Genomic DNA, 62,361 nt, shown 5'->3' with positions numbered 1-62,361 from the left:
GGCCCTTTGTAACTCAGTTAAGACCCTGTTCCAAAAATATAAAGACTAAAAAAATAGGACCAGAGGTGTAGCTCAGGTAGAATGCTCCTGGGTTCCTTTCCCAATACTGCTAAATAAATAAATAAATAAATCCCAGAATTGCCGGGTGTAATCCCAGCATTCAGGAGGCTGAGACAGGAGCATTGCAATTCGTGGCCAGCCTCAGCTACTTAGTGAAGCCCTCTGCAACCCAGTGAGATGGTTTCAAAATAAAGAATACAGCCGAGCATGGTGGTGCACGCTTGTAATACCCGCATTCGGGAGGCTGAGACTGGAGGATCGTGGTTCGCAGACAGCCTCAGCTACTTAGTGAAGCCCTCTGCAACATAGTGAGACCCTGTTTCAAAAAAATTAAAAACAGGAAAGGGGGTGTAGCTCGGAGGTCAAATGCCTTTGGATTCCATCTCCCCCCAAAAAACAGAACTTTTAAATACCTTAATAGTGTGTGTGCGCGCACTGTGCGGGGGATGGAACCCAGGAACATTCTACCTTTAAATTATACCCCCAGCTCGATTTTATTCTTTTAATTTGAAACAGGGTCTCACTGAGTTGCAGAGGGCCTCACGAAATTGCTAAGGATGGCTGTGAACCTATGATCCTCCTGTCTCAGTTTCCCAAGTACTGGAATTACAAGTGTGCACAACCATGTCTGGTTGTTTGTTTGTTTTGGTGGTACTGGGGATGGAACCCTTCTACTTCTGGGCTACACTCGCAGACCTATTTTTATATTTTTTATTTGGAAACAGGGTCTCTTAAGCCAGCAAGGCTGGCTTCTAAACTATATGATCCTCCTTTCTCTGCCTCCCAAGCGCAGGGATTACAAGCGTGCGCCACCAAACCGGCTTCATGTCTGGTTTATACAGACTTTTTTAAATGAGTAACAGGCCAGGCGTGGTGGCGCAGGCTTGAGATCCCAGCATTCAGGAGGCGGAGACAGAGGATCTCAGTTCTCGGCAGCCTCAGCTACTTCTTGCAATTCAGTGAGACCCTGTTTCAAAAATAAAAAATAGCTGGGCGTGGTGGCACATGCTTTTAATCCCCGGCTTGGGAGACAGACAGGAGGATCGCGCAGGTTCGAAGCCAGGCTTGCTGGCTTAAGAAACCCTGTTTCCAAATAAAAATATAAAGAATAGGTCTGGGAGTGTAGCCCGGAGGTAGAAGGGTTTCCAGGAACCCCAGTACCACACACAAAATAAAGTACCATACACAAAAAAGAAAGAGAGAAAGAAAGAGAGAGAGAAAGGAAGAAAGAAAGAAAGGGTAGAAGAAAGAAAAAAAAAATTTAGGGCTGGGGGTGTTGTTCAGAGGTAGAATGCCCTGGGATTCCATCCCCAGTGTCGCAAAAATATAAATAAATAAAATAATAAAAATGAGCAACAAACTGGGAAATGACATATGTAATACATATAAACAATAAAGAATAATCAGAATATGTAAAGAAAGTGCATTTGTAATCTCAGCATTAGAGAGGCTGAGACAGGAGGATTCAGGTTCAGGAATAGCCTCAGCTACTTAGTGAGGCCCTCTGCAACTCAGTGAGACCGTGTCTCAAAATAAAGAATAAAAAATAGGGCTGGAGGTGTAGCTCAGAGGAAGAATACCGCTGGGTTCAATTTCCAGTACCTCAAAAGAGGGAAAAAAAAAAGAATATATAAAGAAATATTTTAGAAAAAACAACCCAATAGAAAAATGGTCTAGCCAGGCGTGGTGGCGCACGCTTATAATCCCAGCATTCGGGAGGCTGAGACCAGAAGATCGCGGTTCTCAAAGAGCCTCAGCTACTTAGTGAGGCCTTCTACAACTCAGTGAGACCCGGTTTCAAAATTCAAAATAAAGGGAAAAAAAAGGGTGGGGGGGGGGCAGCTCAGAGGTCGAATGCCCCTGGGTTCCATCCCCAGACCCTCAAAAAAATAAAGAAAAAAAATGGTCTAAAATGTATAAACCTGGCATTACCACAACTGCCACACAGTAGACTCCAGAATAGCAACCTTGTCATCATTGACCAATATAAAATATCCAGATGTCTATGTCACAATGTAATTACATAGAACATGGAGATCCATCCAGAAGGGCAGAACTAAGATGGTTACTCTCCATAATATAGAAAATGGATGGCAAAACAAAAGTAGAACATCCAACATTCAGACATGTGGATTAGAGGATGGCAAACATTTTCTAAAGGATATTTTCAGCTGTGATCTAAACCAACTTCACTGTCACAACTACTCAACTCTGCCATCAGCACATGAAAGCAGCCACTGACAGTATGTAAGTGAACGAGTACTGTTTTGTTCCAATAAAACTTTATTTACAAAAACAGGATTTGACCTATGGGTCATGGTTTGCTGAATCCTAACTGGATGGCTGTGATTTTCCTATACTCTTGGAATACTTTCTGCAACTCACGTTGCCATTTGTATCTGCTGACACCTCTGATTTCCTTAATCAAAAACTACACCACAGCTGGGCATGGTGGTGCATGCCTTGATCCCAGTACTTGTGAGGCAGAGACAGGAGGATTGTAGGGGCCAGCCTCAGCTACTTGACACCCTCCAAAACTTAGTGAAATCCTGTTTCAAAATAAAAAAAATTAGCCGGGCATGGTGGCACACGCTTGTAATCCCTGCACTTGGGAGGCTGAGACAGGAGGATCACACAGGTTCAAAGCCAGCCTCGGCTGGTTTAAGAGACCCTGTTTCCAAATAAAATATAAAATAGGTCTGGGAATGTAGCTCGGAGGTAGAAGGCCCCTGGGTTCTATCCCCAGTACCACAAAAATAAATAAATATTTTAAAAAATTAAATAGTGCTCAGAGGTAGACTACCTCTGGGTTCAATCCCCAGTACCACACATACACACAAAATCTTTTTTTTTAAGTACTAGGGATTGAACCCAGGGGCATTCTACCTCTGAGCTATACCCCCAACCCTATTTAACCTTTATTTTGAAACAGGGTCTAAGTTGTGAACGTCCTCAATAAGTAGGTGAGGCTGTCCATGAACCTACAACCCTCCTGTGTCAGCCTCCCAAATACTCGTATTACAAAATACTGGTATTACAAGCATGCACCACCACACCTACAAATTGTGTGTGTGTGTGTGTGTGTGTGTGTGTGTGTGCGCGCGCGCTACACCCCAGTAGTGTGTCTTATTTTTTATTCTTTATTTTGAAACAGGGTCTCATAGTGTCACAAAGGGCCTAAGTATGAGGCTGTCTTCAAACCGCAATCCTCCTTGTCTCAGCTTCCAAAATGCTGGGATTACAAGCATGCGCCACCACGCCTGGCTTCCTACAAAATCTTAAATATCTACTTCTTAGCTGAGAATTTAGTTCAAACTCCTTATCCAGGTCCTTCACAACCAGATTCCAAACAACATTCCTAGTCTCATCTCTTACCACACTGCCACATACACTGAAAAGCTTTTCTCTCTAATTCTCACTTGCAAAGTTCTCTGATTCCTAGAACAAAGATACATCTACCAGGGTCCTGGCTACCACTCACAATAACTCCCTGAGTTATCGTTGGTCACAGTATGTTTCTCTCAAGAATGAAAACCCCAAGTGAAAAGGCCTGCCTGACACAGGCCTGACGGCCAGCAGATACCTTCTATCAGCCATGCCAGGTGGTAGGAAGAGCAAAGTAACACAGGAGACCCTATCCACAGAGTTCAGAGGATAGGGGTATTTATAAATTTTGATGGGAAAAACAAACCTTTTTATTTTCACTAACTTCTAACTAAAATTATCATTATATTCAAATACGAATGCAAGTAACTATTACTAGCACTATCCATAACTCTGTAACAAAAATGACAAATGTCTTTATATCATACTTCAGCTGTTGCAGATATCTTCAAGTACTATTTATGTTTTGAAATTAAAATTATCAGCCCATCATGAGAGCTGCTTTTTTTTTTTTTTTTTTTTTTTTTTTTTTTTTGCAGTGCTGGCAATCAAACCCAGGGCTCGATGCATACTAGGTAAGCAATGTACCACTGAGAGGAAACCTCAAGTATTTTGTATTGAGGATTGAACCCAGGGGCATTCTACCTCTAAGCAACACCACAAGACCTTTTTATTCTTTATTTTGAAACAGGGTCTCACTAAGTTGTTGAGAATGACTTGAGCCTGCAATCCTCCTGTCTCAGGGCATGGTGGTAATTCCAGAATTTGGGAGGCTGAGACATAAGGATCACAATTTACAGACAGCCTCAGCTACTTAGTGAGGACCTTTGCAACTCAGTGAAAACCTTTTTCAAGAAAAAGAATGACAGCCAGGCGTGCTGGCACACACCTGTAATCCCAGCATTTGGGAGGCTGAGACTGGAGGATCGTGGTTCGCAGACAGCCTCAGCTACTTAGTGAGGCCCTCCACAACTCAGTGAGATCCTGTTTCAAAATAAAGAATAAAAAATTGGGCAGGGGGTGTAGTTCAGGTCAAATGCCTCTGGGTTCTATCCCCAGACCCGCTAAAAAAAAAAAAAAAGGATGAAAGCCAGGCACGGTGGCACACAATTGTAATCCCAGTATTCGGGAGGCTGAGACAAGAGGATCGCTCCAGAGGTCAAAAGCCCCTAAGTTCCATCCCCAGACCCACAAAAAAAAAAGAATGAAAAATAGGGATGGGGGTGTAGCTTGGATGTAGAATGCCCCTGGGTTTCATCCCCGGTACCACAAAAAAACATATATATATATATATATATATATATACACACACATATACATTTTTGTATACATATATATGTGTGTGTATATATGTATATATAAATCACAATTTATATAACATATTTTGCTAATTGTATTTTTGTGTGTGTGCAAGTGGTACTGGGGATGGAACTCAAGGGCATTCTACCTCTGAGCTATACCTCCAGCCCTGTTTTATTCCTTTTATTTTGAAAAAGGGTCTAAATTGCAGAGGATGGTGGTGAACCTGTGATCCTGTCTTAGTCTCCCAAGTACTAGGATTACAGGTGTGCACCACCAGACCCAACTTGTTAATTGTATTTCAACACAATTGGTTTTCTGTGTAATTCAATGTACTATTATACAACTAAAAATATTATTCTAAGCCGGGTGTGGTGGCGCATGCTTGTAATCCCAGCATTTGGGAGGCTGAGACAGGAGGATTACAGTTCGAGGACAGCCTCAGTTACTTAGTGTGAGCCTTTGCAATTCAGTGAGTCCCTATTTCAAAATAAAGAATAAAAAATAGGGCTGAGAAAGCCGGGCATGGTGGCGCACGTTTGTAATCCCAGCATTTGGGAGGCTGAGACCTGAGGATCGCGGTTCATGGACAGCCTCAGCTACTTAGTGAGGCCCTCCGGAACTTAGTGAGACCCTGTTTCAAAATAAAGTATAAAAAATAGAGCAGGGGGTGTGGCTCAGAGGTCAAATGCTCCTGGGTTCCATCTCCAAACCCGCAAAAAAAAGATAAATAAATAAATAAATAAATAAAAAATAGGGCTGAGGGGTGTAACTCAGGTAGAATGCCATTGGGTTCCATCCTCAGTACCTCAAAAATATATATTTTATTTTGTGCCAGACATGGGGGCATACTCCTATAATCTCAGATACTCAGGAGGCTGAGGAAGGAGAATCTCAAGTTCAAGCCCAGCCTGGGTAACTTAGTGAGAACCTGTCTGAAAAAAATAAAAAGGGCCAGAGACATAGCTCAGTGGAAAAGCATGTGAGGTCCTGGGTTCAATCCCTACTATCATTAAAAAATTAATAAATTCCTAGGGTTTCATATGTTTCACTAGATGGTAAGGGGACCCCATAGCGTAGATTAAGGTTCGGCCTCGCTGCATTAGAAAGACCCAGAACAGAGGAGTTAGAGTATAGCTCAGTGGTGGAGTCCATGTTTAACATGCATAAAGCTGTGAGTTCAGTCCCCAGCACCACAACTGGGGAGAAAAATAAAGACCTACGATAAATTGTGAATTGTGTTGCTGTACATACAATGACATTGAAGAATCTTATTTTATTTATTTTTGCAGTACTGGGGATAGAATAGAGGGGCATTCTACCCCCAAGCTACACCCCCAGCCCTATTTTTTATACTTTATTTGGAAACAGGGTATCACTGAGTTGCAAAGGGCCTCACTCAGTAGCTGAGGCTGTCCGCAAACCACGATCCTCCAAACCACGATCCTCCAGTCTCAGCCTTCCAAATGCTAAGATTACAAGTGTCCACTACCACACAAGACTTTAGTAATGCTTTTATAGAGCCAAGCTTGGTGGCACATGCTTGTAATCCCAGTATTTGGGAGGCTGAGACAGGAAAATCACAGGTTTGCGGCAAGCCTCAACTACTTATTGAGATCCTGTTTCAAAATAAAGAATAAAAAATAGGTCTACTGTAATCCCAGCCTTTGGGAGGCTGAGACAGGACTGCAGTTCATGGATAGCCTCAGCTACTTAGTGAGGCCATCTGCAACTCAGTGAGACTTTGTTTCAAAATAAAGAATAGAAAAAATAGAGCTGGGATTGTAGCTCAGAGGTAGAATGCTCCCGGGTTCAATCCCCAGGCCTGCACCCCAGGCCTGCAAAAAAAAAAAAAAAAAAAAAAAAGGTCTGAAGGAGTACCTTGGAGATAGAATGCTCCTAGGTTCCAACCTCAGTTTTCTACCAAAAATAAACAATGTTTTTATAGCCTTTTTATTGAAAGTATTTTTTTAGCCGGGCATGGTGGTACACCCTTGTAATCCCAGCATTTGGGAGCTGAGACAGGAGAATCAGTTTGTAAACAGCCTCAGCTACTTAGTGAGGGCTCTGCAACTCAGTGAGACCCTGTTTCAAAAATAAAGAATAACAAATAGGGCTGAGGGTATAGCTTGGAAGTAGAATGTCCCTGGGTTCAATTCCCAGTAAAAAAAGAAAAAGAAAAAAGAAAAGCCAGGCATGGTGAGGCATGGTGGTGTATGCTTGTGATTCCAGCATTTGAGAGGCCGAGACAGGAGAATCATGGTTCCCTCGTGGACAGCCTCAGCTACTTAGTGAGGCCTCTGCAACTCAGTGAGACCCTGTTCCAAATAAAGAACAAAAAATAGGGCTAGAGGTGTAGCTCAGAGATAGAATGCCCCTGAGTTCCATCACCAGTACCACATACACAAAAAAAATGTTTTTCTAGATTTTAAGAAATACTTCTTTCCATCTAGATGTTTACTGTACAACAAAGGAGCACAGCACAGCCTAAAAGGAAAAAAAAGAACAGCGAACAATAAGGTACCTAGGATTTCTATCATATTCAAACTTATCTAATGAGCTATGTTCTGAGGGAGACTATGCAAATCAGCTGTGATATACAGTTGGCCCTCTGTATCTCTGGGTTTTGCATCCATGGCTTCAACCAGTTGGAAATGTTTTTAAGAATTGTATGTGTTCTGAACATGTACATACTTTTCTCTTGTCATTATTCCCTAAGCCATATGCAGTATAAACAACTATTTATGTAGTGTTTACATCGCATTTGTTTGGTTTTTGTTTTTGCAGGTCTGGAGATGAAACCCAGGGGCATTCTACCTCTGAGCCACCACCCCCCCGCCCTATTTTTTTATTCTTTATTTTGAAACAGGGTCTCACTAAGTTGCGGAGGAGGGCGTAAGAAGCTGAGGCTGTCCATGAACCAAAATCCTCTGGCTGGTCTCAGCCTCCCCAATGCTGGGATTACAAGCCTGCAGCCACCACGCCCAGCTACATTGTATTTGTTTTTATAAGTAATCAAAGAAGATTTAAAGTGTACCGGATATGCAAATACCATGCCTTTTTTTTTTCTTTACACCATACAACCCCAGCCCAATTTTTTTATTCTTTATTTTGAAATAGGTTCTCACTAAATTACAGAAGGTGGCCCTGAACCTGCAATCCTTCCATCCTTGTCCTTCGGTCTCAGCCTCCCAAGTACTGGGATTACAAGCATGCACCACCACACCCGGCTTTACAAGCTTTTTTATTTGGACACAGGGTCTCACTAAATAGCTAACAGCCTCACTAAGTTGCTGAGAATATCCTCAAACCTGCAATCTTCCTGTCTCAGCCTCCCAAATACTGGAATTAAAAGTGTGCAGCACCAGTCCTGGTTGACAATTTTCTTGAAGGTAAGTTCTTTGTACCAATGGAGGTGAGCTAAGACATATCCAACAGCTGGTTACTTATACTTTTTTGTACCCCACTCAGTCTTTGAAATGACAAACGCCTTCAAAAAAAAAAAAAAAAAAAAAAAAACCAAATGAATGATTCTCTGATTTTTTGCTGTTGTCATGTTTGACTTTTAAATGCTTTTCTCCAAGCTAGCAAATTCCTTTAAAAAATGTACTGAACAAATGTGCTGAATGAGAAGGAAGCAGACCACTTCACCGATATATGAAATCTTCTGGGAAGTAACTTTAGTTTTGTGTCTCAGCTAAAATTCACTACTTCATCTGAAATCCTTACATGATCTCTAATGCTCTTATAGTTTTTTACACATTCACTCTTTTTCACCATTCTAACTGGCTTCAATATTGCCTTTCTGATGACCTCCCCAGGTGACCCTGCTCTCAAGCAGTAGGCTGTCCACTTCCAGGGAAGACACCTTGGGTCACCGCCCCCAAACAGCCTGGTCCCTCCTTTTAAAGACACACACAACTCCCTAAGTTGATGGCGGTTCGCTCCCCTCCTGCCAACCAGTTCCACTCTCTGTTAACTCTTTTACTGGTTAGCTCCTACATCAGAATCTCAGCTCCCGGTTTTCTCATCAAGCTCTTCCCTTTTTCCTGTTGCTTCCCCCAAAAGGGGGTGGGGGCTCCTGGGACCTCGGAAACCCTCGGTCCCTGGAGAGTCCGTCCTAAGGCCTGGCATTTCAGCCCCAGAATCGCCCTAACCTGACACCCGCGGTTTATACCCCGTTTAAAATCAATCACTTCCTCCCCTCCCCGCAAAGGACGGCTCGGGCCGTGACAGCCCGAGGGTGGCCCCCCGCGCCCCGGCTCCGGGACGCTGTCCACGGCCTCACCCGCCCGCAGCGGGCGCCCCGGCCCCGGCCCGGTTCCGTCTGGACCCCGGGTCCCCCGGCGACCCCGGCCCGGCCCCCGCGGCTCCCCGGGCCGCACTCGCCCTCCCCGGCCCGCGCCCCGCACCCTCCCCAGCCGCCGGGCCTCGGCCCCGCGCGCCGCCCCGCCCGCGGCCCGGCCCGCTCCAACATGGCGACGGGCGAGCGGCCGGCCGGCGGCGGGCAGGGCGGCGGGCAGGGCGGCTCCGGGCCGGCCGCGGCGCCGCTCGGGCGCCGGCGCCATCTTCCCGCCCGGGCCGGGCCGGCGGCGCCTCCTCCCGCGAAGGCGGCCGCGCCGGGCCGCGGCGCCTCGGGCCCACCCCCTCGGCCGCGCCGCCGCCGCCGCCGCCGCCGCCTCACCTGCGCGCCCGGCCCGGCGGGCCCCGAGCGAGCCCGCCGCCGTCCGCGTCCGCGCGGCCCTCCGCGTGCGCCGCCGTCCGGCGTCGGCCCCGCCGCCCGAGCCCGACCCGGCAGGGCCTCAGGGAGCCGGCGGAGGGGGATGGGCCGGACCGGGCCGGGAGGGAGGGGGAGGGAGCGCGGGCGGGCGGGGCGGGGCGGGGCCTGCCCACGTGACCCCGCCGAGCGCGGGGGGAGCGCCGCGGGCCCCGAGGTCCGGGGACCGCCGCTGGTCGTCGCCGCGATCGCACGGGCGCCGGCACCACGCTGGAGGATCCGTGGGCACGTCAACGCCCCGGGCCTCAGTTTGCCCATCTGAAATCGAGGGATAATAATATTTCCTTGCAGAGGAAATGAGAGAAGACATAGCAAGCACTAGCACAGAGTCCCACGCCTGGTGTCCAATAATAATGGTGATACAGACAACCGCCTTTACCATTGTCTATAAATCTCTACTTTCCCCCATCATCATCATCGCCACCACCACCCTTAGCAAACTAGGTAGGTGCTAAAAAATGTAATTCTTAGCAGGGTGTGATAGCACACGCCGGCTATCCCAGTACTTGGGAGACTGAGATGGGAAATTTGTAGGTTCGAAGCCAGCCCCATCATCTTAGCGAGGCTCTCTGTAACTTAGTGAGACCCTGTTTCCAAATAAAACAGGTCTGGAGGTGCATCTAGGAGGTAGAGGGCTCCTGGATTCAAGCCCCAGCACCACCACCACCACCACCACCACCACCACCACACACACACACACACACACACACACACACACGTACTTTGCTTTTTCTTTTTCTTTGCCTCTCTTGACTCTGTTTCCTTATCTGTAAAGTGGGATTTAGGGGCCCATTATGAGTATCACAGAAGAGAGGTGAGCAGGCAGATTGTAAACTGAATAGCTCAATCATATTGATACCACCTAAGAAAGGGAGTCAGGAACTCTCTTATTCCACAGATATTTTCTGTGCACTTAGACTAGTACAAGAGGGCCTCTCCTGGCCTTTCACACCCACCTTGTGTGCCCCACCAGTCTGTCCTCAGAGTGATGGTTCTAAGTCAGCATTCTGAACGCGCCACTCTCCTACTGAAAAATGATTTCATGGATCCTCCTTGTTCCTAAGACCAAAGCCATTAAATAAGTCTCTTACTGTGGTCCTCACCGCTTCTCCAGACTAACCTCACGCCCTTCTTCCCTTCTCAGGGTTACAGCCACAGAGACCTTCTTTGCACGTTGGACTCCCTCCCCTGGGCCCTTGGACATGCTGATCCCTCTGCCCGGAATTCCCTGCCCATGTAGGTAGCTCGCCAGCCTTCATCAGATCCAGTTCAAACATGGCTGCCTTAAGGATCTCTTCCCTGATCTCTCCCAAGATGAGTTTGCTAAGCAGCGCATACTTGTCTTGAGTAGAGTGCACATTTTCTGTTTGGGCACTAAACTGAATTACCTAAGGCAAGAAACCTTACCCATCTTGCTTATAGCAGTTTCCTCAATATATAGCACAGTGTTTGACACAGAGTAGGTATTCTTTTTTTTTTTTCTTTTCTTTCTTTTTATGGTACTGGGGATTGAACCCTGGAACATTCTACCTCCAAGCTACACCCCCAGCCCAATTTTTTTTTTATTCTTTGTTTTGAAACAGGGTCTCACTGAGTTGTAAAGGGCATCACTAAGTAACTGAGGCTGGCCACGAACCCCGATCCTCCTGCCTCAGCTTCCCAAGTACTGTGATTACAACCATGTGCCACCATGCCTGGCTCTCTTAACTTTTTTTTTTTTTTTTCAGCACTGGGGATGGAACCCAGGCACATTCTACCTCTGAGCTACACCCCTGATCTTATTTTTTTATTCTTTATTTTGAAACAGGGTCTCACTGAGTTGCAAAGGGCTTCACTAAGCAGTAACTAAGGCTGTCTGTGAACTGTGATCCTCCTGTCTCAGCCTTCCAAATGCTGGGATTACAAGTGTGCACCACCACACTCGGCCTTTCTTAACGTTTAAAAATGATGTGGTGGGAGCTGGGCGTGGTGGCACACACTTGTAATCTCAGCATTAGAAAGGCTGAGACAGAGGGATCGCAGTTTGCAGACAGCCTCCGCTACTTTGGGAGGATTTACCCAACTCAGTGAGACCCTTTTTCAAAATAAAGAATTAAAAAATAGGGCTGGGGGAAGAACGACCCTGCGTTCCATCCCCAGTACCACACACACACACACACACACACACACACACAAAATGATGTGGTGGAACATACCTGTAATCACAGTACTTGAGAGGGCGAGACAGGAAGATCACAGGTTCAAAGCCAGTCTCAGCAACCTTGTGAGGCCCTCCATAACTTAGTGAGACACTGTTTCGAAATTAAAAAATAGCCAGGTGTGGCGGCCCATGCTTGTAATCCCAGTATTTGGGAGACTGAGACAGGAGGATCACAGGTTCACGTCCAGCCTCAGCTACTTAGGCCCTCTGCAACTTAGTGAGACCCTGTTTTAAGAAATAAATAGCCGGGCGTGGTGGTGCACGCTTGTAATCCCAGCATTTGGGAGGCTGAGACTGGAGGATCACGGTCCGCGGACAGCCTCAGCTACTTCATGAGGCCTGCTGCAACTCAGTGAGACCCGGTTTCAAAATAAAGAATAAAAAATAGGACAGAGAGTGTAGCTCGGAGGTCGAATGCCCCTGGGTTCCATCCCCAGACCTGCAAAAAAAAAAAAAAAAAAAAGATAAGAAATAAATAGTAGGGCTGGGAGTGTAGCTGGAAAGTAGAATGCCTCTGGGTTCAATCCCCAAGATTGCAAAAATAAAATAAAATAAAAATAAAATAGAGCTGGGGATGTAGCTCAGAAGTTGACTGTCCCTGGTCTCAATCCCAAGTATCACACACACACATATGATGTCATTCATATGTCTGTAAGGCCCACGAAACTTCCAGAGGTAAGAATGCTCTGAAGAGATCCAACAGTAATGACAATAACAAAAGTTTCAACAATAACAACAAAATCATATTTTGTGTGTGTGTGGTACTGGGAGTGGAACCCAGGGGCTTTTCTACCACTGGGCTCTACTCCCAGACCTATTTTATATTTTACTTGGAAACAGGGTCTCACTAAGTTGCCGAGAGCCTCACTAAGTAGCTGAGGCTGGCTTCGAACCTGTGCGATCCTCCTGTCTCAGCCTCCCAAGTGCGGGGATTACGAGCGTGCGCCACCATACGTGGCTCCAAAAATCACATTTTAAATGAAAACTTAAGAAATGGACAAAGGCCTGGAATAGACATTTCTTAAAGGAAAAATGCAAATGGCGTATGAAAGACCCGCACCTCACCAGTCATTAGGGAAATGCAGATCAAAACCACAATAAGATATCACTTTGCATCCATTATGATAGCAATTTTTTTTTTCGGGTTTGGGGATAGACCCAGGGGCATTTGACCTTTGAGCTACACCCCCTGCCCTATTTTTTTATTCTTTATTTTGAACCTGGGTCTCACTGAGTTGCAGAGGGCCTCACTAAGTAGCTGAGGCTGTCCGCAAACCACCATCCTCCAATCTCAGCCTCCCAAATGCTGGGATTACAAGCGTGTACCACCACGCCTGGCTAGCAATTATTTTTTAAAAGGCAGAAAATAACAAATGTTGGCAAAGATGTGGAGAAATTGGAATTCTTATACATTGCTAGTGAGAATATAACCTGGTGCTGCCATGGCTGAAAACAGTTTGCGATTGTTCCTCGAAAAAAACTTGTAATCCCAGTATTTGGGAGGCTGAGACAGGAAGATCGCGGTTCACCGACAAACTCAGCTACTTAGTGAGGTCCTCTGCAACTCAGTGAGACCCTATTTCAAAATAAAGAATAAGCCGGGCGTGGTAGCGCAGGCTTGTAATCCTCGTGCTCGGGAGGCGGAGACAGGAAGATCTCACAGGTTCGAAGCCAGCCGCGCTGGTTTAGAAGACCCTGTTTCCAAAATAAAAAAAAAAGTATAAAAATAGGTCTGGGAGTGTAGCCCGGAGGTAGAAGGGTTTCCAGGAACCCCAGTACCACCAAAAAAAAAAAAAAAAAAAGAAAAAAAAAAGAATAAAAACTAGGCCAGGGGGTATAGCTCAGAGGTCGAATGCCCCCAGCTTCCATCCCCAGTACTGAAAAAAAAAAAAAATTAAGCATAGCCAGGCAGGTGGCACATGCTTGTAATCTCAGTACTTGGGAGGGTGAGACAGGAGGATGTCAGGTTTGTGGCCAGCCTCAGCAACTTAGTGAGGCTCTGTGTCAAAGTAAAAATAAAATAGGCTAGGGATATAATTCATAGCTAGAATGCCCCTGAGTTCCATCATACACACACACACACACACACACACACACACACACACACACACGTTAAGCCTAGGATTACCATCTGAGGCAGCAATTTCACCTACTTTGAGATATTTACCCAAAAGAAGTGAAAGCAGGGACTTGAAAAGACATTTGTGCACCCATGTTCGTAGCAGCTTTGTTCATGACAGCCAAACGGTGGCAGCACCCAAGTGTCCATCGGCAGATGAAGGCTAAGTGGAACGTGTCTATACCTTGGAATAATATTCAGCCTTCAGAAGAGAAAAAGGGCTAGGAGCATAGATCAGTGTTAGAGTGCTTGCTTAGTATTTGCAATCCCCAGCACAGTGGGGGGGGGGGAGGAAGAAGGAAAGAAGGAAATTCGAGCCAGGTGTGGTGGTGCACGCTTGTACTTGTAATCCCAGCATTCGGGAGGCTGAGACCGGAGGATCGCGGTTTACGGACAGCCTCAGCTACTTAGTGAGGCCCTCTACAATTCAGTGAGACCCCAGGTTCAAAATAAAGAATAAAAAATAGGGAAGGGGATGTAGCTTGGAAGTCAAATACCCCTGGGTTCCATTCCCAAACCTGCAAAAAAAAAAAAAAAAAAAAAGGAAATTCGGACACATGCCACAACACAGGTGCGCTTTAAAAGCGTTATGTGCATGCCTTTAAAGGAAGCTGAGAAAGGAGAATTGCAGGTTCAAGCTCAGCCTCAGAAATTTAGTGAGATTTTATTTAAAAAAAAAAAAATTGGGCTGGGGATGTAGCTCAGAGTTAGAATGCCCCTGGTGTTAGCCAGGCATGGTGGCACATGCCTGTAATCCTAGTACTTGGGAGGCTTAGACAGGAGGATTGCAGGTTGCAGAACAGCCTCAGCAAGTACTGGGATTCTTATCAACCAAGTACTGGGATTCTCATCAACTAAGTGAGACCCCGTTTCAAAATTAAAAATAAATAAGGCCAGGTGTTCACTCTTGTAATCACAGCATTTGGGAGGCTGAGACAGGAGGATTGCACAGATTTGAAATCAGCCTCAGCTACTTAGTGAGGCTCTCAGCAACTTAGTGAGACCCTGTTTCCAAATAAATTATAAAAATAGAGCTGAGGGTATAGCCTGGAGGTAAAAAGCCCTGTGTTCCACCCCCAGTACCACAAAAAATAAATAAATAAATAAAAATAAAATAAGGCTGGAGGCGTAGCTCAGAGGCAGAGTGTCCCTGGGTTCAATCCCCAGTGCCACACACACCCCCACACCCCCAAACAATCTCAAAAACATTTTCTTAACTGTGAGATATGTAATGCCTTCAAAAGAATAAATATCACAAATATCTATATTTGAAAGATAATATCAGTCAGATGTGGTGGCACACACATGTAATCCCAGTACTTGGGAGGCCGAGACAGGAGGATCATAGGTTTGAGGCCAGCCTCAGCAAGCTAGCAAGACTCTCAGCAACCTAACAAAACCTTGTTTCAAAATAAAAAATAAAATAGGGCTAGACGTTAGCTCTGACATAGAATGCACCAGTACTGCAAAAAAAATTAAATTTTATATATATTCTAACACATAATACACTGGGATCTAAGCCACTATCTTCACATTCTTATCTCGTGTGCGTGTGTGCGTGCGTGCGTGTGTGTGTGTGTTACTAGGAATTGAACCCAGAGGGGTTCTACCTCTGAACTAACTACACCCCAGTCCTTTTCATTTTGATACAGGGTCTCACTAAGTTACCCCATTCTAGCCTCCAACTTGTAATCTTCCTGTCTCGGCCTCCCGAGTACTGGAGTTACGGGTGCGTGCCGCTGTGTCCAGTTTGTCTGGATCCTCAACCAGAGGTCCGTGTCTCTTCCTGGGATCTGCAAAGATGCAGGAAGCAGACACAGGGGCCCACTTGTCCTTCGCCTCGCCTCCCCGTGGGTGAGGACAGCAGTTGCATAGGTAGGCCACATTGTACTCAGGGAGGCAGCGCTGCGCCGGCAGTAGGGTAGCAGAACAAGACTGGGCACTGAAGCCAGAACAAGTCAGGCCCCATCCGTGAGCTTTGGCAAACCCAGCTTCTTAGCTTACAAATGGGAAACTGGTGCCAAAAGGACATAAATGACTGGTCCTACAGAGTCCATGGTGGGTTTTCCCCAAATTATTTTCAATTATTTTGTTTGCTTTTTAGTCTTTTTTTTTTTTTTTTTTGGCTGGGGGTGGGGTTGGAGTGGGGTTGGTGGTGGAGACTGGAGATGGAACACAAGGATATTCCACTTCCAAGCTACACCCCCAACCTGCATTTCTTTCTTTTCCCAGACCTATCTTCTATTTTATTTGGAAACAGGGTCTCACTAAGTTGATGAGAATTTACTAAGTAGCTGAGGCTGCCTTCGAACCTGTGCGATCCTCCTGTCTCAGCCTCCCAAGCGCGGGGATTAGAAGCATACGCCACCACGCCCCGCTCTTCTCTCTCTCTCTCTCTCTCTCTCTCTCTCTCTCTCTCTCTCTCTCTCTTTCTGGGGATTGAACCCAAAGACATTCTACCTCTGAGCTATACCTCGAGAGCTATTTTATTACTCATTTGATTTTTCTTATGGTATTGGGGTTTGAACCCAGGGGTGTCCTACCTCTAACCTATATGCCCAGCCCTATTATTGGTTGGTTGGTTGGTTGGTTATGGTACTTGGAATAGGACCCAGGGGCCTTCTACCTCCAGGCTATATCAGCCTTATTTATTTATTTATTTATTTATTTATTTAGTGTCCTGGGGATTGAACCCAGGGGCTTTCTACCTCAGAGCTACACCTCCACCCCTATTTGTTTTTATTTTCAAACAGATTAGGGTTTGATTAGTTGATAAGAGTCTCACTACTTGCAGAGTTTGTCCTTGAACCTGTAGTCCTCCTATTTCAACCTCCCAGGCACTGAGATTGCAAGTGTACACCACCACACCCAGCTTCTATTTAGTTTTGAAATAGGGTCTGACTAAACTGCCCAGGACCAGGCCCGGCATGGTGGCGCACACTAGTAATCCCAGCATTCTGGAGGCTGAGACCAGAGGATCAAGGTTCGCAGACAGCCTCAGCTACTTCGTGAGGCCCTTGACAACTCAGTGAGACCCGGTTTCAAAATAAAGACTAAAAAACAGGGCAGGGGCTGTAGCTCAGAGAACAAATGCCCCTGAGTTCCATCCCCAGACCTGCAACAAAACAAAACAAAAAACTGCCTAGGGCCTTGCTGAGTTGCTGAGGCTGGCCATAAACCTGAGATCCTCCTGTCTCAGCCTCCCAAGGGCGGGGATTACAAGCGCCACCACTACGCCCGGCTGTTTATTTGTTGTTGTTTTTTTTTTTTTTTTTTTTTTTTTTTGTCCAGGGGATTGAACTTCTCAGCCCTTAAATTGCTGAGGGTGGCTTTGAATCTGCTATCCTTCTGTCTAAGCCTCCCTAATTACTGGGAGTAAAGGCATGCTCCACTGCGCCAGGGTCTCCAGCTTGTTTTTAATCTTTATGGGTTTTTTTTTTTTTTGGTATGTTTTGTAATAGATTGTAACCTCCTCAAGGAAGCTAATTGTAATATCATCACGTGTAATGTAACTTCACTTTTTGTGCTTTGGTTACCACACTTGTAAGATGAAGGTAATAAGGACTCCTACTTCATAAGGTTGTCAAGAGGATTACATATGTATAAATGTTCAAAGAGCCTAGTTCACCCAATAGCTTCAGCAAGTAACAGATTAATGGAGCCTTCAGAAGAGGCTGGTTCATAGAATTTTTTTTTTCCAGTACTGGGGCTGGAATCCAGGGGCATTCTACCTCTAAGCTACAACCCCAGCCCTATTTTTTATTCTTTATTTTGAAACAGGGTCTTATTGAGTTGCAAAGGGCCTCACTAAGTAGTAGATGAGACTGCGAACCATGATTCTCCTGTTTAGCCTACCAAATGCTAGGATTACATGTGAGCACCACAATGCCTGGTTCACAGAATGTTTTGAGCAAGAAAAGCAGTCCTAAAACACCTAAGATTGCTCTGGATTTAGACTACCGTTAAAAAAGAAAAAAGCAAATAGAGCCACCCTCAGCAATTTAGTGAGATCTTCTTTCCAAATAAAAAAATTATGCTGGGAGTATAACTCAAAGGTAGAAGGCCTCTGGGTTCAATTCTCAGTGCTACAAAAAAAGAAGAAGAAAAAGATGGAGGAGGAGGAGGAGGAGGAGGAGGAGGAGGAGGAGGAGGAGGAGAAGAGGAAGAGGAGAAGAAGAAGAAGAAGAAGAAGAAGAACTAGCAGCTGAGTGTGGTGGTGCAAGCCTATAATCCTAGTACTTGGGAGGTCAAGACCCAAGGCTTGCAGGTTCAAGGCTAGCCTCTAGCCTCAGCAACTTAATGCGATCCTGTTTCTTTTCTTTCTTTCTTTTTTTGGTGGTACTGGGGTTCTTGGAAACCCTTCTACCTCTGGGCTATACTCCCAGACCCATTTTTATACATTTTTATTTGGAAACAGGGTCTCCTAAGCCATTGCAGCTGGCTTCGAACCTGCGCAATCCTCCTATCTCCACCTCCCAAGCACGGGGATTACAAGTGTGCGCCACCATGCCCGGCTCTTTCTTTCTTTCTTTCTTTCTTTCTTTCTTTCTTTCTTTCTTTCTTTGGTGATACTAGGGATTAAACTCAGGGGCATTTTACCTCTGAGCTACACCTCCCATCCTACTTTATTTTAATTTTATTTTTTAAATATACTTTTATTGGTGCATTGTAGTCAAACATCACAATGGAATACAAGACTTGTGAGGATATCCAAGTACACATTGTCCAATTAGCCTTTATCCAATCCCCATCCCACACCCTCCCCCTCCCTCAATCCCATCCTTGATTTAATGATTAACTCTGATATATTTGTTTACATACATCATGTGTTTTATTTATTTATTTATTTATTTTTTATTTTTGGTGGTACTGGGGGTGGAACCCAGAGGCTCTCTACCTCCAGGCTATACTCCCAGACCTATTTTATATTTTATTTGGAAACAGGGTCTCACTAGTACATCATGTGTTTTAAAGAGATTCCATCTTCCCCCATTCCATCCCCTCTGATTAGGTCACCTTAATTGCTCCTCCATAGGGCCCTTTCTTCCACTAGATTTCCTCCTATTACCCATTTCTTCCTAGTTTTTGAATATTAAGAAAAGCATCTGATTTTTATTTTCTGTGATATTTCTCTGTGTATGCCGCATCGCAAGTTTCGATCCCACTCTTGAAGGCCCTGGTATTGGCCTGGCCACCCAGAAGACTCTGATCCAGCCTCACTAGCTCCAGCACCGGCCTTGCCTCATGGCAGGCTCCGATCCCAGCCTCAGAGGCCCCAGCACTGGCCTTGCCTTAAGGCAAGCTCCTATCCCGGCCTCGCTGGCTCCAGCTCCAGCCTCACCGCATGGCAGGCACCGATCCCAGCCTTGCTGACCCCAGCACCAGCCTTGCCTCACAGCAGGCCCAGATCCCGGCCTCATTGGCCCCAGCACCAGCATCACCCCTCGGCAGGCTCCAATCCCAGCCTTGGAGGCCCCAGGACCGGCCTTGCCTCACAGCAAGCCCTGATTCCGGCCTTGCGAGCCCTGGCACTGGCCTCACCCCTCGGCAGGCTCTAATCCCGTCCTCAGAGGCCCCAGCACTGGCCTTGCCTCATGGCAGTCTCTGATCCCGGCCTCGCTGGCCCTGGCACCGGCCTAGCCTCCTGGCAGGCTCCTATCTTAGCCTCAGAGGCTCCAGCACCAGCCTTGCTATCTTGCTGTGCATCGGCTCTGGTCTCTGTCACTATGAGCAGGTTGTCTACAGATGTTCCCTTTTTTCTTCCTTTTTTTTTTTTTTTTTGGTGGTACTGGGGTTCCTGGAAACCCTTCTACCTCCGGGCTCTACTCCCGGAGACCTAATTTTTTATATTTTTATTTGGAAACAGGGTCTCTTAAGCCAGCGAGGCTGGCCTCAAACCTGTGTGATCCTCCTGTCTCCACCTTCCAAGTAGGGATTACAAGTGTGCGCTACCATGTATTTTGTGAAAGCTGGGACCCCAAATACCTAGTGGCAATGAATTTTGTCTTCCCTCCAAAGGCAGAGGTCCACAGCTTCACTTCGGAGAGCAGGCTTTGCTGCTCCACATGTACCCTGGCCTCCAGCTCTATGCAGAGGAGCGCGGTAGCCATGAGGGCTGATGACTCTCAGAACACGCATCGTGGCAGCCCATCCCAGCTATGCTGGGCTCTCTCTGAAACCCCCCAAACCCTTTTACCACTTAGCATGTTGTCCAGAACTCCCAAGCATGTATGGCAGGAGCAGTCTTCTTTTGGGGAGATTTCCTCAAAAGTTCAAGGTGGACTGTAAGGGATCTGTCTGCCCCCCAAATTCTGGTCACCACCACCACCGATGCCGCCACTGCCATCTCGGTTCTCTCCTGAACCTTTCCCACACAGTTTGTTTTCCAGAATTCCCGAGCATGTGTGGCAGTAGCAGTATACCTTTGAGGATATTTCTTTAAAATTATGATGTGGATTGGATTGAATCTTTGCCTCTACCAAATACTGATCACCACTGCCGTTGCCACAGCCATCTCGGTTCTTATCTGAGCACCTTATTCACACAGCATGTTGTCCCAAATTTCCAAGTGTGCGCGGTGGTAGCATTCTACCTTTGGGGTGATTTCTTCAAAAGATAAAGGTGGATTGAATCAGATCTCTGCCTCTCCTGAATATTGGCTGCTGCCATTGCCGCTGCCTCCACCATCTCAATTCTCTCCCAAACACTTTTCCCACACTGAATGTTGTCTAGAATTCCTGAGCATGCGCCGCAGTAGCATTCTACCTTTGGGGCAATTTCTTCAGAAGATCAGGGTGGGTTGGATCAGATCTCTGCCTCTCCAAATACTATCCTCCACAGCCACCGCTGCTGCTACCACAGCCTTCCTCCTGGTTCTCCGCTGAGCTCCTTCCTTACATGATATGATGTCTAGCATTCTTAATGCATGTGTGGCAGGAGCAGTCCCCCTTTGCGGGGATTTTTTTCCAAAAGTTACAGGTGGATTCTCCTGAATCCTGGCTGCCACCGCCACCATCTTGACCCCTCTCCAGTATTTTTTATTTTATTTTAATAAGAGAAGACAGTATGTGTGTTTTGAAGAGGTTGTGGGATCGAGCACTCAGCAGCAATGAATTTTATCTCCTCTCCAAGAGCGGAGGCCACAGCCTCAACACGTAGAGCAGGATCTGCTGTTTGAGTGCAACAGGACCCCAGCACAGTATAGAGGAGCGAGGCGGCCAGACACACTGAGTTCCCCAGGACGCGCGGCTTAGCTTCCCGCCCAATGCTGCTGAGCTCCCTTCACCACGCCCGGATCATTTTTCTTACAAGGTATGTTGTTAAGAGTCCCCAGCTTGCGTGGCTGAAGCGGTCTTTTCTCTAATCCCTTCTGTGATATTCTTCCAAAAATCACTTTTCTTGCGTGGCGGGCACCTCCTTGTCATCTTGCATCTAATTCCGCCGTTATCTACTCTCTCTCCTGTATTCTAGATAGGAAGTCATGGCTGGAAATGTCTCCTTAAGTTGTCCCAATCAGATATTGAACCAAAATCTGGTGTCCAGGGCTTCTCTGAGGAATGCATGTCCTTTTCAGCGGGTGCCATCTTGGACCAAAACCTCTTATTTTTATTTTATTTTTATTTTTTATTTATTTATTTTTTTGGTGGTACTGGGGTTCCTGGAAGCCCTTCTTCCGGGCTACACTCCCAGACCTATTTTATATTTTTGAAACAGTGTCTCTTACGCCAGCACGGCTGGCTTCGAACCTGAGCGATCCTCCTGTCTCCGCCTCCCAAGCGCGGGGATTACAAGTGTGCGCCACCACGCCCGGCTCTTATTTTTATTTTTGAAATGTTGTCTCATTAGGTTGATGCGAGTCTCACTATTTGTTGAGGCTGTCCTCGAACCTTCAATCCTCCTGTCTCAGCCTCCCAAATACTAGGATTACAGGCATGTGCCACCATGCCAGACTAGACCCTGTTTTAAAATAAAAAATAAAAGAGGCTGGGGGTGTAGCTCAGAGGTAGAATACCCCTGCCTTCAATCCCCAGTATCATATGTGTGTCGAAATGGGCTTAAGGTTTGCAGTGATGAGATTGATAATGAATACTTAAATGATGTCTTCAAGAAAAAATAATAACAGAGCCAGCATGGTGGCCTATGCCTGTAATTCCAGCTACTGGAGAGGCTGAGCAAGGTGTGAGACTGAGGCAGGAGGATCCCAAATTTAAAGATAGCCTGTGCAAGCTAGTAAGAACCTACTTCAAAATAAAATAAAAGGGGTTGGGTGTAGCTGGGTTACGGTAGAGCACTTGGCTAGCATGTCTGAGGTCCTGGGCTCAAACCCAAGTACCCTAGAAAGAAAAGAGAACAACAAACAACAAATGGGAGGAAATAAAGAACAAAACCACCTAAAAAGCAGAGCATTCTGCTGTCTGCATTGACCTCACAACGGTGTCTAATGACAGTTACAATTAGCTGGGGGAGTCGTGCCCTGCAGGAGGATGTCATTAAGTGTGGTCATTCATGTGGCAAACATTGTAATGTGTAAGTTTATTGTGAAATTTAGCAGTAAACCGGGCGTGGTGGCGCACGCTTATAATCCCAGCATTCAGGAGGCTGAAACCTGAGGATCGCAGTTTGAGGACAGCCTCAGCTACTTAGGCCCTCTGCAACTTAGTGAGACCCTGTTTCAAAATAAAGAATAAAAGATCCAGGCGCGGCTGTGCACGCTTGTAATCCCCACGCTTGGGAGAAGTCAGCCTTGCTGGCTTAAGAGACCCTGTTTTCAAATAAAAATAAAAAATAGGGCTGGGAGTGTAGCTCGGAGGTAGAAGGGTTTCCAGGAACCACCAATAAATAAATAAATAAATAAATAAATAAATAAATAAATAAATAAATAAAGAATAAAAGAATAAAAAATAGAGCCGGGTGTAGTGACGCATGCTTGTAATCCCCGCGCACAGGTTCGAAGCCAACCTCAGCTACTGAGTGAGGCTCTCAGCAACTTAGTGAGACCCTGTTTCCAAATAAAAGTATAAAATAGGTCTGGGAGTATAGCCTGGAGATAGAAAAGCCCCATACTGGGTTCAATCCCCAGTATGGCAAAAAAAAAAAAAGAGCCGGGCATGGTGGCGCACACTTGGAAGGCTTGTGCTTGGAAGGCAGAGACAGGAGGATCGCGCAGGTTCGAAGCCAGCCATGCTGGCTTAAGAGACCCTGTTTCCAAATAGAAATATTAAATAGGTCTGGGAGTGTAGCCCGGAGGTAGAAGGGTTTCCAGGAACCTCAGTACCACCAAAAAAAAAAAAGTAAAAAACAGGGCTGGACATGTAGCTCAGAGGTCAAATATCAGTAGGTGGCAGTACAGTTCCTAGTTACTACCATATGCCTTTCCACGCTTTCCATTTGTCTGAATTGTAATAATTTTCAGATGAATAGATAAAACCTTGAGGAGGTCACTTTTTTTTTTTTTTCAGTACTGGGGATTGAACCCAGGGGGCATTCTACCTCCGAGCTATACCTCCAGCCCCATTATTTAGTCTTTGTTTTGAAGTGGGGTCTAAGTTGGAGGGCCTCACTAAGCTGAGGGCGGCCATGAACCTGCAATCCTCTTGTCTCAGCTTCCCACTATTAGCGTGTACCACCACATCTGGCAGGAGGTCACTTCTACTTTTCATAAAGGCTTAAAATGGTCTAGCAAAGGCTTGCTCTTCAGAAAGAATGGAATGAGAAATGGAAGAAGTAGAGTGATAACTTTATGATTGAAAAAGCTAAAATTTAAAAAAAAAAAGGGGGAGGAGGAGGATATAGTTGTTTTCAAGCCAGGTGTGGTGGTGCACGTTTGTAATCTCAGTACTTGGGAGACTGAGACAGGAGAATCCGGGTTTGTGGCTAGCCTCAGCTATTTGGTGAGGCCCTCTGCAACTTAGTGAGGTCCTGTTTCAAAATAAAGAAAAAAAAAAATAGAACTGGGAGTGTAGCTCAGAGGTAGAATGCCCCTGGGTTCAATCCCCAGCACTTAAAAAGAGAAAATCTTAAATTTACAAACTTTTCTTTTTTCTTTTTGTGGTACTAGGGATGGAACCCAGGGGCATTCTATCTCTAAGCTACTGCCCCAGCCCTAAATTTTAGTCTTTATTTTGAAACATGGTCTCAACGAGTTGCAAAGGGCCTCACTAAGTAGCTGGGGCTGTCTAAGAACCGTGATCCTCCTGTCTCAGCCTCCAAATGCTGGGATTACAAGCATGTGCCACCATGCCAAGCATAATTTTTAAAACTTTTTTTTTTTTTTTTTTTTTGGTGGCACTGGGGTTCCTGTAAACCCTTCTACCTTCGGGCTACACTCCCAGACACCTATTTTTTTTATATTTTTATTTGAAAACAGGGTCTCTTAAGCCAGCTAGGCTAGCTTCGAACCTGCATGATCCTCCTGTCTCTGTCTCCCAAGCGCGGGGACTACAAGCGTGCGCCACTATGCCTGGCAAAGCTTTTAATAGAGTATAGGCTAAAGACATAAAAGTACACAAATCCTAAGTATAAAGCCTGATGAATTTTCATAAAGTGAAAACATGTGTCTAGTCAGCACCCAAATCAAGAAAGCCAGGTGTGGTGACACACACCTGTAATATATATGTATTTATTTATTTATTTATTTATCTACTTGAGATGCTTGGGATGGAACCGTGGAATTCTACCTCTGAGCTACACCCCCAATCCTATTTTTTATTCTTTATTTTGATACAGGGTCTCACTAAGTAGTAGCTGAGGCTATCCTCAAACCACTATCCTCCTGAGTTTCCCAAATGCTGGGATTATAAACATGCGCCACCATGACCGGCCCTATTTTATTTTTATTTTGAAACAGAGTCTTATTAAATTGCTGCAGTTGGCTACGAATCTATGATCTTAGATCTCAGATCTGCAATCTACAGATCTCAGATCCTGCCTCAGCCTCCCAAGCACTAGGATTACAAGGTTGTGCTACCATGCCAGGTTAGTCTACTAGTATTTTGTTGAGGATCTTTGCATTCATGTTGATAAGAGGATATTGGCATATAGTTTTCTTTTTTGCACTGGGGATTGAACCTAGAGGCATTCCACCTCCAAGCTACATCCCCAGCCTGATTTTATTTCTTTATTTGGAAACAGGGTCTTATTAGGTTTCTGGCCTACCTATGTTGTACCTCTGAGCTACACCCCCAGTCCTCTTTGTTTGTTTTTGTGCACTGGGGATTGATACCAGGGGAATTCTACCTCTGAGTCACACCCCCAGCTCCATTTTATGTTTTAGTTTGAAACAGGGTCTAAGTTGCAGAGAAGAGTGGTCTCACTAAGTTCCTGAGGCTGTCCTCAAACCTGTGATCCTCCTGACTCAGCCTTTCAAGTACTGGGATTGCAGGCATGGACCACCATGAGCAGTTTATTTAATTAGTTAATTAACTAATTTATTTGGTTATGGAGATTGAACTCAGGGGCATTCTACCTCCAAGCTACACCCCCAGCCCCCCCTTTTTTTTTCATTACTGGGGATGGAACTCAAGGGGCATTCTAGCTTCGTGCTATACCTCTAGCCCTATTTTTTATTCTTTTATTTATTTTTTATTTTTTTGCAGGTCTGGGGACAGAACCCAGAAGCATTCGACCTCCAAGCAACACCCCCTGCCCTGTTTTTTATTCTCTATTTTGAAACAGGTCTCACTAAGTTGTGGAGGGCCTCACTAAGTAGCTGAGGCTGTCCAAGAACCATGATCCTCTGATCTAAGCCTCCCAAATGCTGGGATTACAAGCGTGCGCCACCATGACCAGCTTATTCTTTTATTTTGAAACAGGATCTCACTAAGTTGGGGAGAGTTTCACTAAATAGCTCAGGCTGTTCTTGAACCTGCAACCTCCTGTCTCTGTCTTCAAAGTACTGAAATTATAAGGGTACGCCACCACACCCTACTGGTTTGTTTTGTTTTTAAAATATAAATAAATAAATAAATAAATAAATAAATAAATAAATGTCTTGCTGGGGGTTGTGGTGCACACTTGTAATCCCAGTACTTGGAAAGCTGAGACAGGAAGATCGCGCAGGTTCGAAGCCAGCCTCAGCTACTCAGTGAGGCTCTCAGAAGTTTAGTGAGACCCTGTTTTCAAATAAAAAATCAAGAGCCGGGCGTGGTGTCACACACATGTAATCCCAGCATTTGGGAGGCTGAGACAGGAGGATTGCTGTTTGCAGACAGCCTCATCTACTTAGGCCCTTTGCAACTCAGTGAGACTCTCTTTCAAAATAAAGAATAAAAAAATAGAGCTGGGGGTGCTGCTCAGAGGTAGAATGCCCCTGGGTTCCACCCCCAGTATCGAAAAAAAGCTTAAAAATAGATTCAAGGCTAGGAATGGTAGTGCATGCATGCAATCCCAGTACTTGGGAGGTTAAGACTGGAGGATTGCAGGTTCCAAGCCAGCCTTAGCAGCTTAGTGAGGCTCTCAGCAACTTAGTGAGATCCTGTTTCCAAATAAAATATAAAATAATTCTGGAGGTGTATCCTGGAGGTAGAAGATCCCTGGGTTCCATTCCCTGACCTCCACCCCTAAATATAGTTCTGGGGATATAGCACAGAGATAGAAGTCCCCTGAGTTTCATTCCCAGTACCACAAAGTAAGTAAGTAAGTAAGTGACAAAGTAAGTAAGTAAGTAAGTAAGTAACAAAGTCTCATTAGTTGGGCATGGTAGCACAGCCTGTAACCCCAGTTCTTAGGAAATTGACACAGGTTCAAGACTAGCCTCAGCAACTTAGTGGGACTCTCAGCAATCAAGGGAGACCCTTTTTTGGGGGGATGGAACCCAGGGGCATTCGACCTCTGAGCTACACTCCCTGCCCTATTTTTTATTCTTTATTTTGAAACGAGGTCTCATTGAGTTGCAAAGGGCCTCAATAAGTAGCTGAGGCTGTCTGCGAATCTTGATACTTCAGTCTCATCCTCCTGAATGCTGGGATTATAAGCGTGCGCCACCACGCCCGGCTTGAGACCCTATTTCAAAACAAAAAATAAAAAGGGTTGGGGTGTAGGTCAGAGGCAGAACGTCCCTTGGTTCAATCCCCAGTGCCAAAGACACAAATAAAAAACAACAGGGCCTGGCTAAGTTGCGGAGGTTCTTGCTGTGTTGATGAGCCTGGTTTTGAAACTGTGATCCTCCCATCTCAGCCTCCCAAGTATTGGGATTATTGGCATGCACCACTAAGCCCAGCTGAAAGATGGAATTTTTGAGGGGGGTAGATCATTTAATGCACACATACGCTTTTTATTTTATTTTTTTGGTATTGGGGTTGAACTCAGTGGCATTTTACCTCTGAGCTATTTGTTTGGTTTTTTTTTTTAAGATTTAAAGAAGTTTATTAGAAAGATAGAAATACAGAAAATAGAAATACAGCTCCATACCAGACTGGCATGGAGGGGTGACTCGAAATGAATACACCCTTTGTTTTGAAACAGGTTCTCCCTAGATTGCGGAGTTGCTGAGACTGGTTTCAATTCTGAGATCCTCCTGTCTCAGGTCCCAAATACTGGGATCACAGACACTAGCCTACATTATATATCTATAAAACGTTTGATATTTGAAACACTGCTGTATCTGTAACATTTATTATCTTCCCTCTATGAGGGATAGTATAGAGCTTATTGTCATGGCAATTACCTTACTTATCTGTGTCCTTACTGTTTGCTTTGTTTCTTTTTTGGTGCTAGGAATCAAACCCAGGGTGTTGAACGTACTAAGCCAGTGCTCTACCACTGAGATATATCCCCAGCCTAGGGAGTCCTTGTTTCTTTAATGTCTGATTCCCTCTTGAGACTAAAAATCTGTAAAAAATTGCTTGTCTGTTTTGTTCAGTTCTGAATCCCAGTGTCTAACAGTGCCTGGAATATAATGGATGGATGCATTCATGAATGAATTATATAATCTATAAAATACACTTATTGTCTGATACATAATATTTGAAGTATACTTTGTGTGTGTGTGTGTGTGTGTGTGTGTGTGTGTGTGTGTGCGTGTTTTGCTGGGGATTGAACTCAGGGGCATTCTACATCTGAACTACACCCCCAGCTTTATATAACTTTTTATTTTGAAAGAGATCTCATAAGTTGCATAGGGCCTCACTAAGTTGCTGAGGCTGGCTGCAAACTTGCGATCCTCCTGTCTCAGCCTCCCAGTTACTGGGATTACAGGCATGTGCCATCATAGCTGGCTCGCAGTGTACTTTATTTTATTTTTGTGGCACTGGGGATGGAACTCAGGGACATTCTACCTCTGAGCTACACTCCTAGCCCAATTTTATTCATTTTGAAACAGTGTCTAACTTTCAGAGGGCCTCACTAAGTAGCTAAGGCTGGCTGCAAACCTGCAATCCTCCTGTCTCAGCCTCCCAAATTTCAAGTGTGTGCCACCATACCTGGTTTACAGTGTGCTTTATAATAAATAGTTCACCTAGTAGATAGGGAATTAGTTAAGAGCACCAATTATGGAGTTGGACATCCTGAGATTGAACCCTAATTCTTCCATTTAATAGATGAAGAACTTTGGACAAATCCCTTAACCCCTTTTTCCTGGTTTCCCATCTGTAAAATGGAAATAATGATGTTAGTGTCTACTTCATGAGTGTGTGTGTGTGTGTGTGTGTGTGTGTGTGTGTGTGGTACTGGGGATTGAATCCAGGGTCATCCTATCTCTGAGCTATACTCCCAGCCCAATCTTTTATTCTTTACTTTGAAACAGGATCTTATTGAGTTGTGGGGGGCCTTACTAAGTAGCTGAGACTGGCCCAAAACCTGCCATCCTCCTGTCTCATCCTCCCAAGTACTGGGATGACTAGTGTGCACCACTACACCCAGCTCTCATGAGGGTTTTTTTTTTTTTTTTTTTCCAGATCCTGGGATGAAAGCCAGGGGCATTAGACCTCCAAACTACACCCCCTGCCCTGTTTTTTGTTCTTTATTTTGAAACAAAGTCTTACTAAGTTACAGAGTGCCTCACTAAGTAGCTGAGGCTGTTTGTGAACCGCAATTCTCTGGTCTCAGCCTCCCAAATGCTGGGATTACAAGCGTGCGCCACCATGCCCGGCTCTCATGAGGTTTTGATGAACAGTAAATAAGATTGCTCACTCCAAGTGTTTCTCAAGGAGCCCAGCACACATGTGGTGCTCAATAGATGCTACCTACAATAATGGTTATTATTGTTAATTATGGTGTAAGTTTGGATATAGAACCTCTACAAAGTTGACTCCAGTTTGTCCTATAGGCAGGGCTTCTGGGACAGGGTAAGCCAAGTTCTTCTTCCTCTGTCACTCCCAACCTAGTTAAACATGAGTCGAGCCAGAGCCATGGTTAAGCAATATTCTTTCTTTAATTCCCCTTTGCAAATGGAAGCCCCTGAGCTGGTCCCCACCCTCCCCTACCCCACATTCTGGGGGCCCCCAAATGCAAGGCCCCCACCTCAACCTGGTGAGAGGAGGAAAGGATTACCCCTCCCCATGATGGTCCATTAAAAAAATCCTTGTCACTTAAGAAATGAGGCTGGGGACAGGAGAAGGGAGCTGGAAGACAAGGCCCAGGTCAGGCCAGTCTGGAGATGGTGGGGTTGTGAGACCCTTGGAAGGGTTTGCAAGCACATCCCTAGGCGCAGGGCCAGCATGGCTGAGAGAGGAGAGGAGGCAGATAGACACTCCTCAAGATCTTGCCTGCCTGCTCATGGACTCTGACACCACCACCACCAAGACCACAGGCCTCATGGTAGAGAATTTCCCAGTTGCTCTGGGGTAAGGTTTGCTAAGCATCCCCTCTAGCCCCTGATCTGGGGCATTCCTGGGGTCCCCCTGAGACCAAACCTGGGAGAAGGAGGGACTCTGGGAACATGCAAAGGGGGGGGGCAGAGACCCCGCCCCACCCCGCCGCCCTACAGGATGGTGGCTCCGGCTGCATCTGGGCTCCGAGGGTCCTTCACACCAATGATGAAGTTGTTGGTTCTCCGGCTGCCGTGGACCCAGGATAAGACATCTACCTTCTCTACGTGGTGACCCCTGGCTTCCAGGAACTCAATCTCTTCTTCTGTGAACTCACCTGAAAACCATCCCCAAAATATACAACATTTAGAGGATTCAGAGCTTAGGAATCCTAGAGTCAGACCTGAGTCCCGGTCCTGATTGCTTCTCCAAAGAGCTGTATGATGTTGGGCAAATTCCTGGGATTACAGGCGTGTGTCACTGTATCCAACTAATATAGTCAATTTTTTTTTCTTTCTTGGTACTGGGAATTGAACCCATGGGCATTCTACCTCCGAGCTACATACCCCCATCCCTTTTATTTTTTATTTTGAAACAGGGTCACTAAGTTGCTGAGGCTGTCTGCACCACCACGCCCATCTTACATGCAATCCTTTTTTTTTTTTTTTTTTGTGGGGTCTGGAGATGAAACTCAGGGGCATTCGACCTCCAGCTATACCCCCTGCCCTATTTTTTATTCTTTATTTTGAAATAGGCTCTCACTGAGTTGTTGAGGCCCTCACTAAGTAGCTGAGGCTGTCCACAAACCGCTATTCTCAAGTCTCAGCCTTCCGAATGCTGAGATTACAAGCGTGCGCCACCTCTCCTGGCAACATTCAATCCTTTTGATTATGGCAGGTACCAAGCTTCAGTCTTGTCTCTTAACATTTCCTAATTTTTCTTTAACAGAGAGAGTAAGTCTCAGGGCCATTTGTGGGCAATAATGTCTAACTAGAACCTAAAAATATTTTATTTTTAAAACAGCTATTTATGCTGGGTGTGGTGGCGCACGCTTGTAATCCCCGCGCTTGGAAGGTGGAGACAGGAGGATCATGCAGGTCCGAAGCCAGCCGTGATGGCTTAAGAGACCCTGTTTCCAAATAAAAAAAATATAAAATAGGTCTGGGAGTGTAGCCCGGAGGTAGAAGGGTTTCCAGAAATCCCAGTACCACCAAATAAAATAAATAAATAAATAAGTAAATAAATAAAAAATAGCTATTTATTATTATTAGCAAGTAGCACTATTTGTGATTATAAGATTAACTTTTTTATTTTTTGTACTAGAGATTGAACCCAGAAGCATTCTACCTCTGAGCTATACCTCCGATAAACGATATATATATATATATATATATATATATATATATATATTCTTGCTAAGTTGCCAAATGTTAAATTTTAAATTTTAAAATAAAAATTCTAAAAATTTAAATAAAATAAAAATTTTAAAAATTTAAACAAAGTAAAAATTTTAAAAGTTAAACTTTTTAAAATACATTTAAGGCCAGACATGGTGATCCACACTTGTAATCCAGTACTTGGGAGGCTGGGACAGGAGGACTATAGGTGTTTAACCAGCCTCAGCAACTTAATGAGGCCCTCTGAAACGTAATGAGACCCTACTTCAAAATAAAAAATAAATAGTGCTGGGGGGCCGGGCGTGGTGGCGCATGCTTGTAATCCTAGCATTTGGGAGGCTGAGATTGGAGGATCACAGTTCATGGACAGCCTCAGCTACTTAGTGAGGCCCTCTGCAACTCAGTGAGACCCGGTTTCAAAATAAAGAATAAAAAATAGGGCAGGGGATGTAGCCCGGAGGTCGAATGCCCCTGGGTTCCAACCCCAGACCCACACACACACACACACACACACACACACACACACACACAAAAAAAAAAAAATAGTGCTGGGGGTGTAGCTCAGAGGAAGAATGCCCCTGGGTTCAATTCCCAGTCCCACAAAAATAAATAAATAAGAAAATAAGTAAATAAATAAATAAATGTAAGGCAAGGCTTAGATTTAAGCATGGTGGCACACACTTGTAATCCTAGCATTTGGGAGGCTGAGACTGGAGAATCCTGGTTCATGGACAGCCTCAGCTACTTAGCGAGGCCCTTCGCAACTCAGTGAGAGCCTGTTTCAAAATAAAGAATGAGCTGGATGTAGTAACGGGGCCTGTAATCCCAGCATTTGGGAGCTGGGACAGGAGGATCCATGTTCAAAGACAGTCTCAGCTACTTAGGCCCTTTGCAACTCAGTGAGACCCTGTTTTAAAATAAGGAATAGCCGGGCGTGGTGGCACATGTTTGTAATCCCAGCATTCGGGAGGCTGAGACTGGAGGATCGCGGTTCATAGATAGCCTCAGCTACATAGTGAGGCCCTCTGCAACTCAGTGAGATCCAGTTTCAAAATAAAGAATAAAAAATAGGGCAGGGGCTGTAGCTTGGAGGGCGAATGCCCCTGGGTTTCATCCCCATTCCCAGACCCTCAAAAAAAAAAAAAAAAAAAAAAAAGGAATAAAAAATAGGGCTGGGAGTGTTACTTGGAGGTAGAATGCCCATGGGTTCCATGTCCAGTGTCACAGGGGGAAAAAAAAAAAGAATAAAAAAATAGTGCTGGGGGTATAGCTCAGAGGTAGAATTCCTCTGGGTTCTATCCCCAGTATTGCAAAGTAAATAAATAAATAAATGAATAAGACTAAGAAAATAGGCTGGAATGTAGCTCGGAGGTACAATGGCCCTGGGTTCCATCCCCAGTACCGCAAACAACAACAACAACAAAAAAAAAAAAAACAAAAAAAAACCCCCACAAAACAAAAAACAAACAAACAAACAACAAAAATTTAGATAAAAAGAAGATATCCAGGCCAGGTAAGGTAGAACTACTTATAATCCCAGTACTGGGAGATGACATAGGAGGATTGTGGTTTGCGGACAGCGTCAGCAATTTAGTGAGGGCCTCTGCAACTTAGTGAGACCCTGTTTGAAAATAAAGAATAAAACATAGGGCTGGGGGTGGGGCTGGGAGGTAGAATGCCCCTGGGTTCCGTCCCTAGTACCACAAAAAAAAGAGAAAAAGAAAGGTCCATTGACAGAGAGGCGCTGCGCAGGTGACGGTGTGGATGGTGTATAAATGTGGCCAAGTCACAGAGGGCTGAGTAAACTGGAGAGAAAGGTGAGGGACGATGGCCTTCTGGCTGCTCTCCAGGCTCTTCTTTCTGTTTTTTTCCCGGGCTATTCTTGTGCAGAATGTTTTTATCTCCATATGCCAAATTCCTGCTCATAATTCAAGGCTCAGCCAGTTGTCCTCTCCTTCGTAAAGCCTCCGCGGGGCCTCAGGTGAGATCCCCATGCTTCATACCTCCTAGGACTGTGCGCCCTTCAAAGACGGGCTAGGATGAGCTGCCCGAAGTAACTCAGCACGGGCCGCATGTTTACAGACACCAGCAGAGAAGTGTTGAGGAAAATTCCATTTCAAGGATTTACCCTCATGTATCGGCTGGGATCTGGTGTTACCAGCCAACTGCAGGGTGACTGCTGAGGACCTAGGACTGTGCTTCAGGCTCGGACACATCAAGGAACATATGTATATGTATTATGTGTGTGTGTATTATATATACATATATATATGTATATATGTATATTTATGTGTGTGTATATATATATATATATATATATATATATATTTTTTTTTTTTTTTTTTTTGCGGTACTGGGGATTGAACCCAGGGGCATTCTACCTCCAAGCTACAACCCCAGCCCTATATTTATTTATTTATTTATTTATTTATTTATTTATTTTTTATTTATTTTGGTGGTACTGGGGTTCCTGGAAGCCCTTCTACCTCTGGGCTACACTCCCAGACCTTTTTTTATACTTTTTTTTTAAAATTTGGAAACAGGGTCTCTTAAGCCAGTGTGACTGGCTTCGAACCTGCACAATCCTCCTGTCTCTGCCTCCCAAGCGTGGGGATTACAAGCGTGCGCCACCACGCTAGGCGCTATTGTTTATATTGAAACAGGGTCTCACTAAGTCGCAGAGGGCCTCACTAAGCGGAGGCTGGTGGCGAATCTGTGATCCTCCTGGCTCAGCCTCCCAAGTGCACTGCCACGTCTGGCAAAAGAAATGTTTTAATCTCACATCTACCACTTGCTGTTTTCTAACTAATTTATAGTTGGCTTTTTTTTTTTTTTTGTACTGGGGCATTCTCTGAGCTATGTCCCCAGCTCTTTTTATTTTTTGTTTTGAAACAGGATCTTGCTTGGTTACTGAGGCTGTCCTCAAACCTGTGATCCTCCTGTCTCAGCTTCCCAAGTACTGAGATTACAGGTGAGTGCCACCGCGCCTGGCTTATTTATTTATTTTTTTGGTACTGGGGATTGAATTCAGGGGTCTTCTACCTCCAAACTACACCCTCAGCCCTATTTAATTTCTTTTATTTATTTTTTGTGCCACTGGGGATTGAGCCCAGGGGTGTTCTACCTCCCAGCTAAACCCCAGCCCTATTTTTTTTTAATTTTTTTTAATTTTTTTGTGGTACTGGGGATGGAACCCAGGGGCTTTCTACCTCTGAGCTACACCCCAGCCCTATTTTTTATTCTTTATTTTGAAACAGGGTCTCACAGAGTTGTAAAGGGCCTCACTAAGTAGTAGCTGAGGCTGTCCTCAAACCTCTATCCTCCTGTCTGAGCCTCCCAACTGCTGGGATTACAAGCATGTACCACCATGCCTGGCTTTTTATCTTTATCTTGAAACAGTTTCATGTTGATGAGAGTCTCATTACTTGCTTAGACTGTCTTCAAATTTGTGATCCTTCTGTCTCAATCTCCCAAGTACTGGGATGGCAGGCTTGCACTACCATGCCCAGACTATTTCAAAACAAAATCTGGCTAAGTTGTGGAGGTTCTTGCTTAGGTGCTGAGACTGGCCTCGAACCTGCGATTTTTCTGTCTCCGTTTCCCAAGTACCGGGATTACAAGCATGTGCCACCATTCCTCGCCATTTATTTTGCAATCTCATATTGTTTTGACTATTTTCCTGTCTGCCTGTACATGCAGTAGCCCAGCACTTAGGAGAATGCCTGGCACCTGTATGTGTTCAATATCAACTGTTGAATGATGAAAATTTGCAGAATGAAATGCAACGTTTGTATCACTTTACAGGTGAACAAAGCAAGGCTCAGTTGGGACACGGATTTCCCAAGGGCACAAAGCCAAGAAATGGCAAGATGGTTCCCACTCCCAGATCCTTCACTGCTCCAGTAGAAAGTTATGGAAAGAAACCAAACTTTCAGAAGAAGGAGGTTGCTGCTGGCCAAGGCAGGGGAGACCTTGGGAAGAGCCCCTCTCTCCACCTGTCTCGGTGGCCACCCTGTGGGAGCGTCAGCTCTGCACTCACTGTCCACCTGCAGGAGGTTGGACTGCAGATCCGGGTGTAGGCGGCCTCTGGCCAGGCTGTCACTCAAGTTCCGGTTCAAGGTGAGGACATTCAGCAGAACCTGTGGGTGGCCAAAGGGCAGAAAATTAAATGCATCTCAGAGTGATGGCTCAGAATTCTCCAGCTCTCACTCTTGCTCCAAATACTTCGATCTTTTGTGTGTGTGTGTGTGCTAAGGATTGTTCCTAAGGGCATTCTACCCCTGAACTATACCATCAGCCCTATTTTATTTTCCATTTTGAAACAGGGCCTAAGTTGTGGAGGGCCTTGCTACGTTGCTGAGGCGGGCCTTGAGCCTGCAATCCTCCTGTCTCAGCCTCCCAAATACTGGTTTTACAAGCATGTGCCACCGCGCCTGGCTTCCTTTAGTCCTTAGGATCCACATACCAGGTATGTTATCCAAGCCTCTCAACAATCCTGGAAGATAGGCAGATCTGTGATAACTGCCCCCATTTCACAGAGGTGAAAACTGAGGACCACGGAGGGAAAGCAATTCACTCCAGATTTACAGGACACCAGGGAAGAGTCACCACTAACACCAGTCTTCAGTCTAGTCCAGGTCTCAGCTCCCATCTCTCTGGACAGGAAACAGTTAATACTGGGGACTGACCTTGGGAACAACTGTTGGGGTCAGGAGTGTGCATGGTCTCTGGAAGAGAACTGCCTGGCCGCTCTTACCAGATGAAGGAACTTGACCTAACTTTTTTTTTTTTTTGCAGATCTGGGGATAGAACCCGGGGCATTCGACCTCCAGACTATACCCCCTACCCTATTTTTTATTCTTTATTTTGAAACAGGGTCTCACTAAGTTGCTGAGGGCCTCACTAAGTAGCAGAGGCTGTCCGCGAACCGCAATCCTCCTGTATCAGCCTCCCGAATGCTGGGATTACAAGCGTGCGCCACCACGCCCGGCTTTGACCTAACTTCTTAACCTCTGGCTTCGATTTCCTCATCCATAATGTAGAAAAACAATTCCTCCCAGAGTTGAGAAGGTTAAATGTACCCAACACTTGGTAAGAACTTTATAAATTAGCCGGGCGCAGTGGTGCCTGCTTGTAATCTCAGCACTTGAGAGGCTGAGACTGGAGGATCGCAGGTTCACGGCCAGTCTCAGCTACTTAGTAAGACTCCACAATTTAGGAGATCCTGTTTCAAAAATAAAGAAAAAAATAGGGCTAGAGGTTTAGCTTGGAAGTAGAATGCCCCTGGGTTCCACCCCCAGTACTGCAAGGAGAAAAAAAAGAAAAAGAAAAAAAGAAAAAAAAAAAGAACTCTAAAATGTTAGCTATTATTATTATTATTATTATTATTATTATTATTATTTTGGTGATACTGGGGTTCCTGGAAGCCCTTCTACCTCTGGGCTACACTCCCAGACCTATTTTTACATTTTTTTATTTGGAAACAGGGTCTCCTAAGCCAGCGCATGCGGCTGGCTTCGAACCTGCGCGATCCTCCTGTCTCTGCCTCCCAAGCGCGGGGATTACAAGCGTGCGCCACCACGCCCGGCGCTATTATTATTTCCACTCTCTAGATGAGGATACTAAGGTTCCAAGAGATGAAGTGAATTCCTCAGCATCGTGCAATTGGAATTTGGCAGCACTTGGGCTGGAGCCAGGGGAGTTTGATTCCAAAGTTAATTTATCACCTGCCAAAACATGGATCTGGCACAAAAAAATCAGGTGTTCAAGACATTCATAGAACCATCCTAAGGTATTCTGACAGTGGCAGGCCCTTCCTTTGAAAATCAGACTCTAAAGAGGGCTGGCTGCCTGTTCATATGCAGGGCAGAAGGATGCTGAGACCTGAGGTGGAGAGCGCACAGCCGCCCAGACGCTGCATCCTTTTAATGCTACTGGCCCTGGACTCTCCCCGCAACCTGGGAAGACAGGAGGCCTTGGTGCCTCATTTGCACTAAGAAACTCAGCACAGCCATTTGTGCCTGTGACAGGCCTGACACAAAGCAGCTCAGTTCACATTTACCCCCACAGGGGTGGGAAAACAAGCTTGGCTTTTGGCTGCAAAAGGCCCCTAAGAGAAGAAACCTCACCTGGGTCAGGCCGCTGAGGCCCCGGGCAGCTCCATTGGCCCCCAGGGCGAGGTAGGTCCCACAGAGCCCCTCTGCCGGCCGGACCACCGTGGGCAGCAGGAAAGAGAGCGGCCGCTTCCCTGGCTGCACCGAGTTCTCCTGTTGTCAGAGGGCAGAAACCCCAAGGGAGGTGTGGGGTGGGGCAGGACCGGGCAAGGGTGCTCCACCACCCTTTCCACCGCTCCCCCTCCTCCCTATTGTCCACAGGCCCAGTTTTCATGGGATGCTAGTCCCTTTCCAGGCAATAGTGTGTGGTCTGTGAAAGGGCCAGGGCCCCGGGTGGTTAGGGTAGATGGTGGGGGAGGAGGCATGATCCACTGAGCTATGAGGCTGCTGAGGCTGGCAGGGAAAAGAAACACCCAAAAAGATGGCAACAGAGGAAAACAGTAGAATCCCCGCTGGATCATCTTTTTTCTTCCTTCCCCAGAACTGGGGAGGAACCCAGAGGCATTCGACCTCCAAGCTACACTCCCAGTCCTATTTTTATTCTTTATTTTGAAACAGGGTCTAAGTTGCGGGGGCCTCACTAAGTAGCTGAGGCTGGCTGTGAACTTGGGATCCTATCTCAGCCTCCTGAGTACTGGGATTACAAGCGTGCGCCACCATGCTCAGTGGATCATCTCTTAATGTCTTTCTCCTACAGAGACTCCAGCTTGTAGGGTGTAAGAGTTCTGGTTCCAACTAGACAGTAATTCCTAAGTCCCTCCTTCTTAGGTCCCCCCCCCCTTTTTTTTGTGGTATTGGGAATTTAACCAAGGGCATTCTACCTCTGACCTATACCTCCAGTCCTTTTTAAAAAAAATTTTTTTTTCAGGTCTGGGATGGAACCCAGGGGCATTCTACCTCCGAGCTACACCCCCTGCCCTATTTTTTATTCTTTATTTTGAAACTGGCTCTCACTAAGTTGCAGAGGGCCTCACTATGTAGCTGAGGCTGCCCACTAACTGTGATCCTCCGGTCTCAGTCTCTCAAATGCTGGGATTACAAGCATGCATCACCACGCCTGGCTTAAAATTTATTTTACAACAGGGTCTCACTAAGTTGCAGAGGGCTGCCCTTGAACCTGTGATCCTCCTGCCTCAGCCTCCCAAGTACTGGAATTACAGGCGTGGACCACCGTGCCTGATTCTTGGGTCCTGTGCCCGGGCATCATCAACATAATGCAGTCATTAGTTAGAAAGAGCCCAAAGCATCAATACCCTCATTGTGCAGGTGAAGAAATGAGGTCTGGAGATGGGCAAGACCTTTGCTGGGTTAGAGCAAGACAGTGACAGGGCGGAGTGAGTGTTTTTCAGACCCACCAGGATCCACGCTTCAGACTTAGCAGGGGTGGGGATGAAGTGGACACCTGGTTTCCTTATATAGTTCCTCAAGGAAATAGGGAGGAAGGAACAGCCACACAGCCACAACCCCCCCCCCAACCTGGCCTCAGAGCCCAAAGGGCAGGAGAGAAGCAAGGCCCTACCAGGTTGGGTGCAGAGTGGTTAGCGGTTCTGTTCGGCCAGGAGAAGTCCAGCATCTGGCTGTTGAGCAGGATTCCCGAGGGGGTGATGAGGCCACTGCCAAAGGGCCGGTTCAGGGAGCTGGGGGCCAAGAGGGGTCAGGTGAGCCCTGAGGCTGCCTTCACTACTACCCACACCCCCCTCTAGCTGTTCAGATGATCTCTTGTCCCAGGTTCTAGGTCTGAGCTGACATACCTGACCATGGCCACAATGAAGTCATCGGGGCCCATGATTAGCACCTGGGCAGCGGTGGGAGCCCCGTCCAGCTCGTAGACAGGCAGGAGCGGGGCAGGGGCCGCCTGGGAGTCATTGATGTGGCCCCGGAGGTAGTTGGCCTCCACCTTGCTGCAAAGACAGGGATGGGGGATGTGCACACACAAGCTCTCATGACACCCTCCTATCTGGGATGTCTGCGCAATTATTATTATTATTATTATTATTATTATTATTATTTTTTTTTTTTGCGGGTCTGGGGATGGAACCCAGGGGCATTTGACCTCCGAGCTACACCTCCTACCCTATTTTTTATTCTTTATTTTGAAACCGGGTGTCACTGAGTTGCAGAGGACCTCACTAAGTAGCTGAGGCTGTCCGCGAACCATGATCCTCTGGTCTCAGCCTCCCGAATGCTGGGATTACAAGCGTGCGCCACCACGCCTGGCTGCGCAATTATTATTATTATTATTATTATTTTATTTTATTTTTTTTGGCGGTACTGGGGGTGGAACCCAGGGACATTCTACTTCTGGGTGATACCCTCAGCCCTATTTTTTATTCTTTATTTTGAAACAGGGTCTCACTGAGTTGCAAAAGGCCTCACTAAGTAGCTGAGGCTGGCTGCGAACCAGGATCCTTCTGTCTCAGCCTACCAAATGCTGGGATTACAAGTGATACCACACCTGGCTCGGATTTTTTTTTTTTTTAAGACAAAGGAGGACTTAGCACATCATAAGCCCTCAATAGCTATTTATTGGATATGTGTGTGTGTGTGTGTGTGTGTGTGTGTGTGTGTATGTGTGTGTGTGTGTGTGTGTGTGTGTTTGCGAGTCTGGGGATGGAACCCAGGGGGATTCGACCTCCGAGCTACATACCCTGCCCTATTTTTTATTCTTTATTTTGAAACAGGGTCTCACTAAGTTGCAGAGGGCCTCACCAAGTAGTCCTCCAACCGCGATCCTCCAGTCTCAGCCTTCCGAATGCTGGGATTACAAGCATGCGCCACCACACCCGGCTGATGTGTGTGTTTTAGAGGTAAAAGCTTTTTGTGTATGTGTGTGGTACTTGGGATTGTACCTAGGGGTATTCTACTTCTGAGCTACATCCCCAGCCCTATCTATCTATCTATCTATCTATCTATCTATCTATCCATCTATCTATCTATCTTTCTTTCTTTCTTTCTTTCTTTCCTTCTCTCCTGCCTTTTTCTTTCTTTCTTTCCTTGTATTGGGGATTGAACCCAGTGGCATTCTACCTCCGAGCTATACCCCTAGCCCTATTTTTATTCTTTATTTTATTTTTGTTTTTTGCATACTGGGGATGGAACCCAGGGCATTCTACCTCTGAGCTACAACCCCAGTCCTATTTTTTTATTATTTATATATTTATTTCGCCATATTGGGGATGGAACCCAGGAGCATTTTACTTCCAAGCTACACTCCCCACTTTACTTTTTAGTCTTATTTTTTGAAATAGGGTCTCACTGAGTTGTTAAGAGCCTTGCTAAGTAGCTGAGGCTGTCTGCAAACTGTGATCCTCCGTTCTCTGCCTCCCGAATGCTGGGATTACAAACCTGCACCACCAACCCAGACTATTCTTTATTTTTGAAACAGGGTCTCACTGAGTTGCAAAGGACCTCACTAAGTAGCTGAGGCTGTCCGCAAACCATGATCCTCCTGTTTCAGCCTCCCAAATGCTAGGATTACAAGAGTGGGCCACCACGCCTGGTTTATTCTTTATTTTGAAACAGGGTCTCACTAAGTAGCTGAGGCTGACTGCAAACTTGCAATCCTCCTGTCTCAGCCTCCCAAGTACTGGGATTACAAGTGTGTGCCACCATGCCGGGTCCTATTTTTTATTCTTTATTTTGAAACAGCTGAGGCCGAGAACCTGCAATCCTCTTGTCTCAGCCTCCCAAGTACTGAGATTACAAGTGTGCACTACCATGCCCAGCTGAGCTAAAAGCTTTTTAAAATTCAGTGATAGTCTCTTAGTTATCACTACTAATTGTTAGATTATTTGTAGTGATTAGAGAATGATGTTACCAAGGATTACAATAATATTCTTTTTTTTTTTTTAAGAACACAGGGGCTCTACATCTGAGATACATCCCAGCCCCATTTTTATTTTATTTTATTTTATTTTATTTTATTTTATTTTATTTTATTTTATTTTATTTTATTTTATTTTGTAGAACAGGGGGGTTGAACCCAGAGGCATTCTACCTCTGAGCTACAACACCCTCAGCCCTTTTTTTTTTTTTTACAGTACTGGAGATGGAACCCAGGGGCATTCGACTTCCAAGCCATACCCTGAGTCCTATTTTTATTCTTTATTTTGAAACAGGGTCTCACTAAGTTGTGGAGGCCCTTGCTCAGTAATAGCTGAGGCTGCCTTTGAACCCTGATCCTCCTGTCTCAGCCTCCCAAATGCTGGGATTACAAGAGTGTGCCATCATGCCTGGCTCTGCCAGCCCTTTTTATTTTTATTTTTTTGTTTTGAAGCAGGATCTTGCTAGGTTGTTAAATCTTACTACTTGCTGAGGCCGTCCTTAAACCTGTGACCCTCCTGCCTCAGACTTCCAACTACTGGAATTACAGGTGTGGGCCACCACACCTGACTCCTATTTTATTTGGAAACAGGGTTTCACAAAATTGTTTAGGGCCTTGCTAATTGCTGAGGCTGGCCTCAAATCTGCGATCCCCCTGTCTTAGCCTTCCAAGTACTGGGATTACAGGAGTGTAACATCACACCCAGCTCATTCAGTTTTTAACCAAGAAGGCTGCTGACCACACAGTGCAAGTACACGGGGCTTTGTTTCAGGTGGCTGTAGAGAGTAGCTTGGTTTTACAGGCTTGATTTTTGTGGTCATGATATGATTATTATTTTTGGTTGTTGTTCTTTTTGCCTTTTTTGGTAAGTAATATTAACTTTTTAGCTTGACAGGTATAATTATATGTATTTGTCATGTACACACACACACACACACATGGGATTGAACCAGGGGCATTCTACCTCTGATCTACATCCCCAGCACTTTTTATCTTTATTTTATTTATTTATTTATTTTTTGGCACTGGAGATTGAACCCTGGGGCATTCTGTTTCTGAACTATACTCTCAGCTTGTGTGTGTTTGTGTGTGTGTGTGTGTGTGTGTGTGTGTGTGTGTGTGTGTGTGTGTGAGTGACTGGGGATTGAACTATACCCTCAGGCCTATTTTATTTTTATATTGAAACAGGGCATCATTAAGTTGCTGAGGCTGGCCTTGAGCCTGTGATCCTTCTGCCTCAACCTACCAAGTACTGAGATTACAAGTGTGGACCACCACGTCTGGTATTCTCAGCCCTTTTTATTATTTCTTTTGGTATTGGGGATTGAACCCAGGGACATTCCACCTTTAAACTATGCCTCCAAATCTACTTTATTTTTTTATTTTTGAAACAGGGTCTCACTAAGTTGCAGAGGGTCTAAGTATCTGATGCTGGCCACAAATCTGCAAGCTCCCGTTTCAGCCTCCCAGTACTGAGATTACAAGCATGTGCCATCATGCCTGGCTAAGCCTCCATATTTTTGCTTTTTAATTAATTAATCAACTAATTAATTAATTAATGGTACTGGAGACGGAACCCAGGGGCATGCTACCTCCAATCTACACCCCCAGACCTATTTTTTATTCTTTATTTGGAAACAGGGTCTCACTGAGTTGCAGAGGGCCTCACTAAGTAGCTGAGGCTGTCCGCGAACCACGATCCTCCCGTCTCAGCCTCCCCAGTGCTGGGATTACAAGGGTGCACCTCCACGCCTGGCCATATTTTTGCTTTTTAATTACAAGATGTTAATTTGGTTTCATCATTTCCAACTTAATTTGTACAGGGTTATGTAACAATAAAAATTTACATTAACTATACTTTTGGCTTCTGATTTTCCATTAGCTACAGTAGCATTTAAATATTATGCATTCTCATCACTATTGCCAATAATAACAGGCACTTGATGAACATCTTATGTGCCCAGACAATGTGCTAAATTCTTTACATATTTGATTTTATTTAGTCCTCATCAAAATTTCAAAAAGACGAGACCATACTGTCATGCCCCCCTGTGGAAACTGGTACTTGGGAGATTAAATTACCGACCCTGGGCTGAGCAGAGGCAGGTCTGAGTAGAAGCAGTCCCACCTCAGTCTCCCTACCAACTTATGATTATGCTGTTAAGAAAGATACCCAAGAGCCCCACCACCTCCAATATTTGCTTGGGGACTATTTTTTTTATTACAATTAGGTTTTTCCACCCAATAGGGAGAACAGATGGGTGTCCTGTTAGGGTCCAAAAACTCTGTGTGTGTGTGTGTGTGTGTGTGTGTGTGTGTGTGTTACTTGGAATTAAACTCAGGGGCATTCTACCTTGTCCAAGCAATATCCCAGCCCCCCTCCCCCCTTTTTTTTGGTTTGGAAACAGCTTTCGTTAGGCTGATGGAAGCCTGGCTGTGTTAGGCTATCCTCGAGCCTGCGATCCTCTTGTCTCAGCCTCCTGAGTACGGGGATTGGAGATATGCGCCACCATGCCTGGCGCAAAACTTCCAGAGCCACGGGAAGTGGACCAGCTTGCCGCACGGGGGGCGCGGAGGTTAAGTGCAGGCTGAGGCACCGGTTGGGGTTTGGGTTTGGGTTTGGGGTTTGGCTGAGACTGACTTGGGGCTTCACCCGCTGCTTTTCATCTTTGCCTTTCCCACACCCACTACCATCTTGCAGGCCCCGGGGTCCTACCCAAGACCCACCTGAGCATGTCGTCCATACTCTCAGTGATAGTAGAATCGTAGATGGGATCTCCCAGTCTGCTGGCCAGGGCCAAGGCAATCTTTAGCGTCTAAAAACACAGCAGGGATATGGAAGACACTGCCAGGCCCGTCTCAGCACCGGCCCCCAGGGATCCTCATGTGTAAGAGGATGCGTGGGTGGTTTAGGCCTGCATCTCCCCTTTGCCCGCATTGCCAACTCCAGGAGAGGTGGAGGGGATGGCCTTACCTCTGCCACCCAGTGAAGAGCCTGCTCCCGGGACACCAGGCTGGTGAGATTGAAGCCTTCAAGGATGTTGAGAGCACTGATGATGGCGGGGCCTGTGTGTGGGGGCGGGGGACTGAGAACCAGGTGGCCTGAAAGGACAGGAAAGACCAGATGGTAGGGGAGGGGGCGAGCCATCTGCACATCCACCTTCATACACAGAGTCTGCTGCACTGACCCCCTCATCAAATGGAAAAACAGGCATGGGAGGCTAAGGGACCCACTCAGGTTTACGTGCCAGCTCAAAGGCAGGGCCTAGACTTGGGCTCAGAATACGGGTCTCCAGCTTCCTCTGCCATATGAAGAAGCTAAGGCTTAAAACAGCTGAAATTTGCCCAGGGACACATCGCAGGTCATTGGCAGAACAGAAACAGGTGGTTAGATGTCCAGATTCCTAGCCTGCCGTGTGTCTCTCAGCCCCTCCCGCAGGGCAGCACCATCCAGGGGCCCTGGTGCTCCAACTCAGCCTGAAGCTTCTTGGGAGCTGCAGCCTCCTCTTCCTACTCTATTATAATTAGATGTTTGATGGAACATCAATGGAATAGTAATAACACCTGACATATAAAACTAACATTAACTAATTAGCCATTTGATCCTCATAATGGATACTGTTATCACCCAGTAGGTATAGAAACTGGCCCAGAGAGGCAACTGGTCCAAGGTGTTAGGAGACAAAGGGAACCCCATGCGCTCAAGGTACTGGCTTTGCTGGGACAACTCAGGCTGGGGAGAGAAAATGGAAAATCCAGTACATATCCTCTGCCCACTCTGATCAAAACAACTTCCTACATCACATCATCAAACCCTCGTGGGCACTCTGAGATGCGGGCACTGTTATCCTCTCCATTTTAGGGAAGGGACCAAGGCTCAGAGTGGGAAATGATTGTTCGAGGGAAATGATGTGTCTGGTCCTCCCGGCTCCGGTTCCACTGTCTCCTCTTCTTCATATATCAGTGGTTCTAGCAGAGGAAACAGGCTGGAGACTGAGGCTAGGCACTAGAACTCAGAGGCAGCCTCTGCTGGGGCCTGAGATGATCCGGCCCTCCTGGGGGAGAGGGCCTGAGAACTTCTGAGGGACCTAGGACCCACTGCTTTGAGTTCAGAAACCATGGACTTCGCCTATGTCATAAGCTTGGCTTTCTTCCTTTTCTCTTTCCTTTCTTCTTTCCCCCCTTCATTTCTTTCTCCCCTCCCTCCCTCCCTCCCTCTCTCCCCCTTCTTTCTTTCTTCCTCCTTGTGGTACTGGGGATTGAACCAAGAGGCATTCTACCTCTGAGACACACCCCCAGCCCTATGTTATATTATATCATAATATATATATATATATATACATATATATATATATATATATATATATATATATATATGATTTTTGCAGTACTGGGGATGAAATTCAGGGGCATTATACCTCCAAGCTACACTCCCAACCCTACTTTTTTTCTTTTTTTTCAGTATTAGGGATGGAACCCAGGTGCATTCTACCTCTGAGATGCACCCCAGCCCTATTTTTTATTCTTTATTTTGAAACAGGGTCTCACTGAGATGAAAGAGTCTCACTAAGTAGTTGAGGCAGGCTGCAAACCTGGATCCTCCTGTCTCAGCCTCCCAAATGCTGGGATTACAAGTGTGTGCCACCACGCTTAGCTTCCAGCCCTACTTTTTATTCTTTATTTTGAAACAGGGTCTCACTAAGTTGCAGATGGCCTCACAAAGCAGCTGAGGCTGACCACAAACCAGCCATCCTGTCTCAGCCTCCCAAACTGGGATTATAAGCATGCGCGATCATGCCTGGCTTATTTCATTTTTTATTTTGCAACAGGTCTCACTAAGTTGCTGGGGGCCTTGCTAAATTGCTGGGACTGGCTTAGAACCTGCGATCCTCCTGTCTCATCCTCCCAAGTACTAGGATTACAGCTGTGCATTATTATGTCCAGCTCTTATTTGTTTCCTTGAGTTTGCCAGGTTAAGTTCCATTCCCCTCCTGGGCCTCCGTTTTTCTTTTGGTACAATGAGGGGGCAAGTCTATGACTGTTTTGATGGACTTTGTTCTTACAAAATTTAATTTAGGAAGTACAGGATAGTGAGAAGCAGCAGAAGGGGTTGAGGCAACACAGATTACCAACTCCAGAAAATTTATGATCAGAACCCCAACTTTAGGTCTGAGCCTTTGGCTAGATCTGCCCACCCCTCCGTGTGTGTGTGTGTGTGTGTGTGTGTGTGTGTGTGTGTGTTATTGGGAACTGAACCAAGGGACATTCTACATTTGAGCTGTATCCTCACGCCCATTTTATTTTTCATTTATTTTGAAACGGGATCTCACAGAGTTGCTGAGGGCCTTCCTAAATTGCCGAGGCTGGCCTCAAACCTGTGATCCTTCTGTCTCAGCTTCCCAAGTACTGGGATTACAGGTGTGTGCCACCATGCCCAGCTCTGCCAACCCCCATTCTAGATGGAGTAACGGATCCCCATGGCTACTTCAGAAGGTAGGCTGGCTCCGGCTTGCTTCAGCAGTTGGGTCCCCAAGCACCTCACTACCCCAGTTTCTCTCCATGAAATGGAGCCAAAAGGATGTGGTATGGACTGGGAGGCTTCTCCTGAGTGGGGACCCTGGGAGCTGGGGGAGAGGTCACCTCTGTAAACACCACACACAGGCTTCTCCACAAGGGCGCTGTAGTTGCTGAAGTCCTCTTCAGTTATGACACCCCCTGCGTGCTGAGCCTGGAGGGGGAAAATGACCACCCACCACGGTGAGCATGTGACTTGGCCTATGACACATATCTGGGTCACAAACAGATCAGCTGTTTACAAATGTGGTGCCTGTGCAACCTCCACCCTGTCAGCCCTAGGTACCACAGAAAAAAGGAAGTGGGTAAGCTTGAACACTGAGCACCTCCTGTGTGCCAGACACCGTGCCAGGTCCATTCCGTAAAGCACCTCCTTAGCTTGGCATTCAAGGCCCTTTGTGACCTGGTTCCTGTTGGCTTCTCCCGCCTTATGTGCTGCTATTTCCCAGTGAGCTCTACACAGCTGCAGGGACCGCAGGTCCTGAACTCCACCTCCATGTCTCTGCGTGGGACCCCTCTCGGCCTCTGTACAAGGAAGGCTTTCCATTCACAGCAGGGGTTGCCTATAAGCTATCAAAACTGAATTCTTCATCTCACTACAAGCAATTAAAACCCCTACAGAACTTTGAATTAAAGCCACTACAAAGCTTTGAATAGCCCTCGTAGGACTGGCCGTTGGGTTACTGAAAGAAAACAACCAATGAACCAATCTGTACAAGCCAACAGGATAGTTCTATCCTATGAGTGTGCTAATTTTTCAATCTTAAATTAGCATCATCAACATGAATCTTCTCCTTTTTTTGTACTTCTCTTTTAGTACTTGAAACCTTCGGCTTATCTCTGCTCTGTAAACTAGACATTGAATTTCTTGCCTAGTGTGCGTTCCTTGGTCTGGCAAGTTAATAACTTCAATTTTGGGTTTTTCTTTTTGTGTGTGAATGTGGTACTGGAGATGAAAGGTCTTGCTAAGCTGCCAAGGGCTTGGCTAAGTTTCAGAGGCTGTCTTTGAACCTGCAATCCTCCTGCCTCAGTCTTCCAAGCACTGGGATTACAGGTGGGCACGAATGCCTGGCTTGGCTTTTTTTCTCTGATGGTTTTTGTTAGAGTCTCTGGCATTCCCTTCTCCACCTCCAGGTGAGGGTGCATGATTCAGGTGTGGCCAGTCAGAGCCTCGATTGCTATGCCATGTGACTGATTTTAGAATTGTCATGACACCTATAAAAAGCCAATGATACACATGGAACTACTAGAAATGAGAAATGCTATTTCTCTGGGATGGCTTGCTGGAAGAATGGCCCAAGATGGTCCAGTGAGCAGTTATGGAAAGGATCCGGTAGAGAGTGAATCCAAATAGAGAAAAGTAGAGAGGAGAGGACAGGAGAAAAGAAGGAGAAGACAGGAGAGAGGAGAAAAAGAGAGACAGACAGAGCAAGTTCTGACAGCATGGATTGAGCCCCAGATAAGGAAGGACCTAAAGCCAGCTGCTCTCTTAGACTTTCTAGTTCAGTCCACTTGAGATGGGCTTCTGTCACCACTTCCACATCTCCAGTGCCCAGCATAAGGAAGGCTTGGCACAATGCAGATACTCTATGGATTTTGAATGCATGGCACACCTATGTAGTTTCCACAGCTGTCTGACAGCTTTATAAAAACACCCATTGCATAGATGAGAGTGCCACCAAGGCAGTCTGTGCAGCCTTTTCCTGAGCATAACTTTCCATTAGGAGTTGTAGACTACTGATGGCAGTACTCAGAACCCACTTCCGCCTTGCACTAAGACACTTTGGGGTTGGGTGGTAACTGCTGCGTCAGTCTCCCCAGTCCTGACAGTCACCAATGGAGGTGTTTCTCTCAGTCCCTTGAAAACCCCAGGACAGGGAAGGCTGTGGGCTTTAGGAAGCTGAGACTGATGCTGGGTCTCCACCCAGCCTGGGGGCAGGAGGAGCCGGGCCAGGCCCGGCCCCTGCACGGTTGGCACCAGCCTTGCTAAGCCCTCAGATTCAAGACAAAACATTTCTATCGTCCCAGATTTTTCATGTCGCATCCCAGACAACCCCTCTGTCCTTAGTCACCGCTGGTCTGAGTTCTATTTGAGGTTAGTTTTGTTTATATTATAATTAAAAAAAATACAAACAGAGACTATAGGAAGAAAGAAAGGCAGGGAAGGAAGGAAAGGGGAATAAAGAGTCCCTGCAGTTGGGGGGAACTCACCTCTGCCACCATCTCCAAGGTGAGGTTGCCACCGTTGTAGAAGGCGGCAGGGCCGGAGGAACCAAGCACATCCAGCACCTCAGCCAGGTCAGCGCGACGCATCAGGGAGCCAGGCAGGGGCGGGTGGCCCAGTGGCAGGAATGTCTCCAGGAAGCGCTCAGATGCATTGGGAGGCAGCTGCTCAGCCAAGGCCCGGGCTGGGGGCAGGGACAGGAGGTTGGGCAGGGGGCGCCAGGACCGAACCGGATGGCTAAGATGGTGCAACATGTAGGGTGGATGAGGGCTAAGTGGCCGGCCCTAAGTGCTCTGGCCCCCCAGGAGCTGTTATAGGGGAGGTGAGGATGCATACAGGCCCTTCCCAGAGCCCCTCATTTGAGGCTCCTCCAGGTGAGGGTAGAATAGGGTAGGGGAGAAATCTTCAGAGCAAACTGGAAGAGAGGTCCCACCCATCAACCTGTGCCTCTCCCTCCACCCCCAGGCCCCACTGACCTAGATCATGGGTCACGTTGAAGCCATCTTGGGCCACAGCTGCTGCGAAGGCCAGGACTTGGGACCATGGCAGCCTGGGGGGGCCGGAGAGCAGGGGGTGGAGGAGGTCCTGGGGGAAGGAGGAGGGGTCCTGGGGGGAGGGGGGCTCCTAGGAAGGAGAGTCCTGGCAAGGGAAGGGGATATTAGGAGGGGGAGTTGGGAAGGGAAGAATCCAGGACGGTAGGAGAAGGCCACCCAAGGAGAGATGCAGGCAGGTCCCCTGGTCCCCAGGGGAGGGTGTTTACCTGCCATAGAGCTGATGAGCTTCATGTAGCCCCTTCACCATTCCAGGGACCCCCACCAAGAGCCCAGGCTGGGCGAGGCGGGCAGGCGAGGGAGAGAGGAGACCAGGTCACTGGAAGGGGGGGGCTGGGCTGAACTCTGCAGAGCCCCAAGCCAGGGATGACTGGCACAGGGGAGAGACACAAGCCAAGTACCCCAGGGGAGGAACAAGCTTTCCCCAGCAGGTACCCTTCCCATCTCCCTGACTTTCTAGATGCAAGTGCAGAAAGACCTTTGTCTACCATAGTTGAGAGATATAATAGATTAACCCTTCAAGAACCAGGCCAGAACCAGTTCGGATAGAAATCTGTCTATATTGAATTATACCTACCCTTGCCTTTAAAAATCATGGGCAAGAAGACCTTCATTTAACTAACTATTTTGGTATTGGGGATTGAACTCTGGCATTCTGCCTCTGAGTTATACCCCAGGCCCTTTTTATTTATTTTATTTATTCTTATTTAATTAGTTTTGTGCCCAGGGGCATTCTACCTCCGAGCTACACCCCCAGCTCCATTTTTTTTTTTTAATTTTGAAACAGGGTCTCACTGAGTTGCAAGAGGCCTCTCTAAGTAGCTAAGGCTGGCTGTAAACTGAGATCCTCCTGTCTCAGCCTCCCAAATGCTGGAATTACAAGTGTGCACCGCCACGCCTGGTCCTTTTTTTATTTTGAAACAGTGTCTTGCTGAATTGTTGAGAGTCCTGCTAAATTGCTGAGGCTAGCCTCAAACCTGCAATCCTCCTGTGATGGCCCCCCAAATACTGGGATTACAGGCGTGCTCCACCATGCCCCGACTTAACTAACTCACTTTCATATCACCATTACTCAGAGTTGTGATAACTCAGTAGTGTGTTTGGCTTAGGCCACTGCACCAAATGCCTACTTTTCCAAGTCATTCTTTTTCTTCCTTTGCTTCTGGCATTTCCTCTTAACCTTCCAATATGATGTAGACTGAGAAAGTTAGTCATCAGGCTTAGAGTCTTTTGTTTGTTTTGTGGTGGTAGGGATTGAACCCAGTGCCCTGCGCATGCTAGGCAAGTGCTCTACAACTGAGCTACGTCTCCAACCCCTTTCTTATTATTGTGAGGCAGGGTCTTGATAAATTGTCTAGTCTGGCCTAAAATTTTTTATCCTCCTGCCTCTGCTTCTCCAATAGCTGGGATTACAGGTGTGCACCTCTGTGCCCAAGATATGAGTTTTAGTGCAACAAGTTCATAACATCTCAGGGTACTCAGTGGCCTTATCCCCCCCCCCTTCCTATGTTCCAGATAGGTAACGTTGCCAGAAAAATAAGGTGTTGCAGTATTACCTGTTACTAATCATCCAGAATTTCTGCTCATCCTTTTATGTGGGGAGAGTTTCCTGTCTCCCTATAGAGCAAGAACTTCTGCTCGAGCCTTTTCCCCACCCTCATAGTAAGTAATCAGCAAATTAGCACGCAAGTTAGCAGAAGGGCATTTAAGGGAGAGCTCCTTAGATCCTCTCCTCTCACCAGGGTCCCCACCTTGGTCTCCCAGGATCTTTGCAAGGCCTCTTCCCTGAGGGCCCCTGGCGCGGACTCCCGGAAATCAATCAGGTGGCTTTCATTTCGCCGGATATCATGTACCAGCATTACGCCCCCACTAGAGAGACACAGAAGGGAGAAGGTGATGATAACATGCTACCCCTCTCAACCACTAACCCGCCACCCCTCAGCCCCAATGGCGAGGGTGTCAGGCGAGTTTGTCATCCTAGGTCAGGTGTCTGAGCCCCCTCCGCAGCAGGGATTCAGAGACTCAGCCACCCTGCAAGTGTAGAGAGTGAAATGAAGGGGGTAGGGGACCCAAAGCCCATGGACTTCTTCCAGCCTGTTACTGGAGACTTTAATCCCTGATTAAGAAAAATCCAGAGTCTGGGAGAGCAGGTTGTTCTGCTCCTCTGACCCCACCCTAGACCAGAGCTGGGTCCCTGCCAGCTTCCTGCACCTGCCTACTTGGTACGTCCCCTCTCGCTCCCCCTGGGCTGGATTATGTAAGGATAAGCTATGCAAAGCCAAAAGGGGAATTTCTTTGGTAGAGCCTGGAGGGCTGGCCTTGCAGGAACCAAGATGTGGACTTAGTCAACGAGTTCCTTTTCTGTGGCTTATGTATATCTGAGATGGGGGCTACAAACTTAAATCCTTGCCGCCAAGTAACAAAACAAGGAAAGCAAGACAGAAAAACAATAGATCGTGGTAGAAACTATGGCAAAGTAGACAGCACCTGCCCCATAATGGGGAGCAGCTTCTATTCTGCTCCTAATAACTGCAGCCATGTGAGAATATGGGCCCAGTGTTACCAGATCTCCCAACGGCTCAAGAAACATTGGAAATTTAGGCTTTTATTAAAATTTCAGCCTTTTAATAATAGTGAACAAATTTAAAAAAATTAAAGCATGCAAACCAAGCTAGTCTGGGTGTGGGGTATAGTCTGTAACCTGTTTTAAGAGTTCTCATGTCTGGAGTATATTTTTGAGGGTAGAAGGTCCATAGCTTTCATCAAACTCGCAAGGGGTTGTGGCCCTAAAAGGCAAAGCATCGCTAGTTTGTGGATGACAATACAGCTCACTGTACCCTTCACTTTACAATTTGCAAATTTCCTTTTCCAGTGTGTGTGTGTGGGAAGCTTTTGAGAACACCTCCAGCTCTTCCATATGGTAGCTTTGCTTTTGCTTTTCTGTCTCCAGGGAGAATGGAGTGAAACTGGGTATGAAAAGAGAACATGCAAAGAGGTGGGGACCAGCTTTTCCTCTGCACAAACTGAGAGACCCACCAAATGAAGCCTACACACCAGGAGACAAGAAGCAAGTCTGGGGGACCCAAACCTCCAGGGATGCAATTTTCTTACCCGCCCAGGCCAGAGCTGTGTGGAGCCACGATCCCCAAACACAAGGCTGCTGCCACAGCTGCATCCACGGAAGAGCCCTGTCTACTGAGCACCTCCATGCCCAGTGACGTGCAACGGGCGGCATCAGTCACCACAGCACCCTGCTGGAAGATCTGGAAGGGAAGCGGGCACTAAGCAGAGGCAGTAGGAGTTCTCCAGCTCCCTAAGGCTCCTCTGTTAACCGGGGAACCTCTACAAGAGATGGAGAGAACTCTTTTTTTTTTTTTTTTTTTTTAATTTTCTTACTAGAGGGCTTGAACTCAGGGGCATTTTACTTCTGAGCTACACACCCAGCCATTTATTTTGAAACAAGTTATTGCTAAGTAGCTGAGGCTGTCCTCGAACTTGCATCTCAGCCTCCAAAGGACTCGGATTACTGGCAAGCCGCCACCCGCCTGGCTGGTGCAAGCCCTCTTGCTTGAGTCCCTTCTTTTTCCGGGCCCTCCTGCCCCAGAACCTTCCCTTTGGAAACACCCTCTTCCAGGCCAGGACCTCTGGCCATCCCATGTCGGGCCCCCGTCCACCATGCAGCCATTTCCCAGTTCCCATGGCAGCCCTTCCAGAATAATCACGCCCCCACCCCACTCCGTTCCCCCTTCCAGCCCCTCACCTGGGGGTCCCCGAAGTAGATCTGCATGACCAGCGCCACCGTGACTCCGGTGGCGAAGGTGAGGCAGGCCGTGACGATGACCGTGAGCCCGTCCTGGCGGCAGGAACACTCGGAGGCGGCGGCGGAGAACGGGTCCTTGCGCGTCTCCCGCAGCGGCGACCCGTCCTGGCTGCCCATCTCCGACGACGAGGACGGCAGCCGCTGCAGCCTCGCGGACTTCAGGAAGGAGTCGGGGTCTGCGGGCGGGCGGCGGGGCGTCGGTCTGGGCACCTCCCACCTGGCGCTGCCCGCGGCCCCGCCCGCCACACGCCCCCGCTGACCCGCGCTTCACTGTCCCTTGTCCGCCCCACGCACTCCCGGGCGTGAGAGCTGGTCCCCGGCTGGGAAGAGACGGGGACCTCCAGCTGGGCGCCAGGGGAATTTCACTTTTAAAGCGGTGGCAGGTTCAACCCACCCTGGAAACCAGATCCTGCCCCTTTGGGGCCCAGCCTTCTGCACAAGGAGGTGGCTGGACCCTGGCTTCCAATCTTGCTCCAGCTGGTCCACTCACGAACAAATATGAAGAGCCTATACTATGTATCGCTCCTATGCTACATGGTAGGGACAAAGGAACAGACAGTTCCTGCCCTCCTGGCGTCCACTGACCTGTGGGGGGAAAGGCGATAAACAAGGAAGGAAGGGTATATAAACTACAAGCTGCTGCAGGTGCCATGGTGGAAGTGAGGGCTAAGATGACAGAGGATGGTGGGATTGGCTGGGGATGGGCTTGGGGTGGAGGCTTGCCTACCCCATGGAGGCCCTGGGTTTAAGGGAGCAGGCAAGGAAGAGAGAAAGAGAAAGGGAGAGACTCCTGGTTGGTGGTGGGGCTGCTTCCTGGGGAAATCAGGGAGGCCCTCTCCGAGAAAGTGGCTTTAAGCTGAGAACTGACGGATAAGAGCGAGGGATGTGTTTGTGGAGTCTTTAGCAACCAGGGACAGGCGCAGAGGCCCCGTGGTGGGAATGAACTTGCCACATTAGATAAAAAGTAATCAAGGCCTTCATGGCTCTGCTGTAGTGGGAAAGTGAGGTCGTGGGAAAGGGGAAGGAATGTAGGAAGGGTAAATGGGCATGCTGGCGCCTGTAATTCCAGGACTCAGGAGGTTGGATTGCAGGTTTGAGGCCAGCCTTGGCAACTGAGCAAGACCCTGTTTCAAACTAAAAAAAAGGGGGAGGAGAACAGGCCTGGGATTAACCCCCAGTACAAAGAAAGAAAGAAAGAAAGAAAGAAAGAAAGAAAGAAAGAAAGAAAGAAAAGTAATGGTAGATAGACAGAGCCTAGATTCTATAAACTGGGCCTTATGGGCTCCTGAGAAGCTTGGATTTTACCCTGAGTTATGGGAGGCCACTGGAGAGTTTGTTGTTGTTTTTTTGTGGTACTGGGGATGGGACCCAGGGGCTTTCTGCCTCTGGGCTACACTCCTAGACCTATTTATTTTTATTTTTTTGGTGGTACTGGGGATGGAACCCAGGGGCATTCTACCTCAGAGCTATACCCCCAACCTGATTTTTTTTATTATTCTTTATTTTGAAATAGGGTCTCACTGAGTTGCAGAGGGCCTCACTGAGTAGCTGAGGCTGTCCGCGAACCGCGATCCTCCTTTCTCAGCCTCCTGAATGCTGGGATTACAAGCGTGTGCCGCCATGCCTGGCTCCAGACCTATTTTTTATTATATTTTATTTGGAAACAGGGTCTTACTAAATTGCTGAGAGCCTCACTAAGTAGCTGAGGCTGACTTAAAACCTGTGCAATCCTCCTGTCTCAGACTCCCAAGTACTGGGATTATAAGCGTGCGCCACCACCCATGCCTGGCCTCCACTGGAGAGTTTTAAGTAGGAATGTGAAATGTAAGTGGGGCGTGGTGGCGCACGCTTGGAATCCCAGCATTTGGGAGGCCGAGATTGGAGGACCGTGGTTCACGGACAGCCTCAGATACTTAGTAAGGCCTTTGGCAACTCATTGAGACCCTGTTTCAAAATAAAGAATAAAAACTAGGGCTAGGGGTGTAGCTTGAAGGTGCAATACCCCTGAGTTTCATCTCCAGTACCACCACACACACACAAAAACAATGTGAAATGTGAAAGCCATCAGTTTTGTAGTTTTGTTTTATTTTGTGTTTTTGGTGGTACTAGGGATTGAGCCTAGTAACAATCTACTTCTGAGCTACACTCCCAGCCCTATTTTATTTTTTTATTTTTTTAATTTTGAAACAGGGTCTCACCAAGTTGTCAAGGGCCTCACTGAGTTGCTAAGACTGGCCATGAACTTGTGATTCTCCTGTCTCAACCTCCCAAGTACTGGGAATACAAGCATGTGCCACCATGCCTGGCTAAAAGCCATCAGTTTTGTGGCTTTAAAAGAAGATGCATGGGGGGGGGGGCTGGGGCCCAGTGGTGGAACACTTGCCTAGCATGTGCAAACCCCTAGGTTTGATCCCCAGTTTGAAAGCAACAACAATCCTTCTGTCTGCTGTCTGGAGAATAGATTGGAGGATAATAAGAATGGAGGCAGGGGAAGGGGTCAAGGCTTCCATGAGGTGATATATACCAAGTGCACTGTGGCTGCTCACTCAAAGTTATTTCCATTCCTTTCCTAAGTAGGTCATGGCCGAGACCTTCTTCCATCCCATTAGTTTATCATCTGGGTAATAATATCCTTGAACCCAGGTCCTAAATAGTCAAAAGGTACTGGATGTTTATAAACAAAAACCAAGGCTGGTAGTCAAGTGTGGTGGGGAACACAAGCTTATAATCCCAGCATTTGAGAGGCTGAGACAGGATCATGGTTCAAGGACAGCCTCAGCTACTTAATGAGGCCCTTTGCAACTCAGTGAGACCCAATTTCAAAATAAAGAATAAAAACTAGGGCTGGGGGTATAGCTTGGAAGTAGAAGGCCCCTGAGTTTCATCCCCAGTACCACAAAACAAACAATCAAAAAAACTAGACTGGTACCTTGATTATAACACTTTTTGTACTCACGACACATTTTCAAATTTTATTCATTCAACTATTTTTTAGACTTTTTTTTAAAAATCAGAGTCTCAAACTTGGGAGTTCGAGCAGTCCTTCTGCCTCAGCCTCCTTAGTACTAGTAGTAGCTAGTACTAGGAGCCTATGTCGACCACACACAGCAATGAGTATTTTTTTGAGTGCCTACCTGCTACCATGCACTAGGAGTATTAACCCATTTAAAAGTTTGTGTAGCCGGGCGTGGTGGCGCACGCCTGTAATCCCCGCGCTTGGGAGGCGGAGACAGGAGGATCGCGCAGGTTTGAAGCCAGCCGTGCTGGCATAAGAGACCCTGTTTCAAAAATATAAAAAATAGGTCTGGGAGTGTAGCCCGGAGGAAGAAGGGCTTCCAGGAACCCCAGTACCACCAAAAAAAATAAATAAATAAATAAATAAATAAAAAATAAATAAATAAAAGTTTGTGTAAACTAGGAGGAGGGTTACATGCTTGTAATCCCAGCATTTGGGAGGCTGGGACAGGAGGATCACAGTTTGCAGACAGCCTCAGCTACTTGGTGAATGAGGCCTTTTGGAAACAGGGTCTCAGTAGGTTGCTAAGAACCTCATTAAGCTGTCGAGGCTGCCTTCGAACCTGCGGTCCTCCTGTCCCAGTGTCCCAAGTACTGGGATTAAAAGTGTGTACTACCAGACTCAGTTTCTTGCTTTTTTAAAATGTAATTTGTTTTACTTTTTTTTTTTTTTTTTTTGCAGTACTTTGAAATAGGGTCTCACTACGTTGCAGAGGGACTCACTAAATAGCTGAGACTGTCTAATACGATCCTCCTGTCTCAGCCTCCCAAATGCTGGGATTACAAAAGTGCTCCACCACACCCAGCATTAAAATTTTATTTTTAAAAAAATATTGTCTTCTGATCGGGTGTGGTGGTGTACGCTTGTAATCCCAGTATTAGGGAGGCTGAGAAAGGAGGATCCCAGGTTTGAAGGCAGACTCAGAAACTTAGTGAGACCTTCAGCAATTTAGCATATCCCTGTTTCAACATTAAAAAAGGGGGACAGTGCTGGGTGTGGTGGCGCACGCTTGTAATCCCCGCGCTTGGGAGACAGAGACAGGAGGATCGTGCAGGTTCGAAGCCAGCCTTGCTGGCTTAAGAGAGCCTGTTTCCAAATAAAAAAATGTAAAATAGGTCTGGGAATGTAGCCCTGAGGTAGAAAGGTTTCCAGGAACCCCTGTACCACCAAAAAAAGGAGGGGGGCAGAGATGTAGCTCAGAAGTAGCTCAGAAGGGCAGAGGTGTAGCTCAGATAGTTGATCATAGCCAGACGTAGTGGCACATGCTTGTAATCTCAGCATTTAGGAGGCTGAGATAGGAGAATCACAGTTTGCAGACAGCCTCAGCTACTTAGTGAAGCCCTTTGCAAATCACTTGTAATCCCAACATTCAGGAGGTGGAGATCTGAGGATACTTGGTTCGAGGACAGCCTCAGCTACTTAGTGAGGCCCTTCACAACTCAGTGAGACCCTGTTTCAAAATAAAGAATAAAAAAAAAAATAGGGTTGGGAGTGTAGCTCGGAGGTAGAATGTCCCTGGGTTCCATCCCCAGTACCATAAAAAATAAAAAAAATAAAAAAACAAAATAAAGAATAATAAAAAAAATAGGGCTGATGGTGTAGCTTGGAAGTAGAATGCCCCCAGTATTGGGGAAAAAAAAGTGCAGGAAGGGGTTTTAAACTTCTCTTTATTGCTGCTAACAACATACCTAGCACTTTGCATATAATCCCCTCATTGAAGTGTTCCCATAAATTTGAGAGCTAGGCCTCATTCTCCCCTCATTTACAGATGTGGAACTGAGGCTGAAGAGTTGATACTGCCCAGCCAAGGCCATAAAATGGACAAGTGGGAAACCAAGAGTCTGGCAGCTGGAAAACCTCCTTGCCATTGCTCCGCATGGCACCAGGAGCTACTCCCACCCTCAAAACCCAACCTTAGATGCTAATTACAGTTGCCATTTCCAGGTTCTGGAGATGGAACCCAGGCACCTTCTACCTCCGAGCTACACCCCGAGCCCTATATTTTATTCTTTATTTTGAAACAGGGTCTCACTAAGTTGCAGAGGGCCTCACTAAGTAGCTGAGGCTGTCTGCGAACCGCGATCCTGTCTCGGCCTCCCGAATGCTGGGATTATAGGCGTGCACAACTATGCCTGGCTGTGTTAATTCTTTTTTAAGGCACTTTGATCCTTCTAAGCTTGGAGTCCCATGTTCTTAGACTTTTTAATTATGCTCCCCATAAAGGTTTCTTTATATTTATAGATGTTTTCGCTGAATTTATAACAAAAGAACCCAACAAGAGTGGATTATGTGAGTCCACAGTTGAGGGAACCAAGCATGGCTGGAGAATGAGGTCGTTCCTAGCTTTATTACCCTCTCTCTTTTCTTCAGTACTGGGGGTGAAACCAGGGGAATTCTACCTCCAAGCTACACCCCCAGTCCTATTTTTATTTTTATTTTTATTTAGAAATAGGGTCTTGCTAGGATAGATGAGAGTCTCACTATGTGCTGATGCTGTCCTTGAGACTACAAATCTCCTGTCTCAGTCTCCCAAGTACTGGCATTATAAGCATGCACCACCATCCCTAACTTCTTTTTTCTCCTCCTCCTTCTCCTTTCCGTCCTCCTCTCCCTCCTCCTCTCCCCTCTTCCTCTTCTTCCTCCTCCTCCTCCTCCTTCTTCTCCTCCTTCTTCTCCTTCCTCCTCCTCCTTCTTCTCCTCCTTCTTCTCCTTCCTCCTCCTCCTCCTCCTCCTCCTCCTCCTCCTCCTCTTCTCCTTCCCCTTCCTCCTCCTCCTCCTCCTCCTCCTCTTCTTCCTTCTTCTTTTTCTCCTTCTTCTCCTTCTTCTTCTTCTTTTTTGTGGTACTGGGAATGGAACCCAGGGGCATATATCTATTTCTGAGCTACAACCACAACCCTACTTTTTATCCTTTATTTTTTGAAACAGGGTTTCACTAAGTTGTGGAGGGCCTCGCTAAATAGCTGAGGCTGGCTGCAAAATTGCATTCCTCCTGTCTCAGCCCCCCAAGTACTGGGATTGCAAGCATGCATCACCAATCCTGGCTTATTTTTTGTTTTGAAACAAGGTTTCACTAGGTGGCTGAGAGTCTCCCTAAGTTGCTGAAGTTGGTCTTGAACCTGTGATCCTCCTCTCTCTGCCTCCCAAGTACTGGGATGAGAGGTGTACATCACCACGCCCATCTCTGATCACTCTCTTAAGCCGATAATCACTAAGGATTTTTCAAGCAGGGGATTGCATGGGTGGTGGATGAGTTGGGATGAAATGAGAGGCAGAAGCGTAGTAGGAATCTATGAGTAATACGGGTGTGAGAGGTTAGTTACTTAGTCTACAGTGGTGATAACAGGAGGGTGAGATGGAATTTGGAAGATACGTAGGAGGGGGACCTCCTGGTTACCTTTTGAAAGTGAGAGAAAAGGGAGTCTAGGGTGGCTCCTGGCCTTCTGCTTTGGAGATCTGGTGGATGGCAGCATCGTTAGTCAAGAATGACATCGGAGAAAGAGTAGCTATGTGGGAAAGCCATGAGCGTAGCATGGACTATATGGAAGGTGAGGGGCTTGAAGATATCTAGAGGCAGGTACCTGGAGAAAGAGGCACATATGGGCTTAGGGCACAGAGGAAAGGAAAACTTTCCCAACCTTAGAGTAGTCATTGTCTAGCTCTGTTTTCCATAGGGCCTTCTGTGGGAGGCCTGGCACTTGGTTTTGGAGAGTGGCAGGCTAGCCAGGCGCAACTAAGGTCATGACTAAATGGGGCAGCACCGCTAGGTGGCACCACAAGGTTGAGAACATCAGAGGACAGGCTGGCCAGCAGGCTGCTCTAGCTGGACCAAAGGAGCCTGAGGGCTTTGAAGTAGGGCTAGGTGACATGGCATTGAAGTTTTTATAACAGCACGGTGGCAAGGTCCTTGGGACCTTGGTGCACAACCTTGTCAGAAGGTTTGAATTCCCAGAGGTTCAGATTAATCAGGGTCTCGCTAGATTTCTGAATATCTAAGGTCAGAACCTGCACTGAACTCCCAAGATATTCCCTGAGGTTTTGATGCTCCCTCCCCTACCAGCCTTCTATTCTGAGATCCTCTCTCATTCATTCATTCATTCATTCATTCAACAATCATTTATTGAGTGCCCACACTCCTGGGTGCTAGAGAAAAGACAGTGATTAAAATAGTCACGATCCCTGCTTGCCCTCTTGGAACTTAGAGGCAAGGAGTAATAACACCATTAAAAAAAAGTAAATGATCACAGGTTTTTAAAATGCTAAGACGTTTGTAGGGAAAATGCATAGAGGAGGTCAAATCTGTGGGTTAGGGGAGACAAGCATTCTTTGTTGAGCTAGAAGAGGCATCCAAGGCCCAATACGGGGCAGGGATGCCTATGTAATGAAGCACTGAGTCGGGCAACGCTAGGACCAGAAGTGTCACTCCTGACTTCTCAGTAAAGGACCTGACTTTGGACTCGTATCTACCAGGCCACACCTTCCAACGCCTCTTCCTTCTAGCTCCTGATTCCAAACTCCCTTTAGAAAAGCAGTTTTGATCTTCGGCCCTGAAATTAGATGTCCAAAAGCCCCCCTACCAAACCTTCCCATCTCACCCCCATCACAGGTAGAAAGCAGTCCAATCAGGTTGGTAGGGGCTGCCGGGCATGGCCTGGTGACTGGAAAGTTGTTGAGGGGGGAAGAATCGGGGGGCTGTCAGGCTGGGAGCAGCTATAGAAGAGCCAGGCCAGAGAGGGCTGGGCTAGAGAAGCAGCCTCCGTAGGCCTGTGAGGGATCAGGCTCAAGTGCAGGCGCGGGGAGGAAGAGAGGCAGAAGGATGCTCTAATGCCGGGAAGTGACGTTGAGGAAAAGAGAGCTGGGGGATGGAGAATGGAGGGGAGAAGAGAGCTGGGCCACATGGACAGGAGAGAGAGCAGTAGAAAAAAAAAGATCAGAGAGCTCTTGGGCCCCAGGCTTCTCCCTCCTTCCCCCCACTCTTTGCAGCTTCTGCAGAGGGATGAGTACACAGCAGAATTCTGGAGCCTGTTTTCCAGAGAGCGGGGCACCTTACTAGCATCCCCATCAGACCCGTGGCTTCAGGAGAGGTGGGGTGAAGGCACAGGGCAGCAAAGGCGCTCTAGTCCCCAAGGACTTTGAGAGGTCGTGCACGCTAACCCGGTCTTCCAATACCCAGCCCTCCCCAATAGAAGGGAATCAGAATTTTATTTTACCCCTCTCTGGGCAAGAAGAGATCTTTAGCTTCTCCCCAGATTCCCTGCTTTCCATAATTGCTGGCTTTGGTAAAGTTATTCTTAAAATCTAGACTCTGTCCCTCCTGCTGCAGTCTTTGACTTGGTTTCACCTATCCTGCCTTCTATGGCTTGAGGGAAAACCTTCACTGGGCGATCACAGCTGTTCCTCAGGGGCTCCCCTCCTACAATCCTATTTTTTTTTTTTTTTTTTTTTTTGGTTGGTTCTTCCTAAATGGCAACCCCAATCCTCCTACTGCCGTCTCTGGCATCATCTCCCTTGTCGCATACTACGCCTCCAAGAGAGAAATGCACCCCCCTTCCACACCAGATAATAGAGACGAGGGAGAAAGGCGAGGTCCAGGAGAAGAGAATGAATTAAGGAGATGGAGGCTGAAGGTGGATGCTCAAGAGAGATGAGGGAGGATGGGGGACTTCCCAAGGTGGGGCAGGGCCAGGGCCGGAGGGCCTCACCGGTGTCGGGGTCTCCCAGGAATGCATCCTCATCCTTGCGCCCCCTCAGCGGAGCCGCAGGCGCCGGCTCATCCTCGGGCAGCCGCGGGAAGCTGGTGATGCTCATGTAGTCCACTGGCGAGTAGGCGCCCAGGGCGCTCTCCTGGCTGGCCTCGCTCTCTGCCGCCATCCTCACCCGCACCCCCAGCAGCGCAGCGCCTGCCGGAAGTGGCGGGGGTGGGGGTGCGAGGGCGGAGGGCGGGGCCTGCGCGCCCGGACCGCCGGGAGGGGGCGCCCCACCCTCGGCAGTGTCCTGGTCTGACGGGCTCCCGCCTGCCTCGAGCTGTCAGCCTGCAGTGGACACGCGGGTGCCGAGAATGGATAGCCGGGAGGACGGAGGAGGCTTGGGAGGAGAGCGCCGCAGTTCTTGCAACCCCCGCGGCCAAACCCCTTCCTCCTGACAGTCAGAATCCAGCTAGGATCCTCAGACCTCAGATTCTCCTCCCCAACAGACCTTTTCACCGACCGCACACCCCACTTCGACCTGACTCTGTCTCGGCCCCCAAAATCCTCGGACCTCAAA

General features: G+C 46.9%; 1 protein-coding gene across 4 annotated transcripts; it reads right to left on the bottom strand.

Annotated features, from left to right (window-relative positions):
- Positions 1-29,755: 29,755 nt before the first annotated feature.
- On the bottom strand, positions 29,756-61,968 carry GGT7 (gamma-glutamyltransferase 7; the record flags this gene model as incomplete). Of its 4 annotated transcripts, none has more annotated exons than XM_080716280.1 (15): positions 29,756-29,919; positions 35,019-35,118; positions 37,108-37,245; positions 38,612-38,729; positions 38,844-38,993; positions 43,643-43,731; positions 43,890-44,017; positions 46,556-46,643; positions 48,701-48,897; positions 49,190-49,263; positions 49,474-49,541; positions 51,004-51,133; positions 52,376-52,545; positions 53,025-53,260; positions 61,800-61,968. In XM_080716280.1, 15 exons carry the CDS (start codon positions 61,966-61,968, stop codon positions 29,756-29,758), a joined length of 2,019 nt encoding a protein of 672 aa, XP_080572406.1. The 4 variants fall into 4 exon arrangements, with proteins under 4 accessions (XP_080572406.1, XP_080572407.1, XP_080572408.1 ...); XM_080716281.1 differs by having other exon boundaries at positions 52,376-52,527; XM_080716282.1 differs by having other exon boundaries at positions 51,016-51,133; positions 52,376-52,527.
- Positions 61,969-62,361: the final 393 nt, after the last annotated feature.

Source organism: Muscardinus avellanarius, assembly GCF_963383645.1.
Source record: "Muscardinus avellanarius genome assembly, chromosome: 19".
NCBI lineage: Eukaryota > Metazoa > Chordata > Mammalia > Rodentia > Gliridae > Muscardinus > Muscardinus avellanarius.
Note: the sequence above shows the minus strand (reverse complement) of the source record. Positions and strands in the feature narration are given on the sequence as shown.